General features: G+C 41.5%; 3 protein-coding genes and 1 pseudogene across 3 annotated transcripts; 1 reads left to right on the forward strand and 3 right to left on the reverse strand.

Moving 5' to 3' along the window:
• The first annotated feature begins 2,264 nt into the window (after window positions 1-2,264).
• Window positions 2,265-40,926, forward strand: LOC147626799 (uncharacterized). Its single transcript, XM_086815351.1, has 6 exons — window positions 2,265-2,422; window positions 2,883-3,214; window positions 38,723-38,879; window positions 39,057-39,280; window positions 39,445-39,618; window positions 40,372-40,926. Exons 2-6 carry the CDS (start codon window positions 2,987-2,989, stop codon window positions 40,456-40,458), a joined length of 870 nt encoding a protein of 289 aa, XP_086671477.1. The 5' UTR covers window positions 2,265-2,422; window positions 2,883-2,986; the 3' UTR covers window positions 40,459-40,926.
• LOC147626800 (tubulin alpha chain pseudogene) lies at window positions 4,320-5,074 on the reverse strand (annotated as a pseudogene).
• Window positions 16,786-19,720, reverse strand: LOC147626801 (uncharacterized). Its single transcript, XM_086815349.1, has 3 exons — window positions 17,953-19,720; window positions 17,548-17,869; window positions 16,786-17,425 (listed from the first exon to the last, which is right to left on the reverse strand). The coding sequence occupies exons 1-3, from the start codon at window positions 19,437-19,439 to the stop codon at window positions 16,952-16,954; spliced, it is 2,283 nt and encodes a 760-aa protein (XP_086671475.1). The 5' UTR covers window positions 19,440-19,720; the 3' UTR covers window positions 16,786-16,951.
• Window positions 40,927-61,460: 20,534 nt separating the features above from the next.
• On the reverse strand, window positions 61,461-64,021 carry LOC147626802 (putative pectinesterase 53). Its single transcript, XM_086815352.1, has 5 exons — window positions 63,430-64,021; window positions 62,951-63,140; window positions 62,489-62,695; window positions 62,101-62,336; window positions 61,461-61,938 (listed from the first exon to the last, which is right to left on the reverse strand). Exons 1-5 carry the CDS (start codon window positions 63,828-63,830, stop codon window positions 61,791-61,793), a joined length of 1,182 nt encoding a protein of 393 aa, XP_086671478.1. The 5' UTR covers window positions 63,831-64,021; the 3' UTR covers window positions 61,461-61,790.
• Window positions 64,022-72,089: the final 8,068 nt, after the last annotated feature.

Below are 72,089 nucleotides of genomic sequence, written 5' to 3' on the forward strand. Positions count from 1 at the left end.
GTTGATATTTGTAATACAATGAATGCCTATGTTATGTTTTTATGCCCTGTGCTAAAATTTGGGAAGTGCCACTAGAAGAAAATCATTGACCCTATTAGAGATTTTCTGTGGAGAAATGGTAATGGAAAAAAAAGAGTCTCTGCTTGGCTTGCTTGGGGTAAACTTTCAATTCCTAAAAAGGAAGGGGGCATTGGCATTATTCACATGCCCACTCACTATAACGCGAGAAAGACTCTGATGCTTCCTAGATTTGTATCTCAGAATGTCACTTGGGCTCTAATGATGAGGGAACTGGTGGAGCTTGTTGATGTTATGGCTAAAGGCAAATGGGGGAACCTAAACTGGAAGGATAAACTTTTCTCATGTGTCCCTCTTAAGATCACATGCTTAGATAAACTTTTCTCATGTGTCCCTCTGAAGATCACATGCTTATGGAGGAGGCAGAGTAATAGGCAATTCTATGCTCACTCTGGGTTTATGGTGGACTCATAAGTTTAATCCCCCGCTAGCCCTACTTGATATATATGTTGCCAAAAGTCTCAACAACAAAGGCATTAGGCATTTGGTTAACTGCTGCGATAAGGATCTGGCAGGGTGGAAAGATGTGAACGAGTTATCTGTGGAATTTCAGCTAGTTAGGAGGGAAATAGCTCTGATGGCTCAGGTTTTGGATGTGCTTCTTAGGGAATTATGCTCCACAGCTACTGACATCTCTGTTTGGATCAAGGATTGGACTTGGGTCAATGGAGTCAAAATTAAGGATGGTAAAACAAGAGACATTTATGCATTAATGAGAAATGGGGATGCCAATGTGCTGTATTGCAATACAATCTGGAATGTACACTGGAGCTTCTCCAGTTGGAAAAAGAGATAGAAGTTGATCTGGGAGTGCTAGGTGGAAGGTTTGCATGTGGGCATTACCTATTGGGTCTAAAGTCCAAAGGAGAAATATCTCTAGTGGCATCTGCCCCAGGTGCAAGTCATCAACAATTGAAGATGGCAAACATGTGTTTTGGGAATGTTCGATAATTAGGGGTACCTGATTCAAAATGTCTAAATGGATAGAGAAGAGTCCGGGTTTTCAAACATATTGGGGGGACTGGATGCTTGGTAAATGGCCACTTTAGTGATGAACACATCGGGCTACTGTTTAATATTATCAGAGCTTGCATCTTATGGGAAATTTGGTTTAGCAGAAATGCAATTGTATTTATGAGGGTAGTATGTACAAGCTTGCAGGATTCAGGGCTAATGCATAAATGTGTGTGCATGTGTTGGTCTGTGTGTAATGTGAATAAAATTAGATGTCCTGAGATGGATTTGTTGATTCAGAATCTGTAAAGGAATATGCTATGAATGTTGCCCAGTTTAGTGATGAACACATCGGGCTACTGTTTAATATTATCAGAGCTTGCATCTTATGGGAAATTTGGTTTAGCAGAAATGCAATTGTATTTATGAGGGCAGTATGTACAAGCTTGCAGGATTCAGGGCTAATGCATAAATGTCTGTGCATGTGTTGGTCTGTGTGTAATGTGAATAAAATTAGATGTCCTGAGATGGATTTGTTGATTCAGAATCTGTAAAGGAATATGCTATGAATGTTGCCCAAGCTTCAAACATACTAGGGATATACCCCTAATTTTGGTTTGTTTGCTTCTGCAGGTGAGATGTTGGGATGGGAAGAAAAGGCCTCCTAAGTTTGGCCCAAAACTTTGAGGTGGTACCGCAAAGAAAAACAAATTGATCATACATTTGTAGCTTTCATTGAAAACCCGGTTGGAACTAGGCCCATTGTTAAAGTGTGGTCCAAGAAAGGGGGAATGCTAGAAAAAGAGTCCCCCCCGTGGCTGCACTACAGAAGCTATGATGGAGGCTTGCCTTCTTTTGGGGTATCAAATTTAGTGGGATCAATCCTGCTTTTTGTTAGAGGATGAAAGATGGGAGTTCTTATGTAAAATTTTGAATGAGGTAGAGAAAGAGTAGTAAGTGGCAATCTGGTCTTGTTTGTATGACAGCTTTTGAAGAGTTACAAGTAATATAAATAATTATTATTGATCCCAAAAAAGAAAGAAAGAGACAAATCGATGGGTTTGGGAAATATAGCAAGTGTTTTTATATTTTAGTGTAATTTTAGACGGACATTTTAAAAATTTGCAAGTATCTTACGGGGCCGAAATGCTCGTAACTGTGACTCTATTGGGCGGGGCAGTAATCAAGAACATGTGAACTCATGTGAACGGCTTTAAATGCAACGACTACAGGATTACTAAAAGGGCAGTCACTTGAGCGTTCAGTGCGTCGTCTTCATCTCCGCATCTAGGTAGGGTTTTTCATGTTTTCCGAAGTCGTTGCTGTTTTGGGATTTCCGGCATCGACTCGCATCCAAGCTACGCAGATCCCTCATCTTGAATTCTTACAGGTAAGATTTTGCTCCTTTTTTAGTTCATTCTAAGGTTTGCAAAGGGCTTGCAGGCGGAAGGGCTTCGTGAGGGTTCCGCCGTGTCGCAGGCTATCGTACCTGTAAGGACTAGGGTTTTCCCGAACGTCACCGATTAGGCTAGTTTGGAGGTAGGGTTTTCGTTGATTCGCATGTCTAGGGTTTTACATTGTAGTTTTCAAGTCTAAGGTTGCCGTGGTCATAGGCCACTATAAGGCCATTTTAGGTCGTCTAGGGTCGTTTTCAGGTCTAGAGGGTTTTCTCAAGTTGCAGGGTATGTTTTCGGTAACTTGTCATTGTGTGGCTTGGTCAGGTCACAAGACTTGTTATAGGGATTTGTCAGTGTTTTCTCACTTCACAGACCAGTCTTGAGTTTTTGTCAGTTCTCAGGTGTTTTTCAAGACAGCTCGCATGCACATATCACTGCCATTGTGTTGTGCAGACAGAAAGGCGGATCTTAGTGGAAAACGCTGCAATTAAGGACAGAAGGTCTTGCCAGGTGAAGGTTTGAAGGTTTAAGGTCGCAGGTCGACTCTTGTAGCTGCCATGTCGGCGGTGGTCTGTGGCAAGCGGTCTCTCTTTGACGAAATCCACCCTCCCATTCCAAAGAGACTTCGTTGTGGAGGGGGAAGCTCTCCTGTCCGCTTCCCTTCGTGGCGGAGTGGGTCTCCTTCAGGGTCTTCTGAAGCAGGCTATCCTCAGCATTTTCCATCAGCTGACTCAGCAGACCAGCTTTCTCAATTAAGGGCTCTCTTTCCTGACATGGATGGACAGGTATTTCAATTGATCTTTGGCATATACTGTTTATGATATCTTAATTTACAAATCTTTCTTTAAAACAAGCTAGCTGTTCTTGATAGGTGCCCATGATCTGTCTTTACATTGCATGCTGGGTTTATGCTGCACACTATCATGGGACAAGAGTATCCACTGCTATCATGGGACACCATGTGACTCATGGGTAGGTGTGTGTATTATGCTATTAGGGAGGGATAAGGGGGAAGCTGTGAGGTTGACGGTGAGAGAGCTCACTGCAGAAAGGTAGCCCAGGTATTTAATCGGAACGGTGGCAGTATTTGAGTTTCTTTTCCCCAATGTGTAACGATTTGTAAAGAATCGTGTTAGTAAGGTCTGCCACACCTGCGGCTATATTTTTATTGTTTGGATGTGATGTGAGAAATCTAGTCCATGGCATTGGAAGAAGGGCCTCATTTGGCTACAGCTGATACAACTAATGAGGGCTGGGTGTCTCTTTATACTGTGAGCAGGGTAGCTGAGGGCAAGGAAGCGGAGGTGCCAAGGGCAGTGGGAGAGGGAACTAGCAAGGAGAGGAGAGTTTGGAGGTTAAAAAAATTATTTAAGTAAACTGAAAGTGTATCTTAGATTAGTTATTGCAGGCAGCCAATCAATATTTAGCTCTACAATGTTTGTGTACCCTTTGGCTGGGTGTCTCTTTATACTGTGAGCAGGGTAGCTGAGGGCAAGGAAGGGGAGTTGCCAAGGGCAGTGGGGGAGGGAACTAGCAAGTAGAGGAGAGTTTGGAGGTAAAAAAGTTTATTTAAGTAAACTGAAAGTGTATCTTAGATTCTGAAAGCTTCATGTTGCTGCTTGTGTTGCTTTTGTTGATTCGAAGAAAAAAAGGTTGTTGTGAACGGTAAGAATGTCGATGTCGAGTCTGTTGTTGCTCGAACGAAGATAATGTGTGTTTGGTTGTCTCCAAAGAACCGTGCTTCGGGTGTTTTTTTTTTTTGAATTCTAAAAGCATGGATTTATTAAGGGGGTGTTGGGTTGTAAACATAGATGGATTTCGTTTTATTCCAAGGAAATGATTAACCTAATCTAACTACTAAGCGCGTAATTATTGATTGATGGTTCATAATTAGTATTTTTCGCCTTCAACTTCGCCATCGCCTTCGGTGGAGTCAGTGCCAACTTCTTCGAAATTTTTTTTTCGAGGGTGGCAAGGTCTTCACGGGCCTCAGAGAACTCACCTTCTTCCATACCTTCACCAACGTACCAGTGGACGAAGGCACGCTTGGCGTACATGAGGTCGAACTTGTGGTCGAGGCGAGAGAAGACCTCGACGATACTGGTAGAGTTGGAGATCATGCAGACCGCCCTCTGCACTTTGGCCAGGTCCCCGCCGGGCACCACCGTGGGTCGCTGGTAGTTGATTCCGCACTTGAACCGAGTCGGACACAAGTCCACGAACTGTATGGTGCGCTTCGTCTTTATGGTAGCCACGGAGGGGTTCACGTCCTTGGGCACCACGTTGCCCCGGTACATCATACAGCAGGCCATGTATTTGCCGTGCGGTGGGTCGCACTTTGCCATCATTGATGCCGCCTCGAAGGCGCTGTTGGTGATCTTGGCAACTAAGAGCTGCTCGTGATAGGCCTTCTTTGCGGAGATCACTGGCGCGTAGGAGGACACCAGGTTCGTTTGGGATTCCGTTGTGTCCACGTTTAGTGCTCCGTCAAATCTTAGTGACGCCGTGAGCAAGGAGATCACCTGTGAAATGAGCCTGTTGAGATTGGTGTAAGTTGGGCGTTCGATGTCCAGGGAGCGCCTGCACACGTCGTAGATGGCCTCGTTGTCTAGCATGACGGCCACATCTGTGTGTTCAAGCAGGGTGTGGGTACCATCTGCACGCCATAGCGGGGCCAGGCGCGGTCTTCAACGAAGAGGGGCAGCCACCAGCGCAAAGAGGAAGAAGTGGGGGCCCACATGTCTTGTCCACCCGAGAGCCAGAGGGGGCCTACACATGCGTGAGGCGCGAGGGGGCAATGGCCTCCGGGAAGGGTAAGTACACCGTGAGGGGGGGTTTTACGCCAAGTCCGCCATCGCTCCATAGCTTCCATACAACACACTTGTGGGTTGTCGAGGGGGAAGAACGTTGAGCGAAGAGGTTAAGTGGCCTGCATAACCCATGGGGGGAGGAAAAAAAATTCCCTTTGGCGAAGAGCCCCAACCAATCGAGGGTAGGGGTTCCCTTGGCTCGTTACTCTTTGCATCTGCAACAGGACTCAGCAATGAAGAGAGAATATGATACATACATATGTCACAATCGTGACAGATTAGACATGGCACTACCTTGTGCACTTGACATTGGCGGTAGAGCTTCAATTCTTCTTCTTGTGCATAAAGAAGAGCTTGCATACGGATAAGTTCAGGCCTCAAGGCTATGGACTCTCCTTCTTGCATTTTCTCTCTACCACGGGACGACCGTCGCACATGCTCATGTTCCTTGGTATGCACCACATGAGTATGTTTTTGTTGTATTCTTCTTATAAAGCATTGGAAGCATACCAAGGTTGCATTGAAAACCCGTTTTTTTATTATTTAGTACCTTTTGGACTTTTGAAGGTTTTCAACGTTTCAAACTTAAAAAATGTTTGTGTTTTGGTTTCTTCCCGCGTGTCCTTTTTTCTATTTATTATGTTCAGCGATTGATTTGTATAGCCCGTTTGTGCTCATGACATCAGACAGATGTGACATTATTGTTTGATTTTGATTTATCATTTGTTTCTACTATCTACTTGAATTGTCAAATTCCAATCATGGTGTATTTGGGTATGTCTAGACATTCATTGTTTATGTTGAGTGCTAATTTTAAAATTCTTAGATAGGCTGAAATGCTAGAATGTGACATGTGTTTACGCATCACTCCTTGTCTATCAAAGGATATTAGATATAGACTTCGAGCTTTCTTGCGCCGTTTCGTACGTTTGAAACTACCTTGAAGCATGCATATCATTGTCCTTGCTTCGTGTTGGCATCCTCAACATTCATTGTACGGTTGTTCATAGTGTTCTAAGTGTAGAGATAGCTAGTGTTCGCGGTGATTGTGTCACCATTTGGCCACCTGAATGGTTCACTCTTGCTTTCACACTATGTGCATATTGGATTGGTGTTCATGGCTTATGGAATGTGCCTATGCATGTGATTGACACGTGTCATGCTGTATAGTTGGATATGATATTCCGCTGGGACTTGACGTTATATCATGCCCGGAATATCTGGAGAACTTGGCTTTCCGCTGGGACTTGTGCCTTTGTGTACATGCCCGGAAACACTTGGAGGATTGGCTTTCCACTGGGTCTGGTATCGCATATACTTGCTTGGAAACGCCTGATGTTATATGGTTTCATGAATGGAAATTGCTCATGCCAATGCTGCATTGCATAGCATCTTTATGTGCTTGCCTGCAAATGAAATTGCATGCTGTTTTCATGCCTGCATGATCTATGTGTAGTTCCGGGCTAGGGGACGCCCGCCCGTGAACCATGCGTGTGAAACTGTCTACTGACATGGTTGTGTGGCATGTGAACAGGTGATAAGTATTACCCAATCTAGGCTCAAATAGCTCTTAGGACTTACCCAATATTTATAAGTGAGTGCGTTCCCACTTCATTAAAGTTTGGGCGCCCAAAAGTCACTTATAAATTATGACGGCTTCAAGGTTCACACTCACTGAAGTTCCTAGGCGGACAAGACTCAATGTCCAAAACCTGATCCTCCCTTTTTACTCATAAATGGGCATCTCCCCATGTCTCCTCACCTGATTGGACCCCAATTCACTTACTTATTAAGAGAAAATTCGTGTTTTCTCTTCATGAGGATTTTTGGAGGTTGAAAACTTTGTTTTTCCACCATTTTTCTCCATTTCCAAGCTCTCCATAGCCATACTCAACTTGCTAGGGTGTTTTCCAAGCTTCCAAGAGTGTTTCCAAGTGCTAATTACTCTCCTACTCACTCCCAATGACTGAAATTCAGCAAAACACCTCTTATTTTTGCTGTAATTTTTGGTCTTTTTATTGAAAACCCTAATTTCAGCCTTCCTTTCTCAAGTTGAACCATAGGGGAAGCTTTCCCAGGGTTCCCTTCATCCTCTTGAAGACTTTTGTCGCGAAGGATTGCGGCAAATTGAAGATATCAACACTTCTAAAGCTTCCAGCGCAAAGGCTTCTGCTTGCAACAACTTCTATGAAGACTGGTAAGCTAATTGGACAATGTGTTGTCATTACTTATTCAGTAGAAGGGCAGGACTTCTTGTTTAGTTGCCCTGTGTAGTATTTCTCTTGTCCTGAGTAGAAGGGCAGGACTTCTTGTTTAGTCGCCCTATGTAGTATTTCTCTTGTCCTATGTGCTCTTGAAGATGTTGCTACCTTGCTTGGTCGAACTTAGAGCCAATGGTAGAGAATATGGGCACTGAAGTCGGGCCGGGCATCAAGGCAGCTCCTTGGTGATCTACATTGACATACCATTGTTTTCTAAATGCTGAATTTCATATGCATTGGCATGGAAGATTTGGCAATGGATGCTCGTGAAGCTATGTATTGAATTTCTCCAATAGTAATACAATTTACTCAAGGGAGGGGTCGGCCGTTCCGGCTCATTGTGTGTCTCTCGTCAATCCAGCAATTTACTTCTTGTATATGAGCAAGTGTCCTTCAAATCTTAGTGTATTTAAGTGTATTGATTGGCATTGTGTTCAACCAAGTTACAGACCACCAGTTGGTGTGGAATGTTTGGTTGAACACAATGTGTCATGTGCATGCCTGTGTCATGGCTAATCTTCAGCATGAACAACATAATCCTTGATTAGGCACGATGGCGAGGCAATGGGGGGCATGTGGAGCTCCTCGTGATGCACCATGATGTGATTCAAGTGACAATGTGGGATGCGCCATGATGTGATTCAAGTGACGATGTGGGATGTTGAACCTACGAGATCTAGGGCAATGGAGCAATGCAAGGGTTAAAACAAAGTAAATGGATGTGAAGCTATATGTGGAAAAATCAACGTTAGAGCAAAATAGAAAAATATGCGAAAATCCATGAAATGTCGTAAAATGCAAGGAATATTGGTATTATGACATCTGCCAAATCCTCACATGCATCCTCAAGGAATGGAAACACACTTCACTAATCCTTGTACCACATAAGTATGTGCATGATAATTAGTTAGCATAGCATTTAGGTCATCTACAACAATATCATCATCATTAGTAGCTTCAACATCACTTGCATCATTGAGGACAAGGAGATCTAGTTGTTGGCAGTCTCCATACAAGAGTCAGTTGCTAGCAGGAGCATCCAAGCAGCTATTCGGTCAGCAATGTCCAAGTGAGCTAGTAGTGGGGTATGTGAAGAAGTGTAAGCGCAACATTAAAGGAAGATTTGTTATGAAAATTGTGTCCTGCCATCTGGCGGCGGACAACATGGCAGTAAGTCGACGAGCACCTCGGCGTTCATATATAAGCATCAAGGCATACATCTAACCAAGCGAGTCCTCCATTCGTCATCACAGCTTCAATAGAAGAGTATGTAGAGCTAGAGGTCAATCCTTTTGGGATTGACCAAGGGCCTCAGCCATGCACGTTCATTAAGTAATCTTTTTTGTACCATATAATACAAAGAAAACTTGACACCTACTATCTCTCTTCTTTTCTCTCCTCTGTCGTCTTAATCATGTTTAAATGAGCATCTTGTTCTTAATCAGGCTTAGGAATGTGGATCAATACAAGGTTTTCGCGCATATCATGATACAAAGTTCTACACCCACTATTGGGCACTGATGACGTTAGTGGAGATGTCGTAGTATCTAGTCTATACTATGCATAATGGAGTTGATAGTTAGATAGTATATAACATGCACATTCCTAAAAGGTGAATTTGGGCATGTTCTTGGATTCATCTAGGTATATATATATGTATATATACATATACTGGGAAATAGTCCCAAGGAAGATGTATAGTTCCAAGAGAAGAATGCAAAAGGGTAGCAGATAAGTGGTTTGCAAGAGGTAAAGCTAGAGGAAGCATTCCTCGAGGGTATGTACGCATAGCCAGTACATCATTAAGCTTTGAGATTAGTTCCAAAGACCTAGCAACAAGCATGATCAGTTCCGGTAGGCGATCCACCACTGTGTTAAGGGTAAGGGATAGTAGGCATGGGGACATTAGTGGAAGAAATGCTCCGTTCTTTAGCAAGACTTGGAAGTGGAGATCAGAAGTGGAAGGTGTGCAGACAAAAATATCACTCAAGGTCAAAGTCAGAACTAGAAGGTTAAGGTTAGTGGTCTAGGGACGAAGGATGACAAAGTTTCCAACCTGTCATCAAGTTTAGTAAGAGGCGATGTCGCGTGTACGTCCGTGCCATGGCTAATCTTCTGCATGAACAACGTAATCCTTGATTAGGATAATTAGTTAGCAGAGCATTTAGGCTATCTACACGAGTATCATCATCATTAGCAGCATCAACATCATCACTTGTAGCAATGACGGCAAGGAGATCCAGACAACTTTCATACAGGAGTTAGGAGTCGATTGCTAGCAGGATCATCCAAGCAACCAGTCGGCCAGCAATGTCCAAGTCAACGAGAGCAGTGGGGCATGCAAAGAAGTAAGCTCAGCATTAAAGGAAGATTTGTCATGAATATTATGTCTAGCCATCTGGCTTATAGTATGACAGTAGGCTGCCTAGTATCTGAGCATTCATATATAAGCATGAAGGCATAAATCAGTCTAAGTGAGTCATTCATTCAAATAGCAAAGAGATCAGCCCCAAAGATATGAATACAACCTTGCAAACAAACTGGTTGTCGGTAAAGATCTTCAACTCACACTACCCTCTTAAGGGCCCATGTTTCCTACCTTCTGCTTCCATCCACACATGGTCGAAATAATCTTTAGGAGAGTATGAGAACACCACACAAGGTTTGTGAACACGGAGTCTTGCTCCTTCCTTCTTCTACTTGCTTCCATAATCGATTATTAAAGCTTACCAATTGCAAGTAGAGTCGATGTTAGTCAGTCTTCACGATGGAAGCGTCTGGAGTGTTGAAATCTTCAACTTGTCGTGGTCCTTGGCGACAAAAGTCTTCTAGCTTTCCCTATGGTTCAATTTGAGAAAGGAAGGCTGAAATTAGTTTTTTCAGCCAAAATATTAGAAATGACAGTAAAACCAAAGGAGTGTTTTGCTGAATTTGAGCCATTGGGAGTGGTTCATCGCCGCCTATGTCGAGCCGTTTCCGTCAAGCGTCGCCTTTGCAGCGCCACCTCTACTGGTTGAGTCGCTCCAAAGCTGCTTCCGCCACTTCTGCCGGTGTCGCCGCCTGTTCCGTTGGCATTTCGCCCCCTAGAGTTGTCTTCTGCTGCCCAGAGCCGCCTGTTCCTTGCTCAGCGTGGTGTACTGTGTGAAACCCCTATACCCATCTCTCTCTCTATTTATATCTCTTGGATACGTGGTTGAATATGTCATTGCACGCTTCGTTGGGCTTACACAAGGAAAGTGAGTTGGGGTCCAATCTGGGATTGACAGATGGGTGGTTGCTCTCTTTGAACAAAAGGGGATAAGGTCTAGGCGGTGGACTTCGAGTTTTGTTGTTACAGGACTGAGTATTTTACCTCTTTTCTTAAGCATTGTGATTATGTTTAAGCATGTTTAACATTCACTGATCATGTTTTACTCTAATTGTGCATGTGTAAGTCTGTACACGTGTGTGGGTGCAGATACACGCTTGGTGTGTATACATGTGTGCATGCTCATATGTTTGTACATGTGCATGTATGTATTTTTGGGTATTTCTCTTACCTTGTTGCAGGTGCAGTAGATGAGAACTCTCTTTCTCTTGTTGGGCACTCAAGGCAACCTATGGGGCAGCATAGAGGTGGTCAAGGGGGGCAGCCAGGTAGCAAACCTTGCAGCGCAGCAAAAAGGGGAGTTGTCTAGGTGACACGTGGCACCTGATTGCAGCCAGGGGCAGTTGGCCTGCAGCATAGCAAAGGAATAACCTTTGAGTCTCAGAGATGAGCATGCTCGTCTTTGACCTCGGCTTGAAAAACAAAACAAAAAAAGCAAAGGAATAACCAGTCAGCAGACAGTGCAGCCCGTCCAGGCGACGTGGCACAAGCGGCTGACGTGGCACAGAAGGCTGGCATGGTAGAGGCGGCAGCATTGTAGAGCAGGCAAACGCCACGTGTCAGAGGCGGACAGTGGCAGTAGGCACGCAAAGCGAAAGAGAGAGAGGCGAAGAGAAAGCCGTCGATCAAGCCAAACGCAAGAGGGGCATCGGGCAGCAAATCGTGAAGAAAGAAAAAAGCAGTGTGGAACCAAAAACGCTACGCCATATATATATATATATATATATATATATATATATATATAAAGAATAAGTGAAAAGCACTCGTAGCAATTTTTCTTTAAGGGAGAAAAGTTATGCTTTTCACCTCCAAACTTGTATGAAAAGGGAGCCAAGGCTCTTGTATCCCACAACACAAATCCTGGGTGAAAGTTTCAAGAAGACTTCTCCATGTGAAGCAAGGAGATATCTTCTTGGGAGTGGTACGAGGGCTACGTCGATTTCAAGTGATAAATAAATACCTACGGGGCCGCCACGCTTTGGGGCCAATTGGTCTCTTGTGCAAGAGCACTCTAGCTCCACCTATTTTTCTTCTTCTTCCAAGTTTATTATTCCAGTTCATAAAGAGTTTTTAAGTATGCTCACCGCCTGTCAAGTTTCTAAAGGCCGGTTTCAAGGTTCCATTGTCGGGATTCTGCTAGAAGTCATCTCCTATCTTTATCAGACACTAGGGCCTCTGTTGTGGGTGTGCCCGCCCTTTGTAGGTGTTTTCTCATTTTTCTTCACTCCACGTATTTTTTTTTCATTTTTTCCTATTTTTTCCATGGTGTGCGTGGCTGCCCTATGCTGATAGGATGACCCAGAAGCTGGCCGACTGCAATCGTGTGCATGTGCAGCAGGCCGATTGTTCTGTTCAAGTCATGGACCTTTTTTTTTTGGTTGGTTGACTGGAGAAGACCCAGTCGTGAGGCTGGCGGTTGTTTTGCCACTGGGCGACTGGATATATGGGGCCATATAAAATGGCCCCATTGCCTCCACACCATTGTATCTTGTTTCCATCTTGGGGATCTTGTGTATAGAGAAGAGTTACACGCCTCTCTCTCTCCTTCTCTTGTGCTGTCTATTTTCTGCACTCTACTTGCTCTTGTGGTCTCAGATTTGGTTATCATCTCCGTTGCGTATTTTGACATGGTATTAGAGTCCTAGGCTCTTGAAAGATCTTGGGAGTTTTCTGAGCAAGAGGGGGATTGTTGTGTTGCTGATTGGTGGACTGTTAGGGACTGTTCGGGAAGAGAAGAAGCAAGAGGAAGGCGGGCTGAGTTGCTGGACTTGCAGGCTTAAATTTTTTCCCCACCCACCCACCCTTTTTTCAGTTACATCCTCGCGATGGTAGATTTGTTAGAGCTGGCCGAGAAGCATGTGAAGATCCCAACACTTCCTTGGGAAGGCGGTGTGGAGAATGGTATCTACAAGCTCTCTGTGCTCTCCTCATTGACAAGTTCTCAGGTCGGAGATCTGTGGCACTTTCGTTTTGGCCACTTAAATGTGGATGCACTGTGGCGAGCTTTTCGGGACCAGATGGTGGTTGGCTTGCCAGATGTTGGCAGCAGGCAAGGACGTTGCAGTTCTTGCATACGTGGTAAGCAGCACAGGGAATCCTTTCCGAAGCAGGCTTCCAGGCGAGCTTCAAAACCATTGGAGTTGATTCACACTGACTTGTGTGGACCTCAGCAGACACCATCATTGGGAGGATCTCTCTATTTCATGCTGCTTGTTGATGACTGTACCAGATTCACGTGGGTCTAGTTTCTTTCACAGAAGGACCAAGCTTTTGCACGGTTCAAGGATTGGCACGTGATGGTGGAAAAAGAGTCTGGATTGCAGGTAAAAACTCTCAGGGCTGACAAGGGGGGTGAATTCTCCTCGAATGTATTTCTAAGATTTTGTGCAGACCATGGCAGTTGTAGAATGCAGAAATAGGATTGTGGTGGAGATGGCGAGGACCATGCTGGAGCGTCGTGATCTTCCTCGTCCACTTTGGGGAGAGGCTTGCAACGACTGTTCATACCCTCAAATACCCTCAACTGGTCTCCAACGACTTCAATACCTAATATGACTCCGTTTGAGACATACTTTGGCAAGAAACCTGATGTCTCCCACTTTTGTGTTTTTGGGAGTGATGCGTATGTACATTTTTCGAAGAAGCTGAGGGGGAAGCTTGACTCCAAATCCCGCAAGCTTATATTTGTGGGGTATAATTCTCTTTCCAAGAGATAAAGATTGTATGATCCAGCGAGGAATGAGATTGTTGTCAGCCGAGATGTGGTCTTTGATGAGCATGTTCCAGTATCCACTGTCGAGGAGCCGCCACTTCTTGGAGATCCACATGAGTCTGATGATGATTCCCAGTCTATTGTTCAAGTTGATCAACCACAGTCAGTAGAGGAGGTTGATCCCGTAGCTAGAGTAGAGCCCCCGCAACGGCAGGAGGCTCCACGATCTGTTCGAGTACCCATGTGGTTGATGGACAGCCTTCAAGAATCAGGTGTCACGGAGCTACCCTCCGAGTGGACCACAGAGGACGATCCTTGAAGATCGCACAGAGTCCGCGACAAAAGTCTTCAGGTAAAGTATGCTTTGATGTCTCGTATGCGGGACAGCTACCCTCCGAGTGGACCACAGAGGACGATCCTTGAAGATCGCACAGAGTCCGCGACAAAAGTCTTCAGGTAAAGTATGCCTTGATGTCTCGTATGCGGGACAAGGAGCCCACTTCCGTAAGGAAGCCCTTTCACAGGATACTTGGAGGAAAGCCATGCAGGTGGAACTTGATGCCATCGAGAAGAACAACACATGGGAGTTGGTACCGAGGCCGTGGAAACGGTCAGTCATTGGTGTCAAATGGGTTAAGACCAAATATGTGTCAAATGGGTCGATGGACAAACACAAAGCTAGACTCGTGGCTAAAGGTTATTCTCAGCGGCCAGGCATCGACTACGAGGATATCTTTGCACCGACAGCACGGATGACCACGATCCGGACCGTTCTTGCCCTTGCTTCTTCTCAGAGGTGGCTCGTGTATCAAATGGATGTAAAATCTACGTTCCTTAATGGTGACCTGCAGGAGGAGGTGTGTGTTGAGCAGCCTCCAGGCTTTGTTGTTCCAGGATCAGAAGGGATGGTTTACAGGTTACGTAAGGCCTTGTATGGTCTTAAGCAGGCTCCCAGGGCTTGGAATCAAAAGATTGATTGCTTCTTTGTTCGGACTGGTTTTTAGAGATCGGTTTGCAAATCCCAACCTGTATCTCTTTCGGGAACGCGGCATGGTTACGATTATCATCCTTTATGTGGATGATCTCATTCTCACCGGTGGTCACGTGGAGCACATTGGCATGATGAAGGCTGCCTTGTCAAAGGAGTTTGAGATGACCGACCTAGGCTTAGCTTACTCCACTTCTTTTTGGGATTGGAGATCTGGCAGACCCAGAGGGGGTTTTTTTCGTCTCTTAGCAGCGGTATGTTCATGAGTTGCTTGAGGCCTTTGGGATGGAGAACTGCAAGCCTATTACTTCGTCGATGGACCCAAATACAAAGTTAACTGTTAATGATCCTTGTGAGCCAGTTGATGCCTCGAAGTTGGTTGGTTCATTGATGTGGCTACTTAACACCAAATTGAACTTGAGCTTCTCCGTGGGGCTGTTGAGCTCTTTTATGCAGACGCCATTGAAGTCTCATTGGGACGCAGGGTTGCGGATCTTGCGGTATCTGCAGAGTACGAAGGATCTAGGACTCTTACACACAGGAGGAGATGGAGTCAGACTCCAAGGTTGAAGTGACTCAGATTGGGGAGGAGATCCAGACATGAGGAGATCTACTTCAGGTTACAGTTTTACCCTCGGCTCAGGAGCAGTTTCTTGGAGCAGTAAGAGGCAGTTAACTATTGCTCTATCTTCAACAGAGGCAAAGTATTGGGTTGCTTGTGGTGCTGCTTGCGAGGTTGTGTGGCTGCGGAGGCTACTAGGCGAGATTGGGTTTCCACAGAAGGAGCCCACAATCATCCAGTGTGATAACCAGAGTTGTATAGCTATTGCTCGGAACCCGGTCTTCCATGCCCGGACCAAGCACATAGAGATACAGTATCACTTTGTACGTGAGAAGATCTTGGCTGGTGACATCTTGCTACTTTATTGTTCGACGGAGGACAATGCGACGGACCTCTTCACGAAGTCTCTACCTTAGGCTACGCGCGGGCAGCACTCCAACTCTCTAGGATTGATTTCACAGCCAAGAGCTGAGAGGGGGTGTTAGAAGTCATCTCCTGTCTTTATCAAACACCAGGGCCTCTGTTGTGGGTGTGCTCGCCCTTTGTAGGTGTTTTCTCATTTTTCCTCACTCCTCGTATTTTTTTTCCATTTTTCTCTATGTTTTCCATGGTGTGGGTGGCTGCCCTATGCTGGCAGGATGATCGAGAAGTTGGCCGACTCCACTCGTGTGCATGTGGAGCAGGCCGACTGTTCTGTTCAGGTCGTGGACCTTTTTTTTTTGGCTGGCCGACTAGAGGAGACCCAGTCGTGAGGCTGGCTGCTGTTTTTCCACTGGCCGACTGGATATATGGGGCCATATAAAATGGCCCCATTGCCTCCACACCATTGTATCTTGTTTTCATCTTCAGGATCTTGTGTATAGAGAAGAGTTACACGCCTATCTCTCTCCTTCTCTTGTGCTGTCTATTTTCTGCACTCTAATTGCTCTTGTGGTCTCAGATTTGGTTATCATCTCCGTTGTGTATTTTGACAGATTCATCGTCAACTTTTTCAAGAGGGCGAGCTTGTGGTCGACACATTTAATTTTATGGCTAGAACTAGTTCGGAGATGAAGGATTTATCTTCAGAAGAGAAAGACTACTTCGAAGAAGACAAGGAAAGCGAGCAAGAATTACCTCCCGATATACTAGAATTTGAAGATGATGATGCCACCTATGAAGCAAAGATGCAAAGTTTGATGGAGGGATTAATGGAACTCGCGAAGGACTCATGTTTTCCACAAAACTTCAAAGTTGATTCTAAACCACGGAAACATGGGTCTGAGAAGAAAGCTAAGCCTCAACATTCGGCTCCCATCTACCTAAATTTTCAGCCATACCTTGATTCTTCTTCTTCTTTTTCCCCACCTACCTATGGAAACCTTGCTAATACTTCTCATCCTGGTTACTTTGGCGGAGGCTTTGTCTTTCATTCCATGACAGGTGTACCCATAGTTGCCAGGCGTTTCAGAAACGGCAGGTATGAAACGGGTTTCATACGTTTTGAAACGTTTCATAAAAGGTAAGAAACGGGTAAAAAAACGTTTCATACAAAACAGAAAAAACATGTATATTTTTTACTTGAAATATACAAAAGAAAAAAATATTGACAGAACTTTTAAGAGACCACATTGAATTCATTTCAATAAAAACAGAATACATGTAAGATATGATGATATCACAAATCACGTGGGTGATCACTGATGACTAAACAAAAATCAAAAAGCATCACCACGTGGGTGATGATTCATGACTCTAAATCCAAGATCAAAATAAATAACATGTCCAAAGTTCAAACTAAATAACATGTCCAAAATCCAAATAAAATGATACTGGCAGCTGCTAGCTACTATCTGCATCCTCATCTGCATCCTCATGCTCATCCTCATCTGCATCTTCTGCCTCTGCAGCCTCACTCTCAAGGTCACTGCCGGTAGCCGAGTCCTCAAAGGCCTCATCCTCTAGAGGTGCAGGTGCACCACTAGTACTAGCCTCTCGAGAAGATCGTGTAGTGCGAGCCGGAGCCATGATCTCCTCATAGAGCATAGAATATATGTCTCTCTCCTCTTGAGGAATGTCGGGAATCTCCTTGCACTTCATGATATCAATCTTGTCTGGATTCACTTGGCGAGGCTCAATGGGATGACCCTTTTGTTCTAGCAATCGGAGATTGCAATGACAAAAGACAAGCCTCTCCAACTGTGCTGAGGACAGTCTATTTCTCTTTTTCGTGTGAAAAAGAGCCCATGTACTCCAGTTTCTCTCACAAGGCCCTGAACTGCAATCCTGGGAGAGAACTCTCAGTGCAATCCGTCTCTACATTGCACAAAAAAGAATGTTAAGTTAGAGTCAAAAAGACAGTAGCATTTGAATGTGGATTTTGAAAGAATAGGACTCACGAGACAAAGATACAAGATTCAAGAATCAAGAAACCTTACCAAGTTGGGTGTCCCAATACCGTATTTCTCCCACCAAGACACTGGCTCCAACTGTGTCTCCCTGAGCAATGCAGTAGCTCGCCCAAACATATGGCTACCGTTGCGGTAAATGAGAAGCTCATCCTCGAGCTTTCTCATCAGCTGTATATCACCTCCCACTCCCACCAACTTGGTAATGTACTCGATCCATCCTGACTCTAGCTCCTCATTGAGGTATTGCTCCTCATTCCTCCAAAGGGGATGCAAAATGTGAGCAACAGCATGGATTGGCCTATGAAACCAATCCCAACGCCGATTCCAGATCTCCTTAATATCTTGAACTCTGCATGTAACATGTGACACACATAAGAGATCAAGATTTATAAAATAACTCAAAGACTAAAGTTAAAGCCCAAGGGTGAGCACCTGTCACGCGACAAGGTAGTGAAATCATTGAGAGCTTCACCAATTCTGTCCATGAACTCATAAAGCAACCCAATGGTACTTCCCTCCATGTCTGTGAGCCGAAGGACACTATACATGGGCTGAAGTGCCTTCACAAGTCCCTCTGCATCCTGCCACCAAGTATCTCTCATGACCATACGAGAGAATGCTATAGACTTGGGCTCATCCTTGTCCTCCCATGCTGTCCATTCACGACACACAACTGTGCGTAATAAGCCATGTCGCACTCTCACTAGTCTCTCCACCACAATAAACATATATGCAAACCGAGTTTTGGAGGGCTTTAGAAGCTCAAGATCACTATTGGCCCTGTACATGCTCAAAACCTTTGGCCTCTTTGTGACAAAGTTCACCATGGTAGATGCAGCTGAAAATACATGGCTCACCCAATCAAGCTTTCCCACATCCTCAATCATCAAGTCAAGGCTGTGTGCTGCACAAGGTGTCCACACAATCTTGGGGAACTCCTCCTCTAACATCCTGCCCATGGATACACAATTGGACCCATTGTCCGTGATCACCTGCACAATGTTATCAGGCCCAATTTCATTGATTGCCTGGCGCATGTGGGACATAATGAACTCCCCTGTAACCACTAGCCCTGGCACCGATGCATCTATGGCACGAATGAACATTGTGCCTTTGCAGGAGGACACAAGAATGTTGTACACATTTCTCTTCCGCGCATCTGTCCATCCATCACAAAGCAAAGTACAACCATACTTTGCCCAAGTGGCCTTGAGAGGCTCCATCTCCATCTCCACAGCCAGTTGCTCCTTGCGAAGCTCAGTAGTGCGCAATGTCTCATAGGAGGGGCCATCCCACTCACACCCAATGCGGGAGATAGCTCTCATTGCCTTCTTCCATCGAGGAGTCCTGACAATGTGGAAGGATAATCCACATTGAATAAACAACTTCATCAACTCCCTCGTTGCCTCTTTCATGGCAGCCTTTTGCATCCCTGCCTGTACATGTCCTTTCTTGAACACTGGAAGACTAGTTCTTTTGGCTCGAGGTGCCGAGCTAGAACCACCTGCAACACCACCTGCAACATCACCACTGGTATCTTCCTCTCTGATACTGCGAGTCCTCTTGGAGACACTTTGACGTGCTTCAGGCTCTCCCACATTGGGGATATCCTCGAGGGGGATACCTAGCTGCATGGCCTTCCAAGCCTTGAGGCTATCATAGATTTCTTGTGGCACATGCTTACATGGCCCAATGCCGAAACCCTTTGTTTGTGAGAAATGTGCCTTCAACCTGGTGAGACTGCCCTGGTGCTTATCAGCACAAAAGTTGCATTTCCACTTTCCGGAGCCTGAGCCACCATATCTAGACTCGAAGGTGACATTGTTCCAAAGAGAATCACCTGTTCGAGGCATCCTACAAGATGAGGATAAATGCAGATTGTTGGCCCTGCAAGTGCGACACCGTCGAAGATATGCCATAAATATTGAAGGAAGAGAAAAAAGTGTGCTGTTTTGTGAGTTGTGCAGAGAAAACCAACTTAGAGCAAAACAGGACTTTACCCTTTTGGAAGACCTCCACAAGGCCCAAGGACACCAAGGAGCTGGGGGTCGACAGATGCGATGGAAGGACAAGATGGATGCACGCAAATCGGCGAACTCGCATGCGGCGGCCACCGGGAAGCGTGATAGTATGCGCCGTACGAATCCAGGAAAGAAACGTTTTTTGAGGTTTTTAAAAACTGCATGTTTTAAGAAACGCGTTTCATACTGTACGAAACGTTTAGAAACGTTTCGTACGTTTCATAAGTGTATGAAACGCGTTTCTATGCAACACTGGGTGTACCCAACATGGGCATGACTGGGAGCTATGGAATGCATCGAGGTATGTATGGAGGTATGCCAGGAGGTATGTATGGAACTTATGGTAGTGGTGGCGGAAGTGCTTTTGGTATGCATGGTATGGGAGGTGGTATGATGGGCATGGGGTCTAATGTTGTGGGCAATTCTTTTCTCAAACCACATCCCTATGATAATCTTGTTATGGGCGAGAAGCCAAAAGATTATAAAGAGGGTGGTGCTGCAGTAAAGTTTGATACTTTTAGGTGCAAAGGATCGTTTGAAGGCTCTCACCTTCATTCAACAGTTTGATGCGGCATTTTTTGGTGGTAACTTCACAGAGGCATCCAAGGTACGGAAGGCAGCTTCTTTCCTAAAGGGAAATGCTCTTCAATGGTGGTCGACACTTCTTCATCAGGGTATAGCACCTAGCACTTGGGTGGAGTTAAAGCAAATCTTCTCTTCTTTATGGGTAACATTGACTTTTGAGGTGCATGTTATGACGGCTTGGCATCGATTAGATTCCAGAGATTGTAGCAATTTGGAAGAATATAACAAGAAATTTGGGATGCTTTGCTATCGGTCACATCTTTTAGGTCACTGGTTGAGCAGGTAGAGACGTATTGCTGTGGGTTACCCAAGGAGCTTTGTGACTGTTGCATTAAAACAAAGGTCACCAATATGACTCAAATGATAGAAAATGCTCTGACTGGATATGCCATGCTCACTGGTCAAATGTCAGGATTTAAGGATCAATGTCTCTTCTCAAAGAAAGCATTTAAAGAGGCAAAGGAGTCAAAGGACAACAAAGACACTGAACTATGAGAGAAGGGGCAATCCAAGAAGAGAAAATTTCAGCCCTTGCCTCAAAGAACAAATGAAGAAAAGAAAGAACTTATAGCTGCCAACAAATGTTTCTCTTGTGGAGAAGAGGGACATCGGTACTATAGGTGTTCGAAGAGAGCACTTAAAAACGTAGATGACTCACAGGAAGAGCCTAAAGCAAAGAAACAGAAATCGTCTGTTGGACTGGTACCTGGACTGGTACCGGACATGATAGGGTTGAAGCAAGGGGATGCATCTTCAGAGTTGTGTAGAGCATGGGGAAGACATCGAGATCAGGAGGTCTTGATCTTTTTCGATCTTGGGACTCGTGCAAACTTCATCACCCCCGAGCTTGTGGCAAAGTTGGGCATCAAACCAGAAGAGATGGGATGTCACCAGCCTGGACATTTTCCAGTATGAAAGGAGTCTATGGACTCCAGGATGTCTAAATATTTGGAAAGTACAAGCTTTGGGAATGGGGGATTATCCTAGAATACAAAGGACCACACTCCTAAAATTTAGGAGAGTTACTATTTTTGGCCCGACTCCGATGGAAATTCTGTTCGCGTCATTACATCCGGGATTGAGCAGATACCAAGAGTTGGCAAAGTGCCTATGACAGCATGTCTACTAGTTGGGATATTTTTAGAGGTAAAGATTATGGAAGGACCCATCTCTTAGATTGGGACATGTGGCAAGAAAGTGGACCAAAGTGAGACAAGTGGCCTGACACTTGTTATAAAGTGTATCAAAGTGAGACAAGTGGTCTCGTCACTTCAGCTATTGTGTGGCTCTCCACTCGTCATTGTAGCCTTCTCTTACCATTTTAGCTCATGGGAGGCCCAAATCTATAAATTGGAGCCCTCTCTCTCTCCATTAATGCCTCTACCACCGTTACAGGCTGCCCTAATGATGGCTATTCTCTCTCTCTCTCTCTCTCTCTCTCTCTCTCTCTCTCTCTCTCTCTCTGAGGCTGCCCATGAAGAATATCGACTGTTGGGGACTATTTTGGAGGCTTCCATCATGAAGAAATACTGAAGGCAAGGGTATTTAATCATTTATTATGATTTCTAGCCATTGTACTTGTTGTACCAGTCTTTGTACTTGTACCAGTCATTGTAGTGTTGTACCAGTCCTCGTACTTGTTGTACCACCCATTGTATCGGTTGTACCAGATTTGTACTTGTTGTACCAACCATTGTATCCGTTGTACTAGTCACTGTACATGTTGTACCTGCTGTACCAACCACCGTACCGATTGTACCAGCCATTGTATCGGCTGAACCAACCACTGTAGCGACTGTATTGGCTGAATGGAGAGTTGTACTTTTTGCTGTACCAGCTCTATTGCATGAAGACCCGTGGTTTTTGGGAAAGAATCAGTACCCACACGGAGGTATATGGATTATGTTGTTGGCTCGGCATTTCTACAGTCTATGTTCCGGCTCGGTAGTCTCGTGTTGGGTTGTGTTATGGCATTTGTATATGGATAATCCGGCATCTCTTGTGGGGAGAGTAAGGCCCTCAAAGCTTGTACATGATATTATTCTCCTTGGGTAATAAAATACTCCAAGGGGGGGGTCGGCCCATTCCGGTCTCCATGCGGTGTCACACGTGCAAGCTCATTTTCAGCATTTGTGGATGTTTTGTCCATCTTTTATGTTTTATGCAAAGTGATGATGGATATGTGTTAAGGTTGTGGCCATCTTTAAGTGTTTTAATATGCATTGATGGTATCAATAAGTGTGTCAAAGGCCCTAGTCCCTCGGGCACCGCCGCGAGTTTCATTGGTATCAGAGCATAGGCTTTCTTGGAAGCGGAGGCTTCCTTCTATCAATAAGGAAGAGAAAAGATCTCAAGTGTGTCAAAGGCCCTAGTTCCCCCGGGCACCGCCGCGAGTTTCATTGATATCAGAGCATAGGCTTTCTTGGAAGCGGAGGCTTCCTTCTATCAATAAGGAAGAGAAAAGATCTCAAGTGGAGACCACACTTGCCATCATTGCTATTAAGCATGGCCAGCCACTTCATAGCCTATGAAGCAAGAGCATGAGCATGAGCATGAGCATGAGCAGTAGACAGCTTGTTGATCTAAGGATTTATGAATTCACAAAATTTATCTTGGAAGTATGGAGTTGGCTTTATGTGCACACGCTCAACACTCTTTCCATATGGATATTGTGGATTATATTATCAAGCTTACAGGCAAGCTATATGGAGATATATCTCAGGATATCTTAAGGATATGGTGACGAGATATTTCTTTTGGCTTCATGACCAACCTGGCAAAGAAAAGCTAAGTATACTTTGAGTTTGCAAAGTTGGTGCTTTGGCTATGTCTCGCCCATTTACTTGGGACATGGATTATGATATCTGGACTTATGGGACTGATTTGTCTCGCCCATTTATTTTGGGACATGATATTGCTATTATGGAGACTTATCTAGTCTCACCCATTTCTTTGGTACATGGATTCTTCAGATATATTGGATTTTTGAGACTGTCTCGTCTCGCTCACTTGATGGGACATGATTATATCTTGAATATATGGCTTGAAGCTTAAAGTTGCGGACAACTTTTAAGAAGCTGGGGAGGATGTCACTAGCCTGGACATTTCCCAGTATGAAAGGAGTCTGGTGGACTTCAGGATGTCTAAATATTTGGAAAGTACAAGCTTTGGGAATGGGGGATTATTCTAGAATACAAAGGACCACACTCCTAAAATTTAGGAGAGTTGCTATTTTTGGCCCGACTCCGATGGAAATTCTGTTCGCGTCATTACATCTGGAATTGAGCAGATACCAAGAGTTGGCAAAGTGCCTATGACAGAATGTCTACCAGTTGGGATATTTTTAGAGGTAAAGATTATGGAAGGACCCATCTCTTAGATTGGGACATGTGGCAAGAAAGTGGACCAAAGTGAGACGAGTGGCCTGACACTTGTTATAAAATTGTATCAAAGTGAGACAAGTGGCCTCACACTTGTTACTTCAGCTATTGTGTGGCTCTCCACTTGTCATTGTAGCCTTCTCTTACCATTTTAGCTCATGGGAGGCCCAAATCTATAAATTGGAGCCCTCTCTCTCCATTAATGGAGGCTGGCTTGCTGCACACTAGCCTCTACCACCGTTACAGGCTCCCCTAATGATGGCTATTCTCTTTCTCTCTCTCTTGAAGGCTGCCCATGAAGAATACCGGCTGTTGGGGACTATTTTGGAGGCTTCCATCGCGAAGAAATATTGAAGGCAAGGGTATTTAATCATTTATTATGATTTCTAGCCATTGTACTTGTACCAATCCTCGTACTTGTTGTACTTGTTGTACCATCCATTGTACCGGTTGTACCAGCTTTTGTACTTGCTAAACCAACCATTGTACCTGCTGTACTAGTCATTGTACATGTTGCACCGGTTGTATAAGCCACCGTACCGGTTGTACCAGCCATTGTATCGATTGTATCAACTATCGTATCGGTTGTACTAGCCATTGTACTGATTGTACGAGCCATTGTCCCGGTTGTACCGACTGAATGGAGAGTTGTACTTGCTGTACCAGCTCTATTGCATGAAGACCCGTGGTTTTTGGGGAAGAATCAGTACCCACACGGAGGTATATGGATTATGTTGTTGGCTCGGCATTTCTACAGCCTATGTTCCGGCTTGGTAGCCTCGTGTTGGGCTGTGTTATGGCATTTATTTATGGATAATCCGGCATCTCCCGTGGGGATAGTAAGGCCCTCAAAGCTTGTACATGATATTATTCTCCTTGGGTAATAAAATACTCCAGGGGGGGTCGGCCCATTCCTGCCTCTATGCGGTGTCACACGTGCAAGCTCCATTTTCAACATTTGTGGATGTTTTGTCCATCTTTTATGTTTTATGCAAAGTGATGATGGATATGTGCTAAGGCTGTGGCCATGTTTAAGTGCTTTAATATGCATTGATGGTATCAACAAATGTGTCAAAGGTCCTAGTCTCCCGGGCACCGCCGCGCGAGTTACAGGTGTGTTGCATGAGGCTACTTTAGCTTATCCTGGACATACGGATGAGGTTACACCGATCATTGGGAAACTGCGTCTGAGTGTGCGGACTTACACGGACAGAGAGAATGATTTGTACATTATGTCGTTGGAGGGTTGTGATGTTTTGTTGGGTATGCCTTGGTGCCATAAAGTTGAAGCGGTGGTGGATACTTTCAATAGGAAAATCACTCTCACTCACAAGAATAAGGAACACACTCTTGATGTAAAGCTTAAAGAAGAATCTATTCTTGTTGTATCGGCCTCGGCCTTTTCTTGTTTAATAAAGAAACATCTTTCTATTTACTTTGTGTTTGTTAAAGAGAATCAGGATACCACAGATTCCAACCTGTCTGAGTTGGACAAGGAAAGAATGGATTTTCTCAAAAGTTTTCAAGATTGTTTTTCAGAGACTTTACAAGGGGAGTTATTGCCTGCTAGGCCTGAGGATCATGCGATTGATTTGATTCCTGGGAGTTCACCACCGAATAAGCCACCCTATAAGGTGAGTGCAGTCCAACAAGAAGAGATTATGAGCCAAGTGCGTGATTTGTTGGACAAAGGATTGATTCAGCCAAGCTCTTCGCCTTATTGTTCACTAGTGCTTTTGGTACAAAAGAACGATGGTTCTTGGCGGATGTGCATTGATTACAGGGCACTGAATAAGATTACCATTAAGAACAGGGCACTGAATAAGATTGATTACAGGGCATTGAATAAGATTACCATCAAGAACAGATTTCCTATACCACGAATAGATGATATTTTGGATCGGTTACAGGGAGCAGCTTACTTCAGTCGCATTGATCTGAAGAGTGGATACCTTAGACCGGAAGATGTGCACAAGACAACCTTTAGGACAACTTTTGGACTTTATGAGTTTTTGGTCATGCCTTTTGGTCTTACGAATGCTCCAGCAACTTTTAACAGGATGATGGATCGGATTTTCTGAATCCACTGTGCTTTTGTGGACACCTTCTTTGATGATATGATTGTGTTTTCTCATTCAGAAAAGAAGCATCGGGAGCATTTGACCAAAGTGTTTGAGGAACTTACAAAGCATAGGTTGGTTGTCAATGGGAAGAAGAGTGAAATTTTCATGCAAAAGATTCACTTTCTTGGGTACATATTGTAACTTGGTTGAACACAATGCTAATCAATACACTTAAATACACTAAGATTTGAAGGACACTTGCTCAAATACAAGAAGTAAATTGCTGAATTTGACAAGAGGCACACAATGAGCCGGAACGGCCGACCCCTCCCTTGAGTAAATTGTATTACTATTGGAGAAATTCAATATATAGTTTCACGGGCATCCATTGCCAAATCCTCCATGCCAATGCATATGAAATTCAGCATTTAGAAAACAATGGTATGTCGATGTAGATCACCAAGGAGCTGCCTTGATGCCCGGCCCGACTTCAGTGCCCATATTCTCTACCATTGGCTCTATGTTCTACCAAGCAAGGTAGCAACATCTTCAAGAGCACATAGGACAAGAGAAATACTACACAGGGCGGCTAAACAAGGAGTCCTGCCCTTCTACTGAGTAAGTAATGACAATACATTGTCCAATTACCTTACCAGTCTTCATAGAAGTTGTTGCAAGCGGAAGCCTTCGCGTTGGAAGCTTTAGAAGTGTTGATATCTTCGATTTGCCGCAATCCTTCGCGACAAAAGTCTTCAAGAGGATGAAGGGAACCTTGGGAAAGCTTCCCCTATGGTTCAACTTGAGAAAGGAAGGCTGAAATTAGGGTTTTCAGCAAAAAGACCAGAAATTACAGCAAAAATGAGAGCTGTTTTGCTGAATTTCAGTCATTGGGAGTGAGTAGGAGAGTGATTAGCACTTGGAAACACTCTTGGAAGCTTGGAAAACACCCTAGCAAGTTGGGTATGGCTATGGAGAGCTTGGAAATGGAGAGAAATGGTGGAAAAACAGAGTTTTCAGCCTCCAAAAATCCTCATGAAGAGAAAACACGAATTTCTCTTAATAAGTAAGTGAATTGGGGTCCAATCAGGTGAGAGGACATGGGGAGATGCCCATTTATGAGTAAAAGGGGAGGATCAGGTCTTGGACATTGAGTCTTGTCCACCTCGGGACTTCAGTGAGTGTGAACTTGGAAGCGGTCATAATTTATAAGTGACTTTTGGGCGCCCAAACTTTAATGAAGTGGGAACGCACTCACTTATAAATATTGGCTAAGTCCTAAGGGCTATTTGAGCCTAGATTGGGTAATACTTACCACCTGTTCACATGCCACACAACCATGTCAGCAGACAGTTTCACACGCACGGTTCACGGGCGGGCGTCCCCTTACCCGGAACTACACATAGGTCATGCAGGCATGAAAACAGCATGCAATTTCATTTGCAGGCAAGCACATAAAGATGCTATGCAATGCAGCATTGGCACGAGCGATTTCCGTTCATGAAACCATATAATACCAGGCGTTTCCAGGCAAGTATATGCGATACCAGACCCAGTGGAAAGCCAATCCTCCAGGCGTTTCCGGGCATGTACACAAAGTCACAAGTCCCAGCGGAAAGCCAAGTCCTCCAGGCGTTTCCGGGCATGTACACAAAGGCACAAGTCCCAACGGAAAGCCAAGTCCTCCAGATATTCCGGGCATGATAACATCAAGTCCCAGCGGAATATCATATCCAACTATACAGCATGACACGTGTCAATCACCTGCATAGGCATATTCCATAAGCCATGGACACCAATCCAATATGTACATAGTGTGAAAGCAAGAGTGAACCATTTGGGTGGCCAAATGGTGACATTCCCCCCCCGCTTCTAAACAGTTGTCCGCAACTGAAATGCATCCAAATATGTCTGAAGCACATGCGGGCAATCTTTGAAGAACTCTTCATCTACCCATTTAGCATCAATGGGAAGATAGTTCTTAAACTTCACAAGGTAACGCCTCACAACTTTGCCTGCAGCAAGCTTGCGTTCCTTGTGATACACAATCTGCTCTGGCTGCAAGATCTCCTCAAGCTCATCCACTTCTGGTGGATCCTCAATGACCATTTCATTGGGCTCCGGCCCTACATACTTGCGAAGGAGACTCACATGAAAAGCATTGTGTATGTGCCAATGACTAGGTAATGCCAATCTGAAAGCCACTTCATTGATCTTCTCGATCACTTGAAAAGGTCCATAGTACCTAGTTGCAAGCTTAGGATATGCACCCTCTTTGCCAGGCCTCTTTGCAAGTCTTGCTTTCTCAAATTTCAGCAATACCCAATCATTCTCTTTAACATCCAATTGCCTTCTATGCTTGTCGGCAGCCTTTTTATGCTTGTCTTGTGACCTTGCAATGGCTGTCCGCACCTGAGCAAAAGCAATATCCAAGTCTCTTACATACTCATCAGCTGCAAATATCTCATCCTTTGTGCGAAGGATGGGTGGCAAAACCACCTTACCATAAACAATCTCAAACGGGGCCTTTCCCGTAGATGCATGCACTGTGTTGTTGTATGCAAATTCCACAAGCGGTAAGTACTTCTCCCAAGAAGACTTCTGATCCGCCACACAACATTTCAAGAGATCCAACACGGCTGAATTTGCAGCCTCACTTTGCCCATCCGTTTGAGGGTGATAAGCTGATGAGAAGTCCAATTTGGTACCCATATTATCAAATAAGGCCCGCCAAAAGAGACTTGTAGTCCTGGGATCTCTATCCCCCACAATGGACTTCGGCATTCCATGATGTTTGAACACTTGTGCAAGATATATTTTAACCATATGCTCAGCTTTGATGGTCTTTTTGACCGGCAAGAAATGAGCTTGCTTGCTAAACCTGTCCACAATTGTCCAAATTGCATCATTACCCTGTTGGATACGTGGCAAGTCCATAATGAAATCCATTGTAATACTTTCCCATGGCTGCGTGGGAATAGGCAATGGCTGAAGCAAACCTGGTGCCTTTTGCCTATCAAATTTGACCTTTTGATAGGTGATACATACACGTACATGTGCCTCTATGTCCTTCCGTATACCTGGCCAAAAGAAATACCGCTCAATCATGTGCGTAGTAGGCATTATGCCTCTATGACCAGCATATGGAGGAGCATGGCACTCATCCAAAACCTTTTGCCTCATGTCAGACACCACACATAGGCAATTATCTTTCATGAGATAACCCTCTTTGATCACATATGAGGCATGTGCATGACCAGCCATCAAATTAGCCCAAATAGTGGCAAAATCAGCATCCGTATGATACAAATCACGCATGGTAGACAAGTCCCCATGAGAGGCAACCGAGATAGCTGCTACATACGGCTTTCGTGACAATGCATCGGCCACTACATTCTTCTTTCCCGGGGTGTGCAAGATCTGAAAATGAAACATAGAGAGGAAATTGGCCATCCTCATATGCTTCTCTGACAATTTAGTTTGAGTAAGAAAATATCTCAAACTCTGGTGATCTGTCTTCACAGTGAAATCAGCCCCAAGAAGGTAATGTTTCCATATAGTAAGTGCATGAATTACAGCCAAGAGCTCTTTCTCATAAATGCCAAGAGATAGCTCTGCATCATGCAATCTACGACTCTCATAAGCCACGGCATGTCCCTCTTGATTAAGGACAGCCCCTATGCAATTTCCAGATGCATCACATTCCACACAAAAAGGCTTTTGCAAATCCGGAACGATCAACACTGGACCATGAGTAGTTGCATCTTTCAATTTGAGGAATGCATCTCTCTCTACATTAGTCCATTTGAACACGGCCTTCTTCTTTGTCAAATCATGTAAAGGAGAAGCAATCCATGCAAAGTGCCGAATGAACCTGCGGTAGTAAGAGCATAATCCAAGAAAACTACGGATCTCATGCACCGAACTCAATTCGGGCCAATTTCGAATTGCATCAATCTTTGCAGGATCCATCCGCACTCCATCTTTGGACACAATATGCCCAAGATAATGTATCTCTGACAAGAAGAACTCACTCTTCTTTGCATTTATGAAGAGTTTATGCTTATGGAGCTCTTCAAAAACAATAGCCAAATGAGCTTTATGCTCTTCTTCGGTCTTCGAGAAGACTAGTATGTCATCAAAGAAGACACCTGTAAATTTCCTGTACCCACGGAATATGCGATCCATCATTCTATTGAATGTAGCCGGGGCATTTGTAAGACCAAAAGGCATAACAAGATACTCATAAAGCCCAAATGCTGTCCTGAAAGCAGTTTTGTGTACATCCTGAGGCACTACACGCACTTGATGATATCCACTCTTGAGATCAATTCGGCTAAAGCATGCCGATCCATCCAACTTGTCAAGGATGTCATCTATGCGTGGAATCGGAAACCGATTCTTGATGGTAAGCTTATTCAAAGCTCTATAATCCACACACATACGAAAGGATCCATCCTTCTTTTGAACCAAGAGGACGGGTGAACAATATGGGGAAGAGCTTGGCCGAACCAAACGAAGCTCATTTACTTGCTTCATGATCTCCTCTTTTTGGGATGCACTTACACGATAGGCTGGCCTATTAGGTGGTGAGCTACCCGGCACAAGATCAATGCGATGATCTTCCGGTCGTACAGGTGGTAACTCATTTGGTAACTCATCAGCACAACAATCATTGTGCTCTTGCAAAAATTTCAGCCTATCATTACTAAGAGTGTTTACATGTACATTATTTTTCTCAACATGATCTCGTACAAAAATCAAGTACGCAAAAACACTCTTTTTCATTACTTTCTTAATTTGTACATGAGATACAAGGGGAATGGTATCACCCTCTTCACCAGCATCAATTACATGTTCTCGGCCTTTATGCATAAAGGTGATCCTGTTAGTCTTGTAAGCCTTGCACGGATCAATACGTGTATGCCAAGGCTTTCCAAGCAATACATCACAGCCATTCAAAGGCGCCACAAGAAAATCCTCATGATCCACATAGCCTTGAATGTGTATGCGCAACTTGCCAAAAATAGGCATGACCTGCACTTCTCTACCAACAAAGGCAGCTCCTGCTTCAATTTGAGGACCCATGTCCTCCACTTCAATACCCAAAGCAGCTGCCATCTGAGTGGATATGAAATTTTCAGATGCACAATCATCAAACATGAACAAAGCGGGCTGATCTTTGAGTTGTCCCCAAGCTTTGCATACAACCCTATCTTTGCTATCATGTGAAGTGTTGCCCTGCACATCCGGAACCATATGCACATTAGGCTTCGGTGCATTAGCATTTTCAGCTTTGTTCTTCTTATTTGGGCATGCTCTTGCCATGTGCTCAGTGCTGCCACAAGTAAAGCATTTGCCTTCACGCATATATTGCTTCTTCTTCTCAGCACTAAGACCAAAGTTTGCCGGCTTATAAGGGCGCTTGTTAGCAAACTTATTTTCAGCTTTTGGACCTGATTTGGCTTGGTTTTGGTCTCTTTTAGGTGGCTGTCCATCATTTTGCAGGTTTTGGACAGCCCTCTCTTTGCCTTGAAATGAGGGTTTAGCCTTATTGGATCGACTCAATTTGAGTTCCAATTGCTCGGTGGCGGTGGCGGTTGCGATTAATTGGTGTAAGGTATGACCAGGATACATTTGTAATCCCGCTTTGTACACGGGTTGCAATCCCTCTCTTCCTTTCCGCCTCGGTGACATGCATAAATGGAGACACCTCCAAAAGCACTTTCCAAAACTTTTGTACATATGCATTTACCGATTCCCCCTCATTTTGCTTTACCTAATCCCACTTCATTGTTATCTCATTCAATGCATTGGGAGGCAAGAATTGAGCATAGAACCTCTCCTTGAACTCTTTCCATGATCTAACAGGATTCGGTGAGAGCTTCTCCGTGAGCCACCAATGGGCAGCAGTGCCTTTCATGAACATGCTTACATGCCGGATCATGGATTTCTGAGTGAAATCCTCATCACTGAAAGCAATATCAAACTGGGCAATAAAAGCAAGTGCCTTTGATGCATCATATTCTCCATGATATGTGTCAAACTTCACAGATTTGTCTCCGGCTTTGAAGTCACGAGACTTTGATGCATGTGTGTGCATCTCAACATGTTTTCCCCCATGTTTGTCCATTGGGACAGTCCCTGTAATTGGCATCATTTTTGGACCAAAAGGTGATGCATAAGGCATAGATACATGTGCCCTGTAAGCATGAGGCATGGCTGGCCCCTCAACATGCATTGATACATTTTCAGCCATAGCTTCTCCCTCACGAGCACACTCGAAGGCATGAGTGGCATGAGAGATACGCGGAATACCTGCACCAACAGAAAACTGCAGCCCATGTTGCATGTGTTGTGCATGTACATTTTCAGCCGGCAATGGCATTTGACATACATTTTGACCACTGCCATAAACATTGTATCCTTCACGGGCTACATGAGATATTCCTGCATGGCGTGAAGTCACTGATTGTTCCTCTCCCATAGGATGGAGATTCATCCTCTTAGACATAACTTCTTGTTCGGGCACTTGTGGGGATTCCAAGACATGTGGGATGGTTGCCTTTTCTGCATAGGCATCCTCGGTACGAGCCAAGTATGCACGTGCTGCATCCCTCGGTTGCATGTGCAACTCTTGAGCAATCATTGCCATTGCATGATCCATATAAGATTCAGCTTTCTTGGCCTTCAAACGATCATGTACCAATGGATCCTCGCGGCGATAGAGATTCAATTCTTCTTGTTGTGCATGGAGAAGAGCCTGCATACGAGTAAGTTCAGCTCTCAAGACTATGGACTCTTCTTCTTGCATCTTCTCTTTGCCACGAGACGGCTGTCCCACATATTCATGTTCCCTATTGTGCACCACATGAGTTTGCTCATCCTGTAAAGCATTGGAGGCATGCATTTCATTGTCCCTGCCACTTGTATTAGCATCTCCAACATTCATTGTATGGCTGTCCATAATGTTCTAAGTGTAGAGATAGCTAGTGTTCACGGTGATCGTCTCTCACGATAGAAGTGAAAGAGAACCGTATGCTCTGATACCAATGTAACTTGGTTGAACACAATGCTAATCAATACACTTAAATACACTAAGATTTGAAGGACACTTGCTCAAATACAAGAAGTAAATTGCTGAATTTGACAAGAGGCACACAATGAGCCGGAACGGCCGACCCCTCCCTTGAGTAAATTGTATTACTATTGGAGAAATTCAATACATAGTTTCACGGGCATCCATTGCCAAATCCTCCATGCCAATGCATATGAAATTCAGCATTTAGAAAACAATGGTATGTCGATGTAGATCACCAAGGAGCTGCCTTGATGCCCGGCCCGACTTCAGTGCCCATATTCTCTACCATTGGCTCTATGTTCTACCAAGCAAGGTAGCAACATCTTCAAGAGCACATAGGACAAGAGAAATACTACACAGGGCGGCTAAACAAGGAGTCCTGCCCTTCTACTGAGTAAGTAATGACAATACATTGTCCAATTACCTTACCAGTCTTCATAGAAGTTGTTGCAAGCGGAAGCCTTCGCGTTGGAAGCTTTAGAAGTGTTGATATCTTCGATTTGCCGCAATCCTTCGCGACAAAAGTCTTCAAGAGGATGAAGGGAACCTTGGGAAAGCTTCCCCTATGGTTCAACTTGAGAAAGGAAGGCTGAAATTAGGGTTTTCAGCAAAAAGACCAGAAATTACAGCAAAAATGAGAGCTGTTTTGCTGAATTTCAGTCATTGGGAGTGAGTAGGAGAGTGATTAGCACTTGGAAACACTCTTGGAAGCTTGGAAAACACCCTAGCAAGTTGGGTATGGCTATGGAGAGCTTGGAAATGGAGAGAAATGGTGGAAAAACAGAGTTTTCAGCCTCCAAAAATCCTCATGAAGAGAAAACACGAATTTCTCTTAATAAGTAAGTGAATTGGGGTCCAATCAGGTGAGAGGACATGGGGAGATGTCCATTTATGAGTAAAAGGGGAGGATCAGGTCTTGGACATTGAGTCTTGTCCACCTCGGGACTTCAGTGAGTGTGAACTTGGAAGCGGTCATAATTTATAAGTGACTTTTGGGCGCCCAAACTTTAATGAAGTGGGAACGCACTCACTTATAAATATTGGCTAAGTCCTAAGGGCTATTTGAGCCTAGATTGGGTAATACTTACCACCTGTTCACATGCCACACAACCATGTCAGCAGACAGTTTCACACGCACGGTTCACGGGCGGGCGTCCCCTTACCCGGAACTACACATAGGTCATGCAGGCATGAAAACAGCATGCAATTTCATTTGCAGGCAAGCACATAAAGATGCTATGCAATGCAGCATTGGCATGAGCGATTTCCGTTCATGAAACCATATAATACCAGGCGTTTCCAGGCAAGTATATGCGATACCAAACCCAGTGGAAAGCCAATCCTCCAGGCGTTTCCGGGCATGTACACAAAGTCACAAGTCCCAGCGGAAAGCCAAGTCCTCCAGGCGTTTCCGGGCATGTACACAAAGGCACAAGTCCCAACGGAAAGCCAAGTCCTCCAGATATTCCGGGCATGATAACATCAAGTCCCAGCGGAATATCATATCCAACTATACAGCATGACACGTGTCAATCACCTGCATAGGCATATTCCATAAGCCATGGACACCAATCCAATATGTACATAGTGTGAAAGCAAGAGTGAACCATTTGGGTGGCCAAATGGTGACACATATAGTGTCTAAGGATGGCGTCAGGATGGATCCAACGAAAATTGAAGCGATAAAGAATTGGCCGGATTTGCAGTCTATACATGATGTGTGAAGTTTCTTAGGACTTTGTTTATATATATTACACGAGGTTTATCCGATTCTTTGTAGGGATTGCTTCACCTTTACATCACTTGACCAAAAAGGATGTTAAGTTTTGATGTATAGAGAAGGAAGTGGAAGCCTTCAACAAACTTAAAAGGAAAAGCTTGCCACCACTGGTCCAGTTTTGGTTTTACCGGATCTTCATAAGCCTTTTTTGGTACAGTGTGATGCATGTGGGAATAGCATTGGAGTTGTTCTTATGTAGGATGGACATGTTATTGCTTATAATAGTAGAACTTTGTCACCAGCAGAAAGAATCTACAAGTATCATTTGTCAGAAGGTGAAGTATGACCGTCAAAAGACACGTGGGTTACTTCATCCTTTGCCTATTCCAGACAGATTGTGGGAGAGTATTGCTATGGATTTTATCTTTGATCTTCCTAGGACAAAGAGTGGGAATGATGGCATCTGGACTATTGTGGATCGTTTCAACAAGTAAGCCCATTTTATTCTAGTCAAGAAGAAGATTAATGCAGAGCAAATGGTGAGGATATTTTTGACAAATATCTTCAAGTACCATGGGATGCCCACATCTATTGTTAGTGTGACCAAGATCCTCGAATGGCGAGTTTATTTTGGAGAGCATTGTTCGAGAACATGAAGACTTCGTTGAAGTTCTCATCGTCTTTTCATCCACAAATAGATGGGCAATCGGAAATTGCCAACTCAGTTGTATTGGATCTTCTAAAGTGTTATGTTTCGGATCATAAGGAGCAGTGGGAAAAGTATCTTCCTTTGGTAGAGTTTACTTACAACAACACCATTCACACTTCGACAAGTAAGGCACCTTTCGAGATTGTGGAAGGTGGGAAGAAAGTATCTCTGGTTTTGCAAACAAAAGATAAGATCTTCGAGGCAGATCGTTTCGTGGAGAATATGGATGAGGCTTACAAGAAGGTCAAGTTGGCTCTTCAAAGCACTGAAGAGAAACAGAGGAAAAGCAGCAAACCTTCACCGTCGATCATTGGTTTTTGATTTGGGTGATTGGGTGCTTTTGAGATTTGAGAAGGTTAGACTCAGGAAATGAAGGGTAAACAACACTTATATCCTAAACTGAGTATGCGGTACTATGGGCCTTTTCAGGTGATTGAGAAGATGAGTGATGTTTCTTATCGTCTTAAGTTACCGGATCATTGGAGGATTCATAATGCATTCCATGTCAGTCTTCTTAAACCTTTCAGAGGTGAAGTGTCTACAGATCAGGTTGATGAGCCACAACCAGAAGTCGAAGAACTAGATGAGATTCTTCAATTGGAACAGATTTTGGCACATAAAGAAAGAAAAGTCTGAGGAAAAGTTTCACGTCGATATCTGGTAAAGTTTGTGAACTATTCACCTATGGATTCAAAGTGGATGGAGAAAGGTGACTTGGCGGATTCACTGAGGATACTAAAACTTTACCTTGAAGCTTTTGGTTTGGAGCCTACCTTAGAAAGTGCTTCAACAGGTTCAGCTGTGGATTCTGGAGTACTACCTGTTACTCAAGAGGGGGGTGACTCCGCTTCCTTGTCATAGAGTTCACTTGGATGAGATCTAGAAGTCGCTTGGCGTTCTTATTAGCACACCCGAGATATTGAACTGACAGTATATCTGTCTCCTATGGGATTTCTATGATATATGTGTACTAGTCACATGGTTTGATTCATGGATATACGAATCTTTTGAGATAATGGGGACGCCTATTCTAGACTTTCATTTGATATGCATCAGTGTTTACTCATGTTCATGATGTACTGCTGATCGTGGGTCCTGTGGGATGGCCATGAGTGGAGTAGGTAAAGCATCCAGGGGGACATGACTATTCACGAGGTGGATGCTCTTGATTTATGTTATTCAGATGTTCTGTTTCAGTTGGTAGGACATAGCTTTCTCATTGGTCTCTTAGGATTTGTTTCAGTTTGGCAGATCTTTCGAATGAACAATCGAGGACGATTGCTTTGTTTTAAGAGGGGGGTATGTTACATGACTAAGTATTTTACCTCTTTTCTTAAGCATTGTGATTATGTTTAAGCATGTTTAATATTCACTAATCATGTTTTACTCCGTATGTGCATGTGTAAGTTTGTACATGTGTGTGGGTGCAGATACATGCTTGGTGTGTATACATGTGTGTGCATGCTCATATGTTTGTACATGTGCATGTATGTATTTTTGGATATTTCTCTTTCCTTGTTGCACGTGCAGCAGTTGAGAACTCTCCTTCTCTTGTTAGGCACTCAAGGCAACTTGTGGGGCAGCATAGAGGTGGCCAAGGGAGGCAACCAAGTAGCAAACCTTGCAGCGCAGCAAAAAGGGGAGCTGTCTAGGTGACACGTGGCACCTGACTGCAGCCAGGGGCAGGCGGCCTGCAGCACAGCAAAGGAATAACCAATTAGCAGTTAGTGCAGCCCGTCCAGGTGACATGGCGTTGCCACGTGGCACAGGCGGCTGATGTGGCACAGAAGGCTAGCGTGGCAGAGGCAACAACACTGCAGAGCAGGCAAACGCCACGTGTCAGAGGTGGACAGTGGCAGCAGGCGCACAAAGCGAAAGAGAGAGGCGAAGAGAAAGCCGTCGATCAAGCCAAACGCAAGAGAGGCGTCGGGCAGCAAATCGCGAAGAAAGAAAAAAGCAACGTGGAACCAAAAACGCTATGACATATATATATATATATATATAAATAAAAAAAAGAATAAGTGAAAAGCACTCGTAGCAGTTTTTCTTTAAGGGGGAAAAGCATAGCTTTTCACCTCCAAACTTGTATAAAAAGGGAGCCAAGGCTCTTGTATCCCACAACACAAATCTTGGGTGAAAGTTTCAAGAAGACTTCTCCATGTGAAGCAAGGAGATATCTTCTCGGGAGTTGTACAAGGGCTACGTTGACTTCAAGTGATAACTAAATACCTACGGGGGCGCCACGCTTTGGGACCAATTGGTCTCTTGTGTAGGAGCACTCTAGCTTCACCTATTTTTCTTCTTCTTCCAAGTTTATTATTCCAGTTCATAAAGAGCTTTTAAGTGTGATTAAGTGTGCTCACCGCCTGTCAAGTTTTTGATGGCCAGTTTCATTTGTTCACCTTGGGACTTTAGTGTGTGCTAACATAGGGCTGAGCATCATTTTTATAAGTGAGTTTTGATCCCCCAAACCTTAATAAAGTGTGTCTACACTCACTTATAAATTAATGCTAGATCGTAAGGCTTAGTTATGACCAAGACTTACCACTTGCCACATGCCACATAACCATGTTAGCAGACAGTTTCACTTGCACGGTTCACGGTGGGCGTCCCCTTACTTGGAAGTACACATTGATCAAGCAAGCATGAAAACAACAAGCAAATTCAATTTGTAGACAAGCACATAAAGATGCTGTGCAATCCAACATTGGTATGAACAACCACTGTTCATGAGACCATACCAAAATAGACATGTTCTAGACAAGTACACGACGTAGCAGACTCACACCAATCCTCCGGTTCATTTCTGGGTATGTATACATAGACACAAGTCCCAACGGAAAGCCAAATCCACAGTATCACATGAGTGGCAGCATGAATGCCGAGTCCAATGTATACACATAAGGAGAAAGCATGGGTGGACCAATTGGGTGGCCAAATGGTGACATCTCAGCCTTGTGACCTGCTGTACACTCATGGCTAGCATTTCACCTACAGAGAAACACTCTGTGAAATCTAACATTAAGGAAAGCAAATGGATATGATGATTTGCTGACTACCCACTTATGTTTATGCACCAATGCTCGTAGTCAATGGTATTGCTGTTGGCCACTTGTACCCGACTGCCACACCATCAGTGCTATGTCATTATTGCCGTGTTAGCACTACCACGTGGTAGTGCCATGTGTCACTTGTGTTGTTCGTCTCTGCTTGTTGACTGCTATCTAATGTCTGGCTGTGCCCTGCATATTGGTAGTTGTGTAACAGAGAGGCAGCTTGGCACTTTTTATATATGATATAGTTTCCGAATTCCATTATAAATTATAATTAGAGAGCCTTGGATGATTTTTTTTGAGCAAACAACTGAACTGCATCCCAAAAAGCATGTTACGATTGGCAAAGTTACACAGAAGTTACAACAATGCGTCTATCACCAACATTATGGCAGCGTGGACAGGGTTTAGGGCAGACTTAGCCAGGATAAAATAACGTCACAAGAGTGAATACTAGAAGATAACTGAAACCAAAACTTGACACACAAGAGGCAGACTGATCAAGTAAATAACAGCGTTGAATGTGTTTTTAACAGCCCACCTTAGTTACTCAGTTGATCGATTGAATGTGTTCTGTGTTGCCCTGTATTCAGTTGATTGAGAAAGTTTTGGAGTCCAGTGGAAACAACCTTGACTCTGCAATAAGGAGTCTCAATGAGCTCCACCTCAGCTCTGATGGGGGAGGAAGCACCTTGCATTTTCCCACTGAAGATTCTTCAGCAATCTCTCCAGCGAAACTCTTACAAGAAGGTTCAGGCTCTGAACCCATCAAAGCTAGTGCAATCAAATTTACTGTTTTTAAAGCATGGATAAGTGATGTGGGTGTGTGCATGTGTAAACTTGCATGACAGGTTTAGCCGTTAGGTGGATCAGAGCACTGACTAATGCAGCCTTGAAATTACTGATGGAGCTGTGGTTTTTATGCAGATGCTGAGTATCAGTCTGTAGTTGTGGAAGCTGTTAATATAGAGAATGCGAACCGAGAAGGTGCTTCACCCTCTGAAGGTAGCAAATGGGTTGAACTGTTTGTACGGGAAATGCTCAGTGCCTCTAATCTTGATGATGCCAAAGACCGCGCAGCCAGGGCTTTGGAAGCTTTTGAGAAGACTGTAATGTCTCACAGTGGATCCTTGTTTGAAGAGTTGCAGAAGGTATCCCCCTTGCCCATGGGTTTCACCCGTTGTGTGCAGATATGGTGACACTTTTTAACTATGTAGTTTATTCTTTTTGGAATCCTATTTCTCAAATGTGTATGTCATTAATCATGGGCGGTAGTGAAAAGCATCTTGGAGGGCTTAGTGGTGTCTCATTACAGGAGAATGCTATGCTGAAGGAGCAACTGCATGGTTTAGTTCGTGACAATCACATCCTGAAGCGGGCTGTTGCTATTCAACACGAGAGGCAGTCAGAGCATGAAAACTGTTCGCAGGAGATGCAGCAGTTGAAGCAGTTGATTGCTCAATATCAAGAACAGGTCCGAACTTTGGAGGTAAGTATGGTAGCTCTGTGTGTTCTATACCGACCAATTTCACAAGAGGAACTTGTGTACTAGACTTTGATCCTTCTAATCACGTGCACACGTATGCACGGGTGTGTACAGGCAGGTATGCACACACCCATACGCATGCACCCATCCATCTGGAAAGACACCCACATCTGTGCTTGCAGGTACATGGATGGGGAGAGAGAGAGAGAGAGAGAGAGAGAGAGAGAGAGATTGATTATATTAAATGTGTACAAAAGATCCAAAGGGTCTATGAGACTAAGAATGAGTACATATGATCAATGAATAACTGGATGTTAGAAACATGAAAAAGAAACATCTACAGAAGAGAAACTGGCCCATGCACTACGTGGACCTGTGTAAACAATGAAGAGAGTCAAAAATCATCAGATGTCATTCTCCTCCTGAGTGGTGTACAATGCAGCAATGCCCCCCTCCTGTGTAGGTACATCACTATGGTGTATGAGGATTACCTGAATTGCAGCTGGCGGGTAGAGGATCTTGATCTGACATTTGACTCTGGAGAGACTGTCCCCTCTCTCTGGTGACTCCTTGGGTGCGTGGTACCAGAGGGTTGTGGGCTTGGCTGTGATACCTGTGCTGTCTTGTTGTGAGAGAGAGAGAGAGAGAGGCACACACACACACACACACACACACACACACTTGCACATACACGTTACATGCAGGCACATTTTTGCCGTAGTTTGACAGGTCTGTTGCTTTTTTTTTTTTTTGCAGTTAAACAACTATGCCCTGAACTTGCATCTTCGCAAAGCTCAAGAAGGAACATCTATGCCTGGGCGCTTCCATCCTGATGTGTTCTAAAGCAGCTGATGAAGTTCTGTGTACAAGAAGAGAGATGCTGCTGCTTAAATTCTGGGCTGTAGCCTAAGCTGGTTAGGCTAAGCCACAGCAGCAATTCAGGCTTAATTACTCTTGTATATGCTTGCAAATTATAGCTTCTGGGCTATAACAACATTATAAGATTGAAGACTACCTTTGAGCGAGATGGATTGGGTGTTCACTAGTTTTTTTTGGGGTTTTTTTAGGAGGGGGGGGGGGTCAACACCTTCAATGCCAAACACAAGTTTGGAAGGTGCTGAAAGCCTTTTTTTGCAACAGCTGATTGTTACTTCCAGGATTGTATAAAGGATGACAGCATACCATGGATGGTGTGAGGGCTGATGGAAGTTTGTTATCATGAGACAGCGTAGTGATACTTTTAAGACTTGAGTTATATTAGTTGTGGATTGGTACCTGGATTGAAGTATTCAAATTTCCTGTTTGCAAAAAGCCTTAAATTCGTTGAAGGAGCATGCATGGTTTTACTAACTTAATCTGGAGTGGTGTTTCGCCAACTTGCATTTGATACGTTTCTGCAGTGTATCCATGGCTGTTTCATCTGCGTTGTTATGTTCTCGAACAGAAGTGGTATTTGTGGTGAATGGTTGAAATATACACATTCCTGCTTCCCCTCTTTGGCAGTGAATGAGAATTGCAGTGCCATTCATTGGTCACTGGCATGTGCAGCTTGGACATTAGATATGCAGGTGTTTACGTGGTGTTTGCACAGCTTAATCATTAGTTATGTAGGTGATATTATCTCGTGGGAGATTTCTATGGAAGATCAGATTGTTAAGAACTACCTGTTGTGTTGATTGCATCTTGAAATGTGGGGGATAAGGTTGCTTGTGAAGTCAATGCTGACCCATATGTTATGTTGCCCTAAGGTGCTTACTTGGTGGAGACGAGTCTGTGGAGGTGGATAATTGTTAATTGAGCACTTATTTTTTTTGGGGGTATGCCATGGGGCTACTGACTGGCAGAGAAGATGCACTAGGTAGGGAACAAGAAGTAGTCCCGTGAGCTTGGTGAAGATAGGTATAGTGAGTGGGTGCCCCTCTCTCGTGCTCTTGGAATACCAAGCAAAGGGGTCAAGAATGTATCGCTTATACATGCATCCTCACCCTTATGTGACTTGCTAGTTCCCAGCTCCCACCTTTGGAAACTGGTGCAAGCAGAGCTGTGCTCGAATCAGAGGTCGGTCTGTTCAAATTGATTTTGAGGTTTGGCTTCTAGAATTAATTGTTATATTTTTCCCACTCTTTCCTAGAACTTTATTCCTCATAAGGAATGCGAGAATGGAGTGCGGGAACTTACCTTGCTCCTGAGGTTGGTCCTTTTGAATTCCATATACGCGACTTGATGAAGCTCCACTCTCTTCAAATCTCGCTTCCTAGTTGTCATCAGTGGAATGCGTCTATAATTTTGTAAGAGGAAGAAAATGACGTGTGTGCTTCTCACCTCCCAGCCAATATAGCCCATGAGTTTCTATAAATGAAAGTCCCTTAGAGCATGTTCTCACCTCCCGATCAAGCAAAAGGTAGAAGTGCTCTCTTAGCTCCCATTCCCGCACTCCTTGGCTAACCCCCGAGCTACGGACCTTGGCCCACTAGGCCCCTGCCCGCGCACACACTAGCAATGTCCGGTCTAGGCCTAAGTGCCTCGGACTAAATCAATATATGTCAGTCTCTCCCCCTTCTAAGATCATCGTCCTCGATGATCAGCTGTGGGAAATGTTTACAAATCAGAGCTTCTGATTCCCAAGTAGCATCGGTTAAAGGAAGACCTTTCCAGGCAACTAGAAACTCTCGGAGAACGCGATTACGTCACCGCTTCTCTCTGCGATCTAGTATCTTGTCTGGACCATGGTCTACAGAGTCATTTTCCTGCAAAGAAATAAGACCATCAATTAGATTATCATCCTTAGATATATATCTCTTGAGTTTACTAACATGAAACACCGGCGGATGGACACGACAGCCTGGTGGAAGTTCCAACCGGTAAGCTACGTCACTAAGCTTCTCCATAATGGTCCAGGGTCCACAAAATCTAGGCGAAAGCTTAGGACACTTTCCAGTAAATAAAGATGTAGAGTTCAATGGTACTTGAAGAAAAACTTTTTCTCCCTTTTCAAAAGATCGAGGAGATCTTTTCTTATCAGCATAAAACTTAGCTCTTTCAGCTGATTGTTGAAGCTTAGTTTTAGCCAATGCTAGAGTATCTTGCATTCTTGCCAAAATTTTTGCCGCACTAGGACATTTCTGTGGTGTGCCTATAGTACCAGGAGTTAAGGGAGACATACCATAATTCATCTCAAAAGGAGGTATACCGGTCACCTTATGAGGTCTATTATTATATGCAAACTCTAACAAGGGTAAGTATGAATCCCAATCTATCTGGCTATCAGATACATAAGCACGTAACATGTCCTCGAGTACTTGGTTGACCCTTTTCGTCTGACCATCTATCTCGGGGTGGTCACCACTACTCATATTGAGAGTAACATTCAACTTTGCAAAAATGTCTCCAGAAATGTCCACAAAAACGCACATCTCTGTCTGAAACAATAGACAAAGGTAATCCATGTAATCTAAATACATTCTGGATAAACAAATCTGCAACTTGTGGAGCTTCCACAGTGTCCTTGGTTGCTATAAAATGAGCCATCTTGCTCAGGCGGTCAACTACCACCAAAATGGTATCTTTTTGTCTTTGAGTTCGTGGCAATCTCGTGATAAAATCCATGGATATTCTTTGCCAGTTAGATTCCGGAATTTGTAAGGGATGTAGTAACCCTGGGCTCTTTACTCTTTCTGCCTTTATTGCTTGGCATTGAAAGCATTGTTGGACATACTTGTGGACATCTCTACATAGATGTGGCCACCAAAATGCCCGTCTAACAAGCTGAACTGTTTTATCTTGACCAGGATGCCCAGCACAGGGACTATCATGGTTCTCTTGCAAAACTTTTGTTCTTAGTTCCCGTGCACAAGGAACATATATCTTTCCTTTTTGCTTTAGCCATCCGTTCTCAACTGAGAAATTGGCATACGGACTTGATGAAGGTCTTAGTGAAGAAGTAGACGAAGCTAACTCCTCACTAGTATCCATACTAGACTCGAGTCTGGACCTTACTGTCTGTGCATAAAGGTCCTCCAACTGTGCTTCCTTGATTTCTTGAAGCAATGAGTTTTCTAAAACTGTAAAACTCATATTATACATAATTCTAGATAATGCGTCAGCGACTACATTATCTCGACCTTTACGATACAGAATTTCCATATGAAATTCTTGCATCAACTCAGCCCATCTACCTTGTCTTCCTCGTAGATCAGGTTGACTACAAAAATACTTAAGTGTATGATGATCTGTATACACTTTAAACTCAGCACCATAAAGATAGTGCCGCCAAATTCTGAGAGCATGTATAATAGCATACAATTCTTGCTCATGGACTGGCCAATTCTGTTGAGTTGGCGAAAGCTTCTTGCTTTCAAAGGCCACTGGCCTACCATCTTGGCTTAACACTAACAGCCACACCGCTGGCGTCAGTTTCTAAGACAAAAGGCTTTTCTAGGTCGACCACTTTCAAAACTAGAGCTGTTGAAACTGCTTGTTTCATTGTATCAAAACTTTCTTGTTGTGTAGATGTCCACACATAGGGCACCTGTTCTTGCAACAGATCTGTCATAGGAGCTGCTATTAGAGAATAGAGCTCTATAAATCTACGATAAAAACCACTTAATCCCAAAAAGCATCTAAGTGCAATGATATTTTTTGGGACTGGCCATGCCAATATCACGGAAACTTTCTTGGGATCCATTCTAATCCCATCTGGCAGAAACTATATGACCTAGATATTCAATCTCAGTCATACACAAAAAAGTCTTTTCCTTGTTGGCAAACAAACTTGTTTCACGCAACGCTTGAAAAACATAAATTAAATGTGATTCATGTTCTATGATGTTCTTGCTATAAACTAGCACATCATCAATGAAATCTACCACAAATTTACCCATGAATGGTCTTAAAATATCATTCATTAACATCATAAAAGTAGCTGGAGCATTAGTCAAACCAAATGGCATGTTCTTACGAATTCCCAAGTCAAGATATGGGTCTCTTAAGGGCAATAAAAATACCAAGCTTGCTTATCAAAATTATGGTCCTTATCAAGTGGTGAGAAGGGTTGATAAAGTAGCCTAACTACTGCTTCCACCTACTACAAGGATTTATGATGTCTTTCATGAAATAACCTATCAACTACCAGTTCCACCTACTCAAGGATTCATGATGTCTTTCATATTTCCAATTTAAAGGCATATGTGGGGATGGTGCAAGTGCATGAGGAATCACTATTAAACAGAGGGGACTACCAAAAATGAAGAAGTTTCATGGAAGCCTGATTCTATACTAGAGGGCCATGATGAGATTTTGAGAAGCATGGCATGAGGTTTTGGAAGAAAAAACACGAGGTTAATTCTTGAACACACTGAGTCATTTTGAACTACAACAAAATTGCTAAAACTATAGCTCACCTCAATTTTAACCTAAAAATTACAATAAACACACATTGGGAAAAAATGGCCAAAATCCAAAAAAAATGCATTAATAAATAGCTAGATTTGGAATTTCTTTCAACAATCGATAGCACCAAAAGAATAATCATGTATAAAATAGCATGTTTTACAAAACAAAACACCTTGCATTTTACTCCAAAAAACTGTTACAATGCCAAAAGGGGAACGTCTTGAGACCTCATGTCCCATAAGATAAATCTCACTTTTTCCATCAAGATCAATCTTTCACTTTTTCCATCAAGATCTTTATAGTTTTCTGGCGTACACGACTAGGTTTTTGTAAAGTGAACCCATAAACAAGGATTTTTATATCTTCTGACTTTCTTCCCTTCCTGCTCCCTTTAAGCATCTTTGAATGCATATCTCCCTATCAATGCATCATTCGCTGCTATTGTTCTGTACCAATGAACTTCTATTGCATATATATGATTGTTTTGCTCATTAACTTTAGTGATTTTTGCTAGCTAGAACGTCTAGATAGCCATTCTTGTCCCCTCGTCCACCACTGAGCATAGCAACCATGTTCCCCATATTGAGCTCATTTACATTTCCTTGCTACATTTTCTTTTCTTCTTTACATTTTCTTTTCTTCTTGGCCGACATTAAGTTGACTTCATTGCACCAACATAGGCCTCTCTTGTTTCTCCATGAACTAACGATAGAAATTCTTTTGACATGGGTGCAAAACCACTTGTATATTTGCAAGATTCTCTTCGCTATCAAAAACCTATCCTTCACACCAAATAATGGAAATGTCATCTTAAATGTATCATTTTTTGAATCTTCAATGAGTGTTTCTTGTTCTAGAAAAAAACCTTGCCACCACTCTAAAGAGCTTGTTGGGAAATACAAATGTGCAACATCAATTGCATGGTTCTATTTTTAAACTTTAAGTGCCTCGTTTGTTGAAGACATAAGAATGTACCTTGCCCATGGAACTGGATGCTTAGGGATAAAGAGAAAAACTTAAAAACCCTCTTGTGGAAGCCAAGACTTGGAATTAGAATACTTCTTGTACCATAACCTAGTTTCAGCATATTTCTTCTCAATCTTGAATCGATGTTGAAAGCTATGATCATTAAGTTGCACACAAATGAAGAGAAGATTGATTCTCCCTTGGTTGCAAATGTGTAAAATCATAAGTCTCTTTGATTAATTCTACCTCTAGTTAAGGAACATATGCTTCCTTGAGAACAGGGAAAATTTGTGAAAGATCAAATGCATTTTTCTTTGCCAATTTCACCAAAAACTTGCTAAAAATTTGATCAATTTGATTGTGTATATCAAGTTCTACCTTCTTGAAGACTTTCTTTTGCACCAACATATTTAAGTAAGCTAGTAACACTTGAGTTTTATCCTTCCTAGCAGTGTTATCTAACTGCACATAGAGAACACTTGGTAGAGATCCTTAATATTTTGAATCAGAGTGAATGTTAAATTTGGATAATTATTAATGTTAGGAAAATTTATGAACACTTTATATGACATTATTCCATTGAAATTCAAAAGACAAGAAGATGTGTGTGCATTATTGCCTACTTTTATTGTGGAATTATTTTAAGTGCGATGATTCACTAGATTTATACATGCTAAGGATTTAGATTTAAGTGATGTTGCCTTGCTTCAAATTCGTAATAATTACTCCATGAATAAGGAATATTTATAATACCTTAGACTAGGGACACATAACATTAAGGGATTTGAGGAACTGTAATAAAATTGGGAATAGATTGTTTTAAGAAATCCATTATATCTCCAATATGTTTTACCTTGCATCTCATTACTAGTTGGTTGAGCCTCTAAGACCAGCCAGCTAGGCGAAGTCTCAATGTAAATGTCAAGAAATTACTAATCATAGTAGGAACCTTGCTGAGAGTGATAGGGGGATACAACGCATGGCATCGAAACTGTGAGTATGAAAATGCTAATTTTCTACTTAACAAAACATGATGCTGCAAAGTCTGGGTATAAATGCAACATACCCATTCATGATAACTATAGATTCATTTAGGAATAAATTTGGATTACAAATTACATGAGAAAACCACACAGTTTAGAGAAAAATTTACAAGCCCAAGATGGTATTTGATGCCATCACAACAACCTACAATTCCATAAGGTGAGCATCTGGCATTTATAATGATGCAATGCTCGTTGCATGACATTTAGCCGTAGAGAGTCCCACCCTGAGTTGTGCTAGCTTAATGTTTAGTTCCTCTTCGTCCAGGAGAGTTAGTGAAGCCATGTTCATGTGCAACATTCTTTTCTAGAGTATCTGTTTAGCTTTGGCTTCCCTTGCCTTAGCCTCTTCTTGAGCTTGTTGGATTTTTTCTTTAGCTACTTTTGTTGTTTTAAGAGATGTTATTGCAAGAGCATCTCTTGGGTCAGTGGTCCAAAATATTTTTTGAGTTTGCTTCCATTGACGTAACCCTCCATTTGTATGCCCTCAATTGTATGCCCTCAATTGTCTTAATTCTAACCGACCCCCTTGAGGTGTGATCTCAGACACTTGGAAGGATCCTAGGTCTCACATTTGTATGCCCTCAATTGTCTTAATTCTAACCGACCCCCTTGAGGTGTGATCTCAGACACTTGGAAGGATCCTAGGTCTCCATACTTGAGTTTCTTTTTCTTGGTGCTTCCTACATTATACATGAGAACAAGGTCCCCCATTTCTAGTTCTTTTTGTTTTATGTTTTTGTTAAACCAATGTTTTCTTTGTAGTTTTTTGACCATTAGTCCGTGCGATGCAATTAGAGTGGTCTCATCAACCTTCTCTAAATCGATTAGCCTTTTAGCTAATGCATTCTCCATCAGACATTCTTGTATTGCAATCCTTAAGCTCGGAACTAGGTATTCCATAGGCATTATTGCCTCAACACCATAAACTAGATGGAAGAGAGTGTATCTCGTCGCTACCTTATATGATGTACAGTCACCTGATTGTAGTCTGAAAATATGTCCAAGAAGCTATAAGCTTCTTCACCAGCTACTTTCTCCAAAACATGTTCCATGTAAGGCAATGGATAATGGTCTTTCCTAGGGAGAAGTGAGAGAGAAATTCCAAACTTACAACCCATTAATGAAGAGCCCATAGTAGAGGAAGGGTTTGTAACCCTAGATGAAGAGGATAACCTACCAAGAGCAGTGGGTGAAGTGGAAGACTGCATGTACACCAAAAAGTACATCAAGTAGATGATCAATCATCCCACATTCCTATAGGACATGGAACTCTTCATTTTGCAAAGACGTACAAATGTGGCTAATGATAAGTCATTCCAAAATGAAGTGGTAGGACCATCCCACATAGACCGGAGATACCTAGAAGAGCCAACACAGGAAGAGGAAGAGATCTAGGTAGGGGGGAGCTATTCCTCAAAGACTAAGGGTGGATCCAACCATCAATCTAATGTAGCCACAAGGATGGATCTGTTGAATATGGCTACAAAAATGGGCCAAGGAATGGTCAGGGAACTAGGCACTGCTCTAGAATCCCAAGCCTCCCAAATGAAGCCACACATCATTTCCAAGATCATTCAAAAATTCTCTGGGGATGGGGATCCTATTCAACATGTAGAGATTTTTGAATCCACATGTGAAACTTGCGGGCCAGTCACAATGATATAACAATGACTCATGCTTTCTCATTGATCCTAGAAGGGAAAGTGCATTAGTGGTTCTAAACCCTCAATCTTGAGGGGATAAGGTTAACTTCACACGAATCAAGAATGTGTTTGTGCCCAGCTTTGCCAAAAGTGGTGATAGATGGAGTCCTTTGGCACAGCTGCACAACATCAAACAAAAGGAAATGGAGTCGATGAGAGACTATGTGTCTCGACTATAAAGAACCTAAATTCAGGGTGTGCAAACTACGGGAAAGGCTAGCTGATGATCAGTTATTGCCTTACTTCCAGACGAGAGTTAGAGACGACAAGATGCATGATTATCTGGTATTAGCTCGACTACTCTAGATGCATGTTGCAAACTGGCAATTGAATATCAGTATATTATGCTGAAATTGCCACAACCGGAAGATGTCAGAATATCTTCAGTATAGCAATGACTTCGCGTGTTTTGAGTCACTAAGATATTGGAACTCAGAGAAAGCAAGTCAAAAACATGACTGTGGATGAGCTCAGTAATGCAATATTAGAGGAATTGAAGGTAAAGGAGAGAAGAGAAACATCTAGGCGGCATGGGCATACCCATGTTTACTCCCATAGGAAATTGGTGTGGTGCTCTATGTGCAGATTGAATCACACTACCACCGAATGTCCACAGTTAAGAGAAAGGCCAGACGAGAGTTAGAGACGACAAGATGCATGATTATCTAGTATTAGCTCGACCGGCTACTCTAGATGCAAACTGGTAATTGAATATCAATATATTATGCTGGAATCACCACAGTTAAGAGCAAGGCCAGACGAGAGTTAGAGACGACAAGATGCATGATTATCTGCTGGTATTAGCTCGATCGGCTACTCGAGATGCATGTTGCAAACTGGTAATTGAATATCAATATATTATGCTGGAATCACCACAACCGAAAGATGTCAGAATATCTTCAGTAGTAATGACTTCGCGTGTTTTGAGTCACTAAGATATTGGAACTCAGAGAAAGCAAGTCAAAAATATGACTGTGGATGAGCTCACTAATGCGATACTAGAGGAATTGAAGGTAGAGGGAAGAGAAACATCTAGGCGGCATGGGCATACCCATGTTTACTCCCATAGGGAATTGGTGTGGTGCTCTATGTGCAGATTGAATCACACTACCACCGAATGTCCATAGTTAAGAGCAAGGCCACTACACTATTGTGCACACTGTGTAAAATTAGGGAATCATGACACTTCCATGTGTAAATATCCAAGGTTCTAAATAGTTGCACAGCTGTCGGCACCTAGAGCTATTAATCCAATTCCGGGATTAATAAGAGCTACCACCATTATCTTACAATCAAGGAGTCATGGTAGATACACCAAAGGGTCATACATTCAAGATATGAAGTAATAGTGTCCAAAGCTACAACTTGGACGGGCGCCCATAATGGTGTGACATAGTATTTATGGCGATTCTTGCTTCAAGAGCGTGCAGTAACAAGTTGGATGAAGTCCTTTCACCAAGTAATCTCTTTTTGGATGTATTTCAAGGAGGGTTAGGGTGAGCCATAACATTTTTGGCGCCAGTGTCGGGGAGCCATCCTTTGGTTTTTTCCATCAATTTGTCTCTAATCTATGCATAACCCATTGCCCATTATCTTGATTAATGGTTTCCCATGAAAAAGATGTGGATTTGATGGTGATTTATGTGAGATTTGGTGTAGAATAACTCTCTTTTTTGTTTTTGGAAAAGAATGTTTTTTTTGTTTAATTTTTAGATTAATTTATTATTTTTGTTGTTGTTTTTGTAGTTTTTCATGTTCTTAGGCCTTGCACATAGTCTGTATTAGGCTTAGTTTGCATCCATTGTATCAAACAATGCAATAGAATGCAATTTTTAGTGAATGTCGGCTCTCTTTAGTGTTAAACATAGAACTAAGATCAGTAATTCTAGTTTATTTGTGTGTTTGTTGTTGAAATTATTTGGATTAGAGTGTTACCAAGCATTAGGAGTAGCTTAATCTTTCAAAAGATTTCTTAAAACCATCAAAAAATTCTTGAATTTGACTAATTTCTCCTAATGGATTGGTTTTTGTCATTAAGGGTGATTAATCTTGTTCAACAGGCCAAAAACTTAGAAAATGTGTTAATTGGGGTCTAAATGGATCATATGAGTAGTCGAAATTGGTGTTTTTGAGTTTTTTGAGAGCATCTAGATGCATCAAAAACCTAATCACATCAATTTTTTCATCAATTGGAGAAATTTGACTCTCTTTGCTTAATTTTACCTTAAAAGAGGAGACCATAATTAAGAGTCTAATTAATCTCTTATTTTAGATTAATTTACACAATTATCGATGCACAAAGATTAGCACTCCCTTGCCAATTATGTGCTCAATTGTGTGAATTAATTAGAGATTAGTGATTAATTAGACTCCTTAATTAGTGTAAAAGAGGAAAAGATTAGTAAAAGGATTAATCTTGGTTTGTATCTTAATCACTTTTTTTACATAGGCTAATGAGCATTCAATGAGTAGATGCTCATGAGTTGTCAAAATTATCTATTTTGGGGGTCATTTATGAGGGTTAATTAGACTTCTTAATTAGACTCCTTAATTAGTGTAGAGGAAAAGATTAGTAAAAGGATTAATCTTGGTTTGTATCTTAATCACTTTTTTACATAACTCATTAAAGGCTAATGAGCATTCAATGAGTAGATGCTCATGAGTTGTCAAAATTATCTATTTTGGGGGTCATTTATGAGGGGTGTAAGGGGTGTCATTGAAAACTTACCTTTTTGGGAAAATGCCCATACCCCTTTCCTTTTAAAATTCAAAAACTATTCTCCCTCCCAAAAAGGGAAATTCGTATTTCCCACTAGACTTCCAAAAAAAGAAAATTCAGGCCGTGAAATAAATTTTGGCAAAAAATTTCGACCGTGAAAGAAATTCTGGCAAAAATCTGGCCGCTGTGAAAGAAATTCCGACCAAAAGAAATTCTGGCAAAAAAAAATCCACCCGTGAGAAATTTCGGCAAAGAAATTTTGACTGTGAAAAAAAAATTCCAATCGTGAAAAATCAAGCATTTTTAAAAAAAATCAAATTTTCCGTGAAGTTTTGGTTCACGGCATGAATTTAAAGTAAACTTTGGAGGCATGTATCTCCTAAACCGTATATCTGATGAAGGCGCTTTAGGGCTCATTGACAAACTGACATCGAGCTCTTTGACTTTGGATGTGGCCATCCGAAGTAAAAAACGGCCATTTTGGCTGTTGGCCAGCAGCCTCAAATTTGACCCGAAAATCGAGACAAAAAACAACCCAAAAACCACAAAAAATCGCAAAACATTAGGGCCGACAAGCCATATTTGGGCTACTTTTTGAGGGTCTAAAAAACAACAAAATCATGGACGACTCAAGGAAACAAAGTTGTAGTACTCCAAAAATACTACAACTCCCTCATGCAGAGTTTTTTAGAATTCCTTTTGGAACACCCTAAAAAACGTGTTACGAAATAGGAAAAAAATTCTTGAATTTTTTTTCGTCTTGAGACAGTGATAGAAAATAGGTTTTAGGACCTCTTCTTCCATCTGGGAAGCTCCTAGCGTATGCTTTTTTCAAAAAAATATCTCTAAGGTCGTTCACATGCACATAGCATCGAAGCTAATTAGGGCGAACGAACACCTGTTTGATCCAACGAAGAGTACGCCAAGCCTCTTGAGGCTGTAACAGGCTGTGGGAGAATATAAAAAGAAAAAAAAAAGAAAACCTTTAAAAACTATGATTGCTCATTAAGGAGCATTTAGGCACTCTCTGTCATGGCCACGATAGAGGGATTGGCAAGGATTACACAAGGACTCAACCCAATGGCTGACATCTTTGAGCCATTAAGATCTATGCCACAAATTCACCTCCCAATACCATTGGCCATGCCTATAATAAGCGTGTCATTGGGTTTTACACCCCCTATCACTTCCATCCCACCGGGCTTTGGTTCCTTACCTAACATTCCCACAAATCCTATAAGTACCAACCCTTTCCTCGATGCCCACACCTTGGACATACTGACTAGTCTAGGAAGGGGGGTGGACTCACTGAGTCTCTTCCAACAAGAGCACTTACATACGGCCTTAGTGATTCATACAGAAATACGGCCATACAAATTTCCAAAATTATGGGCAAATATGACGGAACAACAGACCCTATTCAATTCATTCAAATGTTTGAACAGAGATGTGAAGCCTTTGGAAATCCCAACTGCCCCACTAAGGTACATGCGTTGAACTTATGCTTAGAGGGAAAAGCTAGTCGATAGTTTATCGCATTGATGTCGGCGATCAAGACCAACTTCAAAACCTTGAAATCAACCTTTATACATGGCTTTTCTAGACAAGGTGATCGGTGGAGTGCAACAACACAACTCTATTCAATTGAGCATCAACCCAATGAATCCATTAGAGATTTTATCCTTCAGATAAAACTCTTGGACTCACGTTGTGAGTCATGGGAAAAATTAAACGATGTTCAATTGAAGAGATGTTTCATGATGGGCTTAAAGAATAACAGCTTACACAACTTGATCATTGTATCCAATCCGAAAACATTCAATTAATGTTGTAAAGAAGCAACAAGATTAGATGACAACATGCTAGAAGATGATCATGCTACGAGGTGTTCCTCATCTAAACCAAGTGAAGCAATGGCAAAAGAAAGATCGATCTCTGAAACCTTGCTTAAAACCTTACAGCAAACATCTCTAAGAGTGGATGAAAACCTTCAAAAAACCATACATCCTTAATGCCTCTAAAAGTGAGAAACAAAATGCCTTATGTTAAGTGCAATCACTATAACCATCCCAATCCTCATTGTGCATACAAGGCACATGTTCTTCTATACTGCATATATTGTAAAACCTTTGACCATGATACTAAAAAGTGTCCTACTTCGTCCACAATGGACTCAAAACCTCCATGGAGATAGTTAATCGAATACTTCAGTGTTTCTATTATCGTTGAAAAATCCCTTCCCCCTCTGCACAATAAATTCATGGGTGCTAGCAACGGAAGTAGCACTTCTTGCAGAGGGCAGAGCCTCTCACTCAAGAACTCACCCACGGATATCCGGACAAGAGATTAATCTCTTGGTTTATTCCAAAACCGAACCTGGAAAAACTTCCTTCGCCCAGAAAGCACAGATGATTCCTCCAAAATATTTTTATTCTAACGTAGTCAAGAGTCTTAACTAACCAAACCGATCCGACCGAACCAGTAAGTCACATGGTCAGATCAAGGAAGAGACTTGCACTTGGATCATAGAGACCAACACTTTTTTCTTCGTCTCAAGAGGCACAACTGTTGATTCATCTCTATAGAACAAAGACTATCTGGGATTTACTTCATCTATCGTAACATAACAGAATTGAGTATCATTTAAGGGATCCATCAGTCCATCCTAACCCCATCCAGTCCCATGGGTTAGCCAACCGCCCAACCACTGTAGTGATAGGATCCATTTAGGAATTTGGTTATGTTTTGCCCACGGGTACTAGGGAAAAGAGTTCCCAGGCCCCCTAGCCGGCGCTTCAAGCAAACTTCAAGATAGTCACACCACTTACACACCCAATATGAAATTGCCTGTTTCACAAATTCAGTTGTCTTTAAAATAATCTTTTAATGAAACCATACTATCATTGATCATAATCCTCCAAAATATCCAATTGAATTCTAATTTCCAATCATTCCTTCATCGGTATACCCATGGCATCATTTGCAACCAGAACGCTCACCACCTATTCACTCAGGGGCCTTTTCAATAGTTTCTAGCTCATAGTACCCAAAAATATATTCACTTATAAAAATCTAGATAGATTCTCCGTTGAAGATCAGCAAGATCAACCAACATATCCATATAAAAGAGCCATGGACTCATCCGTTGAGGACTAGCAAGGCCAATCAACCAGATCCATGCCCGAGTTCAGATAACAATTCTAACTCCTTATTCTATTTTCTTTCTCGATGCACGTGTGGGTATCTTCGTAGGCGATCCATAGCCCATGCATCGTATGGTCAGCACCCTCTAGGCTCCTTCGCAGGTCACCTAGCGCTTCACTCATAGGCCGCTTCCTTGGTCCCTCATAAGCTCACTATTTAAATCCAACCGAGGCTGGTCAAGACCTCGACCTTGCTACGCGAGACGTCCTTCGTTGACTCTCTGTCAGCTGTTGCAACTTTATCACTTAGGTCTCCACGACCTCACTCACAAGATGGTCAAAATTCTTCCCCAGCATTCTTGACATAAAACAGTCATTTAAAAAGAGGTCATAAATACAGTTTCTAACAAACTCTCATCTTTCCACATTGTTCCACATCATTTCTCGTTATTCCACATTCTTCTACATCAATTCACATTGCTTAATCCACATCCAATCATATGTATTCCCATCATCCTTCATCCATTCTCATCTAGTCACCTCATATTACATCTCATCCATTCACATCTACCCATATCCATATCACATCACATCCATTCACATTGCATCTCATCCATTCACATCTATCCCGATTTACATCATATCCATTCACATTGCATCACATCCATTCACATCTATCCCGATTCACATCACATCCATTTGACATCACATCTCATCCATTTACATCTATCTCGATTCACATCACATCTCATCCATTCACATCTATCCCAATTCACATCACATCACATCACATCCATTTACATCACATCACATCCCATCCACATCTCTTCACATCCACATCCATTTATATCACATTCACATCTTATCACATCCACTCACATCTTATCACATCACCTCATATCCTATCACATTGCATTCACATCGTAATCACATTTGGTAGCTTTTTCTACTTTGATACCGATGATGGGACTTTTTCTAAATTTCTGCCAATTGCTTGACCTAGCTAAAGGTACTTTTTCTCGACGGATATTTTCATACTCTTTCTCAAATTTCTCAAGTGAAATATATTCAATATTCTTCTTTTGAGTAAAAGACTCATGAGATTTACAAAAATCCATTCTACCCATATTTTTCAATAAAATTAATAATGCTCAAAATTCCACTTTTGATAAATACTCATAATTTGAATTATTCTAAAAATTTTCCTTTTTCCATTTAATTTCTTGGATCTCAAATATCATCGGAATTCCTCTTTTTGCATTTAATTGATTGAAAATATCCATTATTTCAAATATGTCAAGAATTCCACTTTTACCATTTAAATGATTGAATTCCAAATGTCATGGAAAGTCCTCTTTTATCATTTAAATTTTCTCATGCATAGAATAAATTTATCTAAAATTCCTCTTTAAATTTAAATAAAAATATCCATTAATTCAAATATACCAAGAATTTCACTTCTACCATTTAAATGATTCAATTCCAAATGTCATAGGAATTACTCTTTTATCATTTAAATTTTCTCATACATAAAATAAATTTATCTAAAATTCTTCTTTAAATTCAAATAAAAATATCCATTAATTCAAATATGCCAAGAAATTCGCTTTTACCATTTAAATGATTGAATTTCAAATATCATGAAAATTTCTATTTTATCATTTAAATTTTCTCATACATAAAATAAATTTATCTAAAATTTCTCTTTTCTTTAATTAATTATTTATGCATAAACACTAAAAATTAGTTTTCCATGAATTTGATAAAAATCATTCTTTTAGTATAGGATGTCCAATCCTAGAATATGGTAGGAAGTCCTCTTTTAGCATTATGCATAAAAATGAGTTATGTATTAATTTCTAAAAAATTTACCATAGTTTTCGCTCTACTATTACTGATAATTTTTAATATTTCTAGAAAAAATAAAACTTTGTAATAAAATTATGATAGAATACTATCCTTAGACTTGAATTCAATTTATGGAATTAAATCATAAGTTTACCATAATTTTATTAGTATAAAATCATAAAAAAGCCATTTTCTTAACCTCTAGCTTAACAAGCTTAGAGATTGATTTTGAATTAAGAATTTATCAATGAGAAGCATTCATTTGCTAAAGAATTAGTTATAGGAATGACTAATCTTTTGGGAAGAGAGAGATATACATAAAAAGCATCCTAATTAAGGATAAAAACTAACTTTTTTGTGATTAATCATTATAGAATTCTTATAGAAAGCTTGATTTGCTTTGAAAATAATTAATTTGAAAGTTCTCAAGCTTGAGAGGGATTGAGAAGTGAAATCTTTTGAGAATATAACCATGAAATTACTTCTTACCTCTAGATTTGGCTTGCTTCTTTATCTTAGAAGGAAGCCCCCAACCAATCAATTGGTTTAGTATGTTGAGAAGAAAGCTCCAAGGATTGTTGAAGAAAGAGAGAAGCTCCAATCTCTCCAAAAGTAGAGGATTTTTAAGGGATAATAGAAAATATCATTATTTTAATATAATACTGGCATAATATAATTCACAAATTATTTTACAAAAGACTAAGGATCTATTTATAGGTGAGGGAGGCCACTAACCAAGTCCAACTGGGTTCTAAAATTTTCCAGGTTCAGTTTGACTCAATTTGGACAAGATTTAGACCAGTTTGGCTCCCTTTTTGATTTGGTTTAATCCAGGAGAGAGAAGAGATAAAAATATCACAATTGTTTTGAATTAAAAACTCATCCACATGTGTGAATTAGGCGCCTACCTCAAGAGTCCCCCTCTCCTTACCAAGGTGTCAAAAATGCATCATTATTCCAAAATATCTCATTTTTTTGGTAATATCTCATAGTTTTTAAGTAATAAACCTTGTACTTAGTCAACTCTTCATCTTATGTGAGCATTTACTTATTTTTGGGCATTTTCTTTTATTCTTTGGATTTATCTCATCCGAACACTTGGATTAATCCATTGGCCCATTGGAACCTTAAATTGGACCATAATCCAAAAATTTCTGAAAATGTAGACCCTTAGGCTAAGGTTCTTTATACACATTTTCAATCAATTCCAAATGCACATTGGAAAGTTCTTTTTGAATTTCTATTTCAGGGGAATCCATTTTAGACAATAGGAGGATTTTTATATCCAAAGATATCTTAATTTAGGATTATCTCTCTCTAGGCCAAAACAGGGTAAAACAAGATCTTTCTTCTATTTCAGAGAGGGGAATAACTACAAGAACAGAAGGGGAGGTTCTTACACCTTTACACCTCAAAAGCTAGAGGGAGGAATCTTACATCCTATCCCACTTAAAAAATGCAAGATGTCCTCATCTCGCAGGTGGAGTATAATCTCTTTCATGTTCTTCTTCTTCAATCACTTCCAGCATTACTGCCTTGTTTTTGGAAGTGGACGGCCAATTTGGGAACATCTCTCTTTGACTTCCCCTATTTTAAGGTGGAGGTCTTGCATTACTTTGGATTGAAACTGAGGGTTGGTTAGAGGGTCTACCTCTGGGATTTCCATGATTTTGACAAAAAGGAACTTGATTACTCTAGAAGGAAGGAGATGGAGTCTGGAATCTTGGTACCTGATTTCCCCGCCCCGAAAATCTTGATCCAAAAGGAGTTGGGCAATCCATACTGCGATGTCCAAATCCTTGACAGTTATAGCATTTCACTTCCTTGTTCAAGGGTAGAAATTCTGAAGTTGAATTCCAGGGGATTGAGTTCTGGGCAAAGGACCTTTCTTCCATTCTAGAACTTTCTATATTCTGAGCTTGACCTTGTTGTCTCTTAGGTGGTGGAAGTCTTATGTGAGAATTTACTCATTTTTGGATATTTTCTTTTATTCTTTGGATTTATCTCATCCCTACACTTGGATCAATCCAATTGGCCCATTGGAACCTTATTTGGACCATAATCCAAAAATTTCTGAAAATGTAGACCCTTAGGCTAAGGTCCTTTATACACATTTTCAATTAATTCCAAATGCACATTGGAAAGTTCTTTTTGAATTTCTATTTCAAGGGAATCCATTTTAGACACTAGGAGGATTTTTATATCCAAAGATATCTTAATTTAGGAGGATTATCTCTCTCTAGACTTTTTCTCAGGCCAAAACAGGGTAAAACAAGATCTTTCTTCTATTTCAGAGAGGGAAATAATTACAAGAACAGAAGGGGAGGGTTTTACACCTTTACACCTCAAAAGCTAGAGGGAGGAATCTTACATCCTACCCCACTTAAAAAATGCGAGATGTCCTTATCTCGTAGGTGGAGTATAATCTCTTTCATCTTCTTCTTCTTCAATCACTTCCAGCGTTACTGCCTTAGAAGTGGACGGCCAATTTGGGAATATCTCTCTTTGACTTCCCCTATTCTGAGGTGGAGGTCTTGCATTAGGAACCTGATTACTCTGGAAGGAAGGAGCTGGAGTCCGGAATCTTGGTCCCTGATTTCCCCTCCCCGAAAACCTTGATCCAAAAAGAGTTGGGCAATCCATACTGCGATGTCCAAATCCTTGACAGTTATAGCATTTCACTTCCTTCTTCAAGGGTGGAACTTCTAAAGTTGAATTCCAGGGGATTGAGTTCTAGGAAAAGGACCTTTCTTTCATTCTGAAACTTTCCATATTCTGAGCTTGACCTTGTTGTCAGGCGGTGGAAGGTTGGAATCACCTTTTGGAGCTAGAAATCTTTTGAAAGATGATGGTGCTGGCTTCGGTGGGACCTTGACATCAAAGGCCTTGGTGAAATCCTTTGCCATTCGCACTGCTTTGGCCATGAAAACTGGCTTGGAATTCTTCACTAAGATATTCAAAGGTTTGTCCAGTCCCCGAATAAACCTGGCCATTAGCTGTTCTTCATCCAGCGGTGGCGAGTACTTGAGGAGAAGAGCGAACGCTTGGTGATACACTTCAATAGTTCTTCTCCCCTGGGTTAACTCTAAGAATTCGTTCATCTTTGTTTCCAAAAGGCTGAGAGGACAGAATCTCTTCCTTAGGTAATTCTTGAGATCACTCCATGTCTGGGTGTTTCGATCCAGACGGTTTGTCTTGCAGTGGTTTCTCCATGCCACTCTAGATATTTCTACTATCTTTAGTCTTGCAAGAGCCATTTTACTCTTCTCATTGTACCCAGTGACATCAAAGTATTCTTCCATTGTTTCGATCCACTTCTCCACAGCCTCACCCAAGTTTTCCTCTTCACCCTTGAAAGGTCCAGGCTCCGATTTATGAAGAGTTTTACGAACATCCAAGTTGAGCTCTTCCTCATCGAGTTGGGGGTTAACATTTCTACCACGACGACCTCGATCCATGATCCTATCAATATGAAAATTCTTGTTAAGTCCCTTTACTATTCAAATCCGACTTTAGATCCAACTGATTCTGGGGTTCTTTAGATTGGTCATCCCCCCACAGAATCATGGGATAAAGATCCCTTCTAACAGAAGAACATAAAAACTCATTATCAGAGAATTCCATCTGATCATTCCTCCATGAGAATTTCAGTTATGCAGGTTTTCAATTTGTCATCCCTTAATTAGATCCACTAGGTCAAGGGTTAACAGCACCAATCTCAGCACAATCCACTAATCTCATAGTGATTTGCTGAAGTCATAATCATCATTCCAGTTACCAATATCATCATTGGGATTCGTCCCATTCATCCTCATTGTGGCTTTGTTCAACTTATCTTCTTTCAACCAGAATTCAAGAATCATTATCTTTCAATTAGAATCCAAATCAACTCATCAATTCTCAACTAGAATTCTAAAATCATATCAACCAGCATTCGAATTCATCATCTGGATAGCATTTTTTCTTATAATTTTAAGGTCTTAGATTTACTCAATTATATTGTCAGTAAAGAGCTGTAAATATACCCACGGTATATACTGGTAGTCACGATCCTTGGAATTATAAGGTAAATACCATTATATCTAGGCCTCAAGCAAGTCAGGGATTCCATACAATTACGATACTTCCATCAGAAGACCCAATTACCAATTTATGAATTTTTATTTTGAATATCAATTTGTATGAATTTCATCACACAATTAGGGGTTCAAGTCTTATTCCTTGCACTCTAATGTTATTGACTGAATCAAATTGGGATTCACTGGCTATATCAGATGGATCATATGGTGTTGGTTGGCTTGGCTTTCATTTTTACAAATGCACCTAAGAGGCACGCTCACGTGCACGTGCACGTGTACTCTCTCTCTCTCTCTCTCTCTCTCTCTTGCCCCCCCCCAAAGAGTTAGGGCTCGTTCTTAATTGATAAGTTAGTGACCCGTTGTTGCTACTCCCCCTCACGCTCCTTTTCATGGCTTGAGCAGGGAAGCATGAGGAGCTACTATGTGGTAGAGGGCTTGGCCATGTGGAAGTTCTCTCCAAAATAATGTGAATAATAGAAGGGATTAGCTCTCGTGTGGTGTAGTTCAACACCTAGTTAAATACTTTTTAGCTCCTCATTATTTGACCCAAATTTATGTTATAACATTTCACTTTTACTTTAATCAGATCTCTAACTCTCTCTCTCTCTATGTCTCTGACTCACCCCCTCTCTCTCTCTAACTCTCTCTCTATGAGGCTACCTAAGATTACGTAAATAATCAATTGATCAATTTGGCGGTTGTACACCCAACTCCGATATCTGTAAATGTTCTTGGGATTAAATTAAAATTTGCGGCATGAATCCATCATCGTTACTTATACTAGTCATTTTCAAAGAATTTCTTTGACTAATGTTTAATGTTCAATGTGGCCGTAGTAACATCTCCAATGGCTTTTCCATTGATTCCTTGAAAAATATACCGTCAGAACATTTCAACCTTAGATTTGAGACCTTTTCTTTTGGGAAAAAAAATGTAATACTTCGAAATTATCTCAAAATATATCTCCTGTTATATGTGTTTTTAAAAGTGTAGAGAATCTCAAATTAACCTCGCTCACCATAACAGCTTCTTGTCTTGGATGCTAGCAGGGAAATGTGGTTAGCCTTAATTTTGACTGCAGCAGTCAAGACTTATTTCATTTTAGATGCTGATAAGATTCGAACCTTGGACCTGCACGTTCCAGGCCAAGCTGCTAGCATGTACAGCATGAACCACCCTTAATTTTATCAGAAATTAATTATGTCCTTAATTTTTTCATTTTGATCACTCAATCACAGAGTAAGACTGAATTACTTAATGAGCTGACTCGAATTACAGTTTCAATCTGAGAACCATTCAGTGCCATCAATGAAGCTAAGCTCCAAAAATGGTTGTGCTTCTTGTAGTGTGAGCTCTTTCGACCAAGACACTCGACCCACTGCATTTGCTCCTGGCCCATAACATCTGAATTGGCCATAATATACAGTCCTGCCAGAATATTATACATATTAAAGCTGATTCGAAACCTTGTTATATGTGCAAATAATTACATTATTATATTTAAACATCTTTATATATGGCTGTAGTTAGATAACTACATATATAATATATGGAATCTGTGCATGGTGATTGAGTAGCTGAGTGACTTACGCTTGTCGCTTGGGATCACCCCAATCGTTCCAGCCCTTTGGAATAACGATGTTGTCCATGAAAGTGAAAGAATACACCACACGTGAGAATGTGCCCCATGCTCTACCAAGATACAGAGGTCCAGACCCTGTCACCTTGCAATTCACAAAGGAGAACCCGCTATCATCTTGTGGGCTCGCTCTGTTTTGCGCTGCTACGGCTTGGAATGGAGCGCCAATGGCATGGAGATGACAACCCTACAAACAAAAACAGAAAGCTATACAAATAAAACCAGCAATTAAGCGACATGATTACAAGGTGCAGGATCAGGACATTTTTTTGCTGTTAATAATAATTTGAGCACTACTTGAAATGGGAATAAAAGGAGGAGACTGGCGAGCTAATTCACCTTGTACATTGAAAGGCCATCGCCAAAAATGAAATCTACAGAGCCTTCAACATAGCAATCTTGGAAGAAATGGCGGCCTTTATGGTCATAAAGAGTATCTTGTGCACCTAAAAATTGGCATCCTAGAAAAACAGCTGCATCTCCTGAGATGCGAAGTGCTACAGCTTGTTGATCCTTTGATCCTGGACTTGGTAAAGGAGCTGTGTTCTGCAAAATCATGTAATAATAGCCAAGTATTATATATATTATATTATATATATATATATATAAATACACATTATATATATATAATGGCCAAGTATTATATATATATATACATTAATAGCCAAGTCTTATATATATATATATATATATATATATATATATATATATATATGTAAGACTTGGCTATTAATGTATCATGTATGTATGTATGTATGGCATTAAACCACTAAAAAAAACTATTTAAGTATCTGTATGTACCTTGAAGGTGATGTTTTTGGCTATGAAGTAGGGTGCGTCGATGGCCACCGTGGCACTATTGTAAGTTCCAATAGGGTTGCCGTCTGCACCTCGCTTGTCTGCTGTGTCGTTCCATTGTATGATCGTGTTGTTGTTGCCAAAGCCTTCCAAAGTGATGAATGGCTTGGTATATGGTATGAAGACCTTCTCCCTTAAGAAAAAAAATTGTGTAGTAGAAAATTTATGCTTTATATAAACGCTCGTCTTTAAAACCTTGAAAGAAGTATATGTTAATTTAAATAATCTTCAAGATGGAACTCTCCATACATATATATATATTATGTATGGAGATAGAGAGACATACACACATGTATATACATACATTACATATAGATTATGCTTCATTAATTTTCTTCTCTCGCTTGACGAACAAAGTCTAGCCATAGCCTAAGTAACCAATGAAAATAATTCTTATTAGAAAATAGAGCACCAGTACGCACGTGTAGGTTCCGGCGGCGATGACGATTTTCACTCGAAGTACGTTGGCCTCCGGCACGGAATTGATGGCGGCTTGGATAGTCGAGAAGTGTCCGACACCTGGCCGTTTGTCGACGAGAACGTAGGAGTGAGCTACGAGCTGTTGCTGAGCCACGGCATACGTCGAGTGCTGACGCGACGCAATGTAAGCCACCCAACGCATGAACTGCTCTTCTAACACTTGCAGGCCTGTCGTGCCGGAATTTGCCGCCGGAACGGCAGTTGTCCACGTCTGATTTACCGATGATGCATGGACTTGGTTACTGCATATAATGATCACCAGAATGCAAAAATTCTGAGGCAAATGATTCATGATTGAAGCCGCTTTCCAAAACAGATTGATCTCGAGACTAGAATCCGACATGACGGAAGCCAATCGGAGCTGCAACTCCCCGCATCCGGCTAGAACTTGCCGCCGGACTTGCAGCCTCTGTCTGATTGAGCGAAACTGCAATTTCCGTGGGGTTAAGCTCCGTCAACGTTCAAGTTGAGGGAGGAAATGCCGTCCGTTTGGAATGTTGCCGGACAGTACAGAGGCCGTCCAATTCCAGCATGCACAGGATTGTAACACTGATTTATAGAAAGAGACGTGGTTGTTGACGGAATGATACGGCATTTGGGGTTCACGAGAAAGTCCGGCCGCCCGCTGCAGAGACCCGGCAGTCCGTTTGGCGTCTTGTCGCTCGTGAGTTCTTTTCTCTCTCTTGCAGGTGTCTGTCACACTCTGAAAAGTGGACTCCGACAAGCTTTGACGGAACTCCTGGCACTTCTCGTTGCTTCCTTTCGATGTATATGTATACATATATAAGCATAAGTATTAAGGAGATTAAGCTTTCCTTTTGAACATCACATTAATTAGTTTAAACTTTATTAAATATGCGTGACGATGGCCGGGACGAGGCAGAGAAGACATTAGAGACTTGCGTTCTTGTGTAAATTTGAGCTTAATGTAAATTGCGTTTAATGAGCTTTATCAAATACGTGATGATGACCTTGACGAGGAGGAGATTCTTTTTTGGATATTAATTGATTGATACATACTGTACCCTTTTTTTAAATGGATTTTTTTGAAAGGAATGAATGAAGAGATTTTGGAGGAGAGATGTATGATTTTTTTTTGGATTTTACTGAAAGCAATACATGGAGAGATTTTGGAGGAGAGATGTATGATTATATATATATATATATATAATAGCACTTTAATGTCTTTCAAAATATATATAATAGCACTTTACATGTCTTCCAAAATTAGACTGTCTTTGAGTTTATTTTAGGACTATTATTATTTCTTTGAAATTATCCACTCCTCCTAACTAAGATTATGTAAACTCAAATACCCTTGTACGTGTTAATTGAGGTTGAGTTTTTTTCAAGGAAATAAGAGCAAGAATTTATTAGAGACACAACTATTGATAAGGACTTCGGACTCTTGGAGGGAGGTTTACCATAAGCAAATCCTAATAAATAATAGGGGGTACGTTCAATTATATAATCACTTTTGTAAGTTGAAATTCATTAGAATCGAAAGTTTGCATGTCTCTATCCATGCCACTGAGCTCTAAGATTTTGTCAATATCGAAATTTCTAAAACATTCTTGTGTTTGGTTCTACCTAATTATATGAAAGCTGAATTGGTGGTGGTCAGGTTCTCCCTAAACATTTGAGAGAGTTGACATGTGATTGGTGCACATGAAGCCAATATTTTCAACTCTCTTCGTACTTGGGGAAAAAAGGTGAAGGCATCTGTCTCTCACATCTTGAAAAAGGCTGCCATTTCCATAGGCATTGAAATGTGATTTTTTTAATTTTTTTTGAATATTTATTATATATATATATTTATTTATTATATATATATATATATATATATAACATGTCCAAGATGAGGACATGTTATATATATATATATATTTATTTATTTGTATTGTATTTATAGGAATAAAACGTGTCCAACATGACGACATGTATATATATATATATATATTATAAAACATGTCCAACACGAGGACCTGTAAAATATATTTATATATTTATATATTTTGCAGGTCCTCATGTTTTCTCTCTCCCTCTTGATACACTAGTGCTTTAACTTAAGGACAAAAAATTCCTTTTTTTTAAAGCCAAAGAATTTGGAAAGTAGGCCTATAAATTTCTATTGAAGCAAGGTTTCCCTTCTTACACGTAATTAATAAGATAGTTTTCTTTTTTAGTGTGATCAGAAAATAGCCTAAAAGCTCTGAAGTGATGGGTAGCTATTAGAGGTTTTGATGAAATGCGTCTAGGCTTACTCTTAGTGCCTAAGTTGCACATTAATCATCAAAAATAAATAAAAAGTGAAAATGGGTGGATAATACTCTTTTGCACGCAAATGCGAGTGTATACAACGAAGCAAGATTTTTTTGCAAATTTATTTTCTACCACGCTTTCATGGAAAAAAAAAAGGGTTTTTCATGCCTTGAGCTTTCGGTTCACACTAAGGACTCCGATCACGCTTTTGGGACTCGAGGAAAAACCAAGTACTTGAGCAATCTAGCCTATATAGGCACGAAATGATCTGCCATGCTACATGCCATTGGAAGAAATTCTCCCTAGATTACACACCCACCTAGGCTAAGACAAGAGATTACAGCAAAGATAATCGCTAAAACCCATCATAATCTCTTGTCCTTGCCTTGGTTCTTCTTCTTGGGAAGGTGGACATATACCATCGGCTCAACAAGCATGCCACCACCATGTAGTCCCTAAGCATCGAACTCGGTTCCCCATCGTGGAACCTGACCGTTCTACCAACTAAACTACATGCTCGTCAGCCCTTGCCTTGGTACTTTACAAGATTGTCCTTGCATTAGAGAATACTTCCATATCTCTAAAACTTGGAAATTGAAGTAACAAATGCCAAGCACAATGTCTACACATATTACCCCCCTAAATTTAGCCTAAGTTGAGATTATATAAGCAATAAGTTGAGATTATATAAGCAATGAATGCTAAGCATGGGTCATGCACATGATACACCTGCATATAAGTCTTTCACACCAAAGAAATCTCCTCTTAATTTTTCTCCTCCAAGAGACGATTAGGGCCCCTTGGGATTTCCTACTCTCATCCACAAATAAGATTTCTGATGAAAAGACAACCTATATTTCAAAATAGAACTTGGAGCTTTTTTCTCTCTCTCAAGAAAACCTTAATAGTAAAGTCTTGTTCATTTCTTTAAGGGAAATTTCAAGCACAAATGCACTTCTAAACATATCCATACACACCAAATAGGTATCATTTTAACAACATACCATGCTAAGCACGGCTAGCAGGATTCATACTTGTGACATCATGCTAGGCTACCCATGCTTACTTGTAAAATCTTATTAATTGACTAATCAACCTTTTATTTTCTTACAAAATTCTCAAGGAAGTCTTGATTTGTACATTATGTAAGCCTTTGCATTTGAATCAAATTAGCCCTATTTATTCAATAGTAAAATTTGATAACACTATCCATTGGTTAAAATTTCTATATTAAAGTTACTTGTCTCGTAGACATAAATGTAACATTTGCTATGTTTGCACAAATTATAAGAGGACACAATGCATGGCACTTATACAAGAGAAACACTCAATAAAAAAGGGCATCTTTCAAAACACACCAAAAAAAATACAATAATAAAAAGATGGGGACTAATATTGCATTATAGATGGCTATAACCTCCATACCCATGTGCTCCTATGGAGGGAGATTTGATGGAGCTACTAAGGTGCGAGGTTGTATGCTAATAGAAGCTAGGGTGTAAAGATAGCAAAGCAAATAACTAGGGCTTGTACTAGTGACCATGTAAATATATAAACTAGGGCTTGTACTAGTGACCATGTAAATATATAAACTATGTAAAAAGTTTGTGTGAGCCAAGTTTGATATGAGAAGCCCTCCATGGACTCCATGTAATAGCTGCAGACTAGGTCAATATGATCATTCTCTATTCGTCAACCAATAATGCTAGTCATACAAGACCTTTGACTTTACAATAGATTTTAAAAACAATCAAATGCATCTAGGTGTCTATTTGGGCCCCATGACAAGGTGTCCAAGAATAAAGTCCACTAGTCCCATGTGTGAAACATCTACACAAGCATGTATCTTATTTGGCACTATGTCGAATCTATCTAAACCCTCTTTAGGACATCATCTGGCCTCCTAGGCCACCCTCTTATGTAGACACAAGGAAGCTATGAAGACCTAGGCTACTTAACCATGGCTAGTTCTCATAATGAAGATTGTATTTGCATAGGTAGATCGTGCTCATACATGATAGATTTCTCAAACACACAAGAGCTCTTCTTGACAATGATCACACCACCTAGCCTCTAAAATCTACTTGATGCACTATCTTAGTGGTGTTATCTAAAGGAAAAAACCTTCAACATACTAATTATGGTGCCTTCTAGATTTCATCCCTCAACCTAATTTTCATATGTGAACCACACTTGGATGTTGTGTATCCTAAGAGTGGCATTCACATGAGTTCTAGCATCTCATCACATGGTGCCTTCTAGATTTCACCCCTTAACCTAGTGTTCACATAAAAACCACACTTGGATGTTGTGTATCCTAAGGGTAGCATCAAATTAGTTCTAGCATCACATTTGATGAGTTCTAGCATCTTGTTTCAAATGAGTTCTAGCATCTTGTTTCAACATATAATTGTTGGATAGGTGTCATCTCCAAATGGTGTCACACTGACACACTCTTTAGCCTCTAGGCATTTTTGGGATTTATAGCATTCATTTCCATTTTTTTCCTATTTACACACATTTTTGGGTGGAGGAAAGGGTGGAGGAACTTTCCTATATATATGAGGCATTGTAGTTCATTTCTAATGAAGTTGGCTAGTGGTTCACACATTTTTGGGTGGAGGAAAGGGTGGAGGAACTTTCCTATATATATGAGGCATTGTAGTTCATTTCTAATGAAGTTGGCTAGTGGTTCATTGATGAGTTCTTGAGTACATTGTCTCTTCTCTCATCTCTTCTTTCTCACATGGTATCAGAGCAAGGTGGTAGCGCACATAGACCCTCCTTATCCTTCTTCCTCTCTACCTCTAGTCCTCTTCAACAACCCCACTTTCAATTACGTTTTTTTCATTCTTGATTATCTGCTAATAAACAGATGCGTTTTTGAGGATTGTACCCACCAGACCTACTGAAATCATCGTGTTCTACAACTTTGCAGAAGAAAGTTTTCGCAAATTCCTCACCGTTTTTGAGTTATTCTTCGCAGACTACCTGCATGCAGAATTTCTGCTTGCGTTTTTTGCAGAACCCCTTACATTCTTGATTATCTACTAAACAGATGCGTTTTTGAGGATTGTGCCCATCAAACCTACTGGAATCATCGTGGTCTACAACTTTGCAGATAAAAGTTTTCGCAAATTTCTCACTGTTTTTGAGTTATTCTTCGCAGACTGCTTGCATGCAGAATTTCTCACTGTTTTTGAGTTATTCTTCGCAGACTGCCTGCATGCAGAATTTCTGCTTGCGTTTTTTGCAGAAGCTCTTACTCATCATCCTTGCACTCATTCAACGATGCAAGAGGCTTCAAACTAGCCCCTTACCATCTCTATAAGTGTGTTTTTAAAGCATCTCAATCCGAGTCTTATAACTCTACTTGCAGTGAAAACATTGCCAACTAGTTTTCCCTACATGCGGTAGCGTTTTTTTGAAGGCTTCTTGTGGAGAGATTTCTTGGCTGCATTTTCATCATCAACTTCAGCCCTCTTCGTGGTGTTTTGAGGTACATATTCATCCTCTTTTCTACACCTTTCTACCGACTGAAAATTCCACTTTGCTACACACTTTATGTTTGCATTTTTGTGGACAATCAACTCCTCCATACTCCTTCTACCTAAGGCTACATTCTCAGCCCTCTTTTGGTGGTTTCTACGGAGTCTATTGGTTCATATATTGGCTGCGTTTTGTGGCTGCGTTTTCGCACTTTGTGCATATTTTGAAGATATTTTCTTGGTGGACAGCCCATCTATTGGCTGTGTTTTTTGGAGGTACGACACTACTTCCCTTGTGTTTTCCCACCCTCCACTCCCTATAGGATCTCGGAAGTCCTCTACTTCAAAAGACAAAGGAAAACTTGAAGATACTATGGATCCTACATCTCCTACGACGGTTGGACCGGCAACTACTACAACGAAAGTTGGTGCTTTCTTCTTTGTCCTTTATGCCTTCCTATCCACATACTTCTATGTCCTCTATGGTATATCCCCCTATCTCATCTATGCCTTTTATGGCAACTTCATCTACTATGATTCCTCCTTCTACTACTTCCACTACTACTCCTCTCCCCACTCAATCATATCAGCCCTTTAACCCATTCACTCAATCTTTGAGCCTTCCAAGTCTTTCCGATTCACAAAAGCTTACCCCAAACAACTACCACACTTGGTCCTTGTTTATGCAACTTCTTTTGGAAAGCGCCGGGGTGTGGTCTATACTCACTTCTCCTCATATGGTGCCTTCTCAATATCAAACTTATATGGATGCACGGGCCAAAGCTTTACTTGTGCATGGGATGTCTACATCGGTTGTGTCTCAATTTCTCTCTACAAGGAGTACAGCTCAATAATTATGGCACGCTATACAAATGCAATATGGAAGACTTTCAACGGTTGAGATGGCTAAGTTGAAAGAAGATTTGGATAAGCTTTCTATCTCCGAATCCGACAACATAGTGGAGAAGCTTGGAGAATTCAATCGAATCAAGTGGCAACTTGAAGAGTTTGGTACATTGGTAAGCAATCCAGTCCACAAGCTACTTGGTAAATTGCCTTCTTCTTTTGAATCGTTCAAAGATAACATCTTTCTTCGAGTTCCTTTCCCTTTCTTTGAAGAGACTATGGGTCTTCTTCATGATAAGTGCCTTACTCGCAAGCAAAACAAAAAGGACTCGGCTTTTGTAAGCCAAGGCAAGGGCAAAGGCAAAGGCTCTAATTCCAATGCTAAAGATTCTTCAACCAAAGGCGACAAAGACAAATCAAAGGATTCTTCCAAGGAGTGCACTTTCTGTGGTCGTAGTAGTGGCCATACGGAGGATCGTTGTTTTGCTAAGAAGACGGCATCCAAGAAGGTAAAAGCTGAACTTGAATCCAAATCTAAGGGTTCTTCTACATCAACATCTTCTCACGACAAAAACAAAGACAAGACGGAAGACGATAATGCCAAGATTGCATAAGTTGCTATGTCTTCTACTTCTTCACGTGACACATCACTTGTGGTATTCAAAGATCTTGATACGCATACTGCGGATGATTGGATTGCTGATAGTGGTGCTACCTCTCACATGACAAATAGTTCTTCCTTATTGGAAAACCATAAGTCTATCTCTTCATCAGTACACATTGGTGATGCTTCATCTCTCCTTGTGTGATTGGTATTGGTGATGTTTCTTTTGGAGATGCTATCTTACATGATGTTTTGCATGTGCCTAAGATGTTTGCCAACTTATTTTCTATCTCTAAGGCTACTTCTAAAGGTCTTGGGGTTTACTTTGATGATGAAGTGATTGAAATCATTGATAGATAGTCACTTTCTTGTGTGGCACATGGTTATCAAAATGCTAGGCTTTATCATATAAGCTCTTTTACAGCATAGTTGCCACCACATGAGTCTCATCTTCATCGATTATTTGCTTCTCCTAAAGCACTTATTTCTAATGAAGATAGTGATCTATGGCATTTCCGCTTTGGCCATGTTCCTCTTGCTACTTTGCAACATCTTGTCTCACATGACATGGTTACAGGTCTACCAAAGCTTCAGAAACCTCGCCATCATATTTGTTCTTCTTGTGCTCAAGGAAAGCAACATTAGGCTTCTTTTCCAAAGGAGGCTACTCATAGGGCCACACTCATACTTGAGCTTATTCATGATGATCTTGCAGGACCTATGGAAGTACAATCGCTTGGTGGATCCAAGTATTATATGCTTCTTGTGGATGACTTCTCTCGCAAATCATGGGTTTATTTCTTACCTAAGAAGTCTGATGCTCTTTCTCAAATTCTGAATCACCTTGGATGTTCATCTACTCCGACACTCATCTACTCAGATTCACAGAGTGCTATTGCTTTAGCCAAAAATCCAATTATTCAAGGACGATCCAAACACATTGATGTTCATTTTCATTTTGTTCGTGATTGGATTTCTGAAGGTCACATTCAGCTTGAGTATTGTCCTACCAAAGATAATGTTGCTGATTTGTTTACTAAGCCTCTTCCTCGACCTACCTTGGATTATCTTCTTCAGCGTGTTGGCATTGGTCCTCCCATCTGGACCTGAAGAGGAGGTGTTGGATAGGTGTCATCTCTAGATGGTATCATGCTAGTGGCACACTCTTTAGCCTCTAGGCATTTTTGGGATTTATAGCATTCATTTCCATTTTTTTCCTATTTACACACATTTTTGGGTGGAGGAAAGGGTGGAGGAACTTTCCTATATATATGAGGCATTGTAGTTCATTTCTAATGAAGTTGGCTAGTGGTTCATTGATGAGTTCTTGAGTATATTGTCTCTTCTCTCATCTCTTCTTTCTCACAATAATAATCTTAAGTCGTTGACTCGTGTCCTTACA

Source organism: Cibotium barometz, chromosome 21 (genome assembly GCF_041138505.1).
Source record: "Cibotium barometz isolate CiBa-2024 chromosome 21, ASM4113850v1, whole genome shotgun sequence".
NCBI lineage: Eukaryota > Viridiplantae > Streptophyta > Polypodiopsida > Cyatheales > Cibotiaceae > Cibotium > Cibotium barometz.

What these genes read in the sequence shown, in the direction of transcription:
- LOC147626799 (XM_086815351.1), top strand. Translation starts at nt 2,987, where the DNA reads ATGTCGGCGGTGGTCTGTGGCAAGCGGTCTCTCTTTGACGAAATCCAC. An exon ending in TGTTTGAAGAGTTGCAGAAG is followed by an intron (nt 39,281 to 39,444) that starts GTATCCCCCTTG and finishes GTCTCATTACAG; the next exon opens with GAGAATGCTATGCTGAAGGA. An exon ending in AACAGGTCCGAACTTTGGAG is followed by an intron (nt 39,619 to 40,371) that starts GTAAGTATGGTA and finishes TTTTTTTTGCAG; the next exon opens with TTAAACAACTATGCCCTGAA.
- LOC147626802 (XM_086815352.1), bottom strand. Translation starts at nt 63,830, where the DNA reads ATGTCGGATTCTAGTCTCGAGATCAATCTGTTTTGGAAAGCGGCTTCA. An exon ending in CCAAAAACATCACCTTCAAG is followed by an intron (nt 62,696 to 62,950) that starts GTACATACAGAT and finishes ATGATTTTGCAG; the next exon opens with AACACAGCTCCTTTACCAAG. An exon ending in ATGGCCTTTCAATGTACAAG is followed by an intron (nt 62,337 to 62,488) that starts GTGAATTAGCTC and finishes TTTTGTTTGTAG; the next exon opens with GGTTGTCATCTCCATGCCAT.
- LOC147626801 (XM_086815349.1), bottom strand. Translation starts at nt 19,439, where the DNA reads ATGGCATATCTTCGACGGTGTCGCACTTGCAGGGCCAACAATCTGCAT. An exon ending in ACTACCTTGTCGCGTGACAG is followed by an intron (nt 17,870 to 17,952) that starts GTGCTCACCCTT and finishes TGTTACATGCAG; the next exon opens with AGTTCAAGATATTAAGGAGA. An exon ending in GTATTGGGACACCCAACTTG is followed by an intron (nt 17,426 to 17,547) that starts GTAAGGTTTCTT and finishes TGTGCAATGTAG; the next exon opens with AGACGGATTGCACTGAGAGT.